The sequence below is a fragment of the Lepisosteus oculatus genome, chromosome 13 (assembly GCF_040954835.1).
Source record: "Lepisosteus oculatus isolate fLepOcu1 chromosome 13, fLepOcu1.hap2, whole genome shotgun sequence".
Lineage (NCBI taxonomy): Eukaryota > Metazoa > Chordata > Actinopteri > Semionotiformes > Lepisosteidae > Lepisosteus > Lepisosteus oculatus.
The window spans coordinates 7,394,624-7,451,038 of record NC_090708.1 but is presented as its reverse complement, the minus strand read 5'-3'; the positions used below and the strand labels follow the sequence as shown (position 1 = coordinate 7,451,038).

The following is a 56,415-nucleotide window of genomic DNA, read 5'->3' as shown; positions in this document are numbered from 1 at the left end:
AGCTGCTGGTTTAAATTACCGAGATGCTAAAAAGAGGTTTAACCGAGAGACAGATGACTCTGCACTAATCAGTGTCTCATGATATTCACATATTCAAAGACTTTTTTCCTGTCCCTCATGACCACCGACTGAAAATTACCTTGACTGTAGGGGCACATTTTACAGCATGTTCATATGACTGACGTGCCTTTAAATATTATTTCAAGAATGGATTATAAATCAGTGCAGATTCATTTACGAGATGTGGGAGCTCAGTAAAAGAACTTCTGGTCTCTGTCTTCATTTCCTGAACTATGTGCGGCTTTGGACTGTTTGTAAAAGTACTGTATACAGAAGCACAAAAGAACTACAGCATTTACGCCTGGCGGATTTAATTAAATATATTTAACCTACTGGTGGCTAGACTGTTCTGCCACTCTTCTTGTGCAGATTCCTACAGATGGTATAGGATGATAGGAACAACACAACATCATTATCGCTATTATAATGTCTGCACACTTTGTTTTCCTTCAGGTTTGTCGAGAGCAAAATGACAGTCATGGGTGAAAAAAAACCGTCACACTTTCTGTCACCATCTCAGATGTTTTCTGACCCACAGAATACGGTATGAATATGGTATGAACATGACATCTTTCAGCTGTCAAGCTTTCTGCTGCAGAATGACCTCTGGGAACACAGATCATTTTTCTTTTCATGTATTGCATAAGTTATTTCTTCTGGGAGTTTTTTATACTACTGCTCCTAAAATTGGAAAAGGATTATGGAAATACCAACTGATCCGACAGAAGTGATGGTCTCTGTTTATTGTGGCTGATGCCTTTCAAGACGTGGTCTGTCCCTCAAACAACTGGTTTGTCATTTTGTTAATTTTAACTCAACCCAAATACTAAGCACTGAGTACCTGGCATTTTGTAAACTGAATTTTAGGCTCAGTATTTTGTTATCCCAATTAACAGTACACCACATACAATGGACAAGATTCAGTGTTCATTTTAGAATTTGGTAAGGAAGTAAAATGTCTCATTTATTTTTTGTTTTTCTTGAATACTTTGCAAAATACTGTAAAAAACATATTGAAACTTTAATCTGTTGATCTGTTATTTAAATATTTTGCCTCGGATGTTTAAGTGAAGGTGTTTATAGGAACAATCTGTCAGATCATAAGAAAGTAAAGTTTTGAATAAACATGACAAAATGTTCCTTTTAAGCGCAGCTTTAATAATCAACATAGTTACAACGTGTATTCGTAACAACAGTAATTAAAAATAAATGTAGTTTTTATTTTGAACGCTAGATGACAGTGTTTATCTTGAAAGCAATAGCGTTCCTCTGAAATGTGTTAGACTCGTAAACAAAAATCAGTACAGTAATTAAAACGGTTATTGAGAAAAAACAAACATTTGAGCCAATTTATTCTTCAATTCAGAAAATGTATCTCATCATCTCATTATGGAAACTGCTGGATGGTCGCTACGGTGGATGAAGTCTTCGTCTTCTTTAATAACTTGAGCTGCCGTCTGTATTGCGCTGTTATTAGTTTTGTATCTTTTTATGTTTGAAATATATTTTTATATATATAGTCAGGTTGAAAGAACTCAATTCTGAAGAGAAGATCACGAGGGGACCTAATGCAAGTATTCAAAATCTTCAATGGCACTTAACTCAAAAGGGTTGTCTGGAACAAAAGAAACAACTGTTGTGGAAACTCGTACCCTGTCTTTATTCTAGAAAGGAAGGGGGCAAAGATGAATTGAATGGCTTCATCTTGTTTGTTACCTTTTTCTATCCTATTTTTTTGTTTTTGCTTTGGAAGCATGGTGATGTGATGGTTTGTGCTAAGGTACCTTTCTCACTTGATCAGCTGTTTAGTGGAATTGGCGTATAATGGCCACTATACCTCACTCAACTACATGTTGTAGTTGTATTTTCCAGAAGAGGAAGAAGCAGGATCGAGATCAAAAGTGGCCACGTGATGGCGCCACAAATCTAGGAACAAGTTAAGGTTTATTCCATGCTTAAAAGAAAAGAGACACGTTGTATAATGTATAAAATGAATAAACCTTTACTAGTTCCTTTGCAGCCTACACATGCTGACGCAGCTACCTACTTGAACGTCTACAAATCTAGGTTCTGGTGTTCAACTACATGTACCATAAACTTGTGGATGACATGAGCCAGTAGGTAAATTAGTTGCCGAGTGACTAGAAAGGCCAAACTATTTTAAATTGTGTGTGGCCTGTGTGTTAACTCTGCTTAAGGTTAAACCAATGGATTACTTCTGTAATGTGTGTGGGAACGTCTGTTGAATAGGCTAATGCGCCAATGGCAGGTTTTACAGCAATTCAAAACGTTAGATGTTTTCTCATCTACTATATATACACTGAGTATCTGAAGAAAGCTTAGCATTTCTAACATGTCCAGAACTCAACTTATTCGTGTACTCTGATGATTTCTTTCAATTTGGGATGAACTGATTCCCAGTTTTCACTATGCTGGCAAAGGATTAAGAAGCTGGAAGTGCTCAATGGATTCACCAGCAACACATCGAGGATTCGAATTGATTAATCCACAAGATATTTTCATTCTAAAGCATGACGCCCTCTGCAGGAACTTAGAATTATATTTTCAAAGCAGTTTGCTCAAAGCTAAAATTTGCATGAGATGCTCAGAAGCAGCTAAATGAGCCTAATAAAAAAGTTAAAAACTTTCTGTAGCATACAGCAGGACCTTTGGAAGAGATTTGACATAGGCGACTTCAGAAAGGGACAGTCAAAGGCCCACTGAAACAACATCTTCTGATTCAAAGTAGAGAACATTTCCTTTAGAGAAAAGATTGAAAGTGTGAATACCCAGAATCAAACCCTGAAACTTCTGAGAGTAGAGTGTGCATGACGCAAACCGGCATACAGGGAGTTTTCAAATGATGGTTTGATGAGTTTATTACATCTATAAATAAGCCACAATGAGCCCACTGAGCACATTGTGTCAAATGGTCCCCGTTTTTGTTAGCTTTCTTGACTTATATGTATTTTAACACGATTATTTGTACTTATTTCATGCAAGTACACACTGCATGAATAATATGAATTGAGACAGATACAGTGTATCTACTGTACAGCTTCTTGAGTAAAGTGACAAGTGAAAACTGTGGCAACGTTCTTCAAATGGATGTGAAAACCCTTAGCGTCCTATAACACTGTGTGTCTGTTCTTCGTCATAAAAAGACAGCAAAATTGGAGAATTATTTCACCGGTAAATCAGCAAATCCATATTACCATCAGCAAAGCGACGCTTCTATTGACTGTAAATCCTTAACTGTGGACAAGGAATGCACCTTTATATAATTATAGTCCATTACTCATTTGCAATTACAGTTGGAATGATGTCATATGAAAGTCCATCTTGAAAACATCTAGCAATTTGTCTGAGCAGAACAAGACATTTGTTTCATGTGCAGTTGCGGGCTGAATCTTCTACCTGCAGACGTGTTACAAATATCACTTACCATCTAGTTAATATACATAAAAATAATAGATCACCTCCCCAACGCAGGATCGCTCTCTTATCGACTTGTTGCTATGGTACGGAACGTGGATACACACGTGACGTACTTTTTTATCTTCCAGCAACCTGGGTTTCTTACAGTTTGTTGAGTGCGCGACCCAAATGGAAATCTTACAGCTGGTGCATTGAATATCGCGGGTATTAACTAAACTGGTCTAAACGAGCCTCACCTATCTGCCCGTTTTGCCCCGAAACAGAGCCACAGCACCTCCGCAAACAGCGTTGCCAAGCTTAATGAATACAGGACACAGGAGAGAAAATAGACGGAAGCGTTCGTAGGTTTAGCCTGAAGGCGGCGCGGCGAAGCCAGAAAAATTAGCCCTGACGCTTCACGTTGTGCCAGAACACAAAAAGCCGGGTGAAAAAATAGAAGATAATTCACGTACGCCAGCAGCTATAAGTTCTTTTGCTATTTTGTTTGAAGCTGGCTGGGTAAGCGTTGGATTTCTTGTTCTTCTTTAGAGTTCTCCCGTTTTCCTCCTTATATGCAACGTTGCAAACGTGGGTTGGGCTTTTTTAGTCTACATGCATTACAATGTACTGCTCGGAAATGGCAGGGTCTTTTTGTCCTACTTGTATGTAGCCCACACAAAGGTATTGTGGCTGCGATTAAGAGACAAAGCAGGTGTGCTAATCTAAAATGGTATGCACGTAGTTCTTTTTTCTTATTTATCTACGTTTCTGCCCTTGAGTTGCTTGGCACGGTGGAACAGTGTTTAACAGCTGGGCTCGGAATAAATGCAATGCTGTGAAAACTTGAGTAGTTTAATCTCGTTACAGTGTTTCCACTAGAACAGGATGGGTCAGAAGGGACTGGAGGAAAGTTTTAGCGTGTGGGACTAACGCGTAGTTTGCACATTCCTTCTGTTAGTAATACAAATATAACTTGAGTGCGTAATTCTGCATTAAAGGGAGAAAACTCTTGTGGACAATAATGTACTATATTTCAGTGATGTGATCAAACAATTCCCGGAAGAACAGGAAAAACTGAAGGCAATTTACAAATCCGTTTTAGTTTCATTCTTATCTACGACCTCACGCCTTCCTGGGTGAATTTGATCTGAGACGAACTAAAGTGATTTGATTTTAAGTAGGCTACAATCTATTTGACGAGTGATTTTAGAGACCTTAGTACTCTCATTTAAAAGTACATATATCTGTTTGGCACACTTGAAGATCTCATTTAAAGATTTTTCAAATAATCTTGGCATTGCAGTGTCATGAAAAAAGAGATTTTAACTAGTGGTCTGAATCTTTATAATACGTTTCTTCGTTGTTTTAAATGCCATGCATTTCGATGATTCTTGCAAAACAAAGGTGAATGACCAGCAGACAGTAAGCTTCGCAAAGATTTAATGAAATGGTAGGCGACAAACATCTGCAACTTCAAAATTCGTAATCAACTGTTACTCTTAATATAGGGTAGTAACACATAGTACAGTACTTACTGTACTTACAGTTGAATAGCCGACTGAGAAAGAATGGTGTCATTAGTGTTTATTCTAAAATGACGAAGAATAATAGAACTAGCCATTGCACGAATGCAAAATATCACAGTCATTGCATGTGAGAGGAATTTTGAACTGTAGCACGCGATTCCTCCACTCGTTGGAAAATATAATGGAGACACTTGATTTTGGACCGCGAGTTACTGTGGCACACCGTGTTTCTGCGTCAAATCGCAAAATGCAAGCAAGAGAACCTAAAGACTGCAGGAATGGCTGCAGTCCTTGCTTGTGCTTGCGGTTTAAGAGGAAGCTGCGGCGAAAAACGGAAAAAGGTTTTAACATAAGGGCTTACTTCCCTATGCGGGTAATTTAATTGAGTTAAAAGCGGCATCACTACTAGTTTGAGATATTGTACTGTACGTGCAATAGCGTTTTCTTCACCCTTCACAGCTCTTGCGATGTACCTTGTTTTAATTTGATCTTCTGGCGGGGGGTCGGAACTTTGAGAATATAAAACTACTATCCATGTAGTGTCGCCCCGCAGACAGCATTGGTGGTTCTGTGCTGGATAAAGTGCTGACAGGATGGGGGGGTAGAGGAACTAGAACGACCCATCTCGTCCGTGACAATCAAAGGTCACTTAAGGACCAACCGCATTCACTGTTTTCGCATGGAAAAATCTTTCAAGACGCTCTTTTTAACGGCATCCAAATAAAAAAAGAAAAAGAAATCTGCAAAAGAGTCACTTTATAATTCTTCTCCCTCTGATGACCACAAAATATTTATTGAAAGAAAGAAGCCGGTTTTAGGTTTACAGTAAGAAGTCACTGTCACCATCTTTTCTGTTTGCTTTGTTGTAATTTTAACTACACGCTGAATTCAGGAGATGTGTTTTGCTCTGAAGCAGTATGTAAGGGCCTTACCCTTTGGCCCAATGCTTGTGTGTAATCCTTTAGTTTGCCATTGCTGTGGAATACACAAAATGTTACATTTATAAAGATTTCTTCTTCTTATGAACCATGTAACCTTGGTTTGTGCATTGATATATATTTGTATACACTTGAATTATTGTATCATAGACTGTATAGTACACATGCAATTTGCCCTGTTATGTGCATACAGTATGTGTATGCTTCCTGTGTCTTAAGAAATACGTGTGTTCATTAATTAATTGAAGAGAATTAAATGCCGTCAAAGGCAGATCTGCTGTGTTGGAACTATTTTTTTTAATAGTCTTTTGAAGAAATCTCCTTAACAAGCTTGTCATGAGAAGCTAAAGGAAATGCTGAAATCACAAGATGACAAATAATTCAGATAACACATTGCACACTAAGTAAATGTTAAATCTGAATTACTAGGTCACATTGTATGTAATTCTTGTTGAGTTTGATTAATGATTATCCCAGCTGCGGAAAAAAACAATGAACACTGGCCAGTTGTGTGAAAACACTGGGGAAATGTGGATCTGATCCCTTCTTTTTTTTCCTGGGGTAGCAGTGATCAAAGTGGATCAGATAGCAAGTCATAAGCGAGTATACTAACAAAGTAATGTAATTTCTGTTGAAATCCCAATGGTACCAAGAATTTCTATCCAACTTTGTAGCTTATTGAAAACTACCTCAAATGGGGAGGGTGTGTTAAGCAGTATTTCACCTCTGATCCTGACGCAGTTTAAAATATTAAGGGAGTATTCAAGGGAAAAAAAAACGTGTGCAACAGAAAATAGGTAGTGACAATTGGAATGTAGTCTTGAGATCTGAATATGCCTATAACATACTTTAAGACATTACACTAATACTGTACATTTATTTAAATCTGTGTAATTACAGAGAAGGTATACTTTTTTGTTGAAAATGTAAGTAAATGTAATTATTACTTAGGCTTGCAGTACTTAAGAAGGTATGTGTTATTCAAAGAAATGCAAACTGTACAATGGAGGTGTAAATTTGTATTCTAGAACTCTAGTGTTGTAAACTGTACTGCTTGACACTTTTTACAAGTGTTGTGTAAGTGTGCCCTTTTCACAGGACAATCCTGACTTTCAGATGAAGGGTGATGCTGATACTGTCTGACCACAGCTCGTGGAATTGTACAGAGCTGTAACAGTGCAAAACGTGGCATTGTAGTTCTAGGGCTTAGCTGGCAGAGGTTCAAGAGAAAATTGTACACACGCGTACCAGCACAGTGTTTCATGTGAAAAGTGGTGTGTCTGAGTCTAAATTAACCAGTCTTGTCAATTTTGTTTTCCACCATGAGTATTTATGTGAAATACTGTACTACAGTATCATAATACTGTTATCTGAAAGAGCGAAAGAGTTGTAACAATTTTGTCAATATTATATTGAGATATAAGATATTCAGAATTTTCTTCTGCCAATGGATCCATAGGTTTGTGATTTATAAGTGGTATCAGGATCACAATAACCTTTTGCCAAGTACTGTACATTTAACGTACAAGGACTTTACTCCAGTTTACTTAGTGCTGCAAAACATTCTACATATAGCATACACAACAAGGCAATAGATATCATTAAGACAGTGTACATAAATGAATCTTTTAAAATACCAGGTGGGTCTGGTTTTAATAGGCTGGTAGTGTCTTCCTGAGAGACATTTATGAAATGGGTGGTAACCTGGGTTGGAGGGGTATTCAGCAATCTTTCCTGCCTGCTTCTCTGTGCTGGAATTGTAGAAACCACCAGTGGAGGACAGCTGATGAGCACTGCAGTTTGCTTTGGGAGCAGGCAGACGTGTTGCCACACCCAACAGTTATAGAGGCTGTCCAGATGCTCTCAGTAATGGCTCTGTAAAACTGTAATCAGAATTGGTTGAGATGCACCAAAGTTTTTCAGTTGGTGCAAAAAGTACATTCCCTGCTGTGCTTTCTTCTGACACTGGTGATTTTCACGTCCCATTTAAGGGTATTAGAGATCATAATTTCAAAAACCTTAAAGGATTCCACCACACACACAGCCACATCATTGATTACCAGTGAGAGAGGTTTTGGAGAATGTTTCTGGAAATTCCAACCACCATTTCAACAGTTTTAAGGATATTCAGCTCCAGAGGGTTGTTAGCATACCATGATATCTTCAATTATTGTTTTGTATAAGCTTGGCTGATATGCTTAAATGTAGTCTGTGTGGTTCCGAAAATGACTTGCGTGGCGCTGATTGAAATAAACAGTCAATGTTTGGGCTTGACTGACAGGGCTAAAAGGCTTGAAGCTCCAGCTGTGGTGTGTGACTGAGTGGCCAGTCTCTTTGCACCACCTAGTTTATGCTATTGGCTGATTGGCAAAATCAGGCCTAGCTTGTCTCTTTTTGGCATAAAGAAATGTGCAGAACCTCTGAATGTGGATTTCGGCTGAGTTATGTGTTATTCCAGTTCTTTCTCTCTGTTGGCCATGTGCAATACTTTTTGGAGAAGAATGGTTACAAATTGAGGTGCCAAAATGAGATTAAATTCAATGTTTAGATGATGCAGAAATTCTGTTTAAAAGATAGTCACACATTGTTTTAGGTTCTGAAATTCTTTATTTAGCCAGTTAGGCTAAGTCAATTGAGAATACACTCTCATTTGCAATGTCAGACTGGCCCAGAGGCTTCCCTTATTGTATTATTATTTTTAACTGCACAAAAAGCTGCAGTCATTTCAGGCAGATGCTTTTTTTCAGATAACTGTTAGCTTTTTTTCAGTTAACTGACATAAATCAGTGAAAAAAATAATCAAGTACAGGGGTTTCCATTTGTATGCTGTGGTGGACCAGATTGGATTTAAAGGTTCTTCACGCAGGCCATATGTATCACACAGTAAGTTATCTAAATGTTAGGCACAGCCATTACATAGTTTCTTAGTTTTCATAGTTTCATTTGTACTGTTTTACGTTATATGTATTTATTCTACGGTGCAATACCTCACTTTAACATGGTATTTAGAAGTCTTTGCATCTTGATTAGTAGCCATCAACATCACCTGTAAATTCTGCTTGAGGAAGTGATATGATTAACACAGAGCTTGTGATGATAAGTGAGAAGCAGCTCACCTTGTTTTTTAATCGGGAAAGAAAACTGGCAAAAGGCAAAGATATACAGTAGGGATGTCATCCAACAATATACGAACAGAACAAAATTCACTGCTACAAGCCCTATGGCAATGGTTAGCTGCTATACAAATCAAATATATCTTTCCAGCTTTCCATTAACTTTTACAAACAAATATGCATTTCTCCACTCCCCTTGAACCACACAGCTCTATTTTTCTTTCACTTAGTAGCATAATTATAAGCCCTTTAATAACATGTTCAGGAATCATTTAAACAATCTCGAGGTACTGCTCCAGTGAGACAGTAGTGGTTCAGTTACTGATATTGCTGCAAAATTCAGAGGAGGATTTTTGGAAAAGTGTGTATACAGGTCTCATAGTGTCAATTTTTCCCACGCTGCTCTTTTGCAAAGAGAAGCCTTTGTGAGACAGGTTCTGTAACATCATTAAAAAAGGGTGTTGTGATTGGATAGAGCTAGAGAACCACTGGGACTGCTGTGTGTCTGACACTAGTACAATAATATCACCAGACATGCCTGCTTCGTCTGTGGGCTGATGGCTCAGCCTGGAACACCAGTGCTTGCTAAACACGTGGGCTTGGTGGATTAAATGTGTGACAGCCCAGGTCTAGTATGTAGGAGAGCCAGTTGATCAAAGGCTACTTCCAGAGCTAAACGCATTAAAATCTACTTTTACACAGGTAGACACACATTTGGTCTGAATTTGTGGCAAGGTCTTCTTTTTCAGAAAATTTTACACCATGTCATCATACTATGTTGCTGCCTTTTCTTCTATGATTAGCCTGTAGTGTGGCTGGGAAACACTGATTTGAGCAGGAGCCTGTTACTGAGCTGAAATTAAACTTCAGACCATTCTGCATCCCAGTACGTGCTGCTGTGCTTGCATTGCACAACTCTTAGGTCCTGAGATAGACCACCTTGTTTGCGGTGAACTTCGTGTTACCTTGGATTTTCTGTGGGTATTTGATTTTTTCTCACACCTCCCAGACATACTGGGTGACTTCTAAAAAAGTCTGTTCTGTTCTATAAGTACCAAGGGAGGGCTCTCTCTCTCAGCCCTTTTTGAAATAGCACTGTTACAGGGCTAACACCCATATATTTTGTATGATGTTTAGATGAAGAAGAAAAGAAACTCTGCGTGTTCCTTTGCACCCTGCATTCTTACTCTGAGCTTGGTAGATTGTACTGTTGCAATGATAATGATGCATCACTTCTGTCTCTACAGGAGTCCTTATTTATAGTATGATGCTCCAGCATGAACTAAGTAGTTCTCTACTGCTATACTGTATTGGAGCATAATGCTAGAGGCCTCATAAGCACGTTTTGGACATTTGCATGCTGAATTCAGTGGTGAGGGAAGTATTAAAACTGAAGTTCTATAAGAATGCATAACCAGAAAACAAAATTGTTTTACCCTATTTATTTAGAACTGTATCACTCTGAAGAAAAATGCAAAGATGATTTAAAAAATTGATCTTGAAACTGTGGCAATTGTTTTTTTTCCTTAATATTTTTAAAAAACATTTATTAAATTTTGCATTTCTGCTTTATGCCAGCAAAGCCCTCCAGTTGAAGGAAATGGAAAGGAGATGAATGCACACTTCAGTTATTCACTTTTCACAGGAGACTTAATATCTCACCTACAGTACACTAGCTAGATATCAAGAGCTTTGAAACAGCAGAAGATTCCCACATAGCATATTAAGATGCCTTAATGGCCCTTTTCCTGGAAATTCTAGAAATATCCTCTCCAGAATATCTGGACAGGATTTTGTGTGTAAGATGTGTGATCGCCGATTAAAATATGTATGATTTAAAATGCCTTTGTCACTGTTGTTTATATGTTTTGTTCTACAGCTGGCTTACGGGATATAGGGATTTAGAATTTTGTAATGTACAATATGAAGCAGAAGATTTTAAAGTACTCAAACCGTACATAAAAGTGGGTCATCCTTTTAGGAAGTTCCTGGCGTCACAAGCAAATTACATGTTTGAGACACGTTGGCATGGGAACCATGTAATTTTCTAAGACTCAGATGTTTGTGCGCTTTTCCCAGTGCATCCATTAGGCAACCTGTTATTTTCATTCTGCCCAGGTCATCATAAACTGAAGGCTTGCCTTTTTGCTCTCCATAAAATAAAGACCGGATGTGAATGAGTTGTGTGATATAAGAACATTTTACTCATCTGCATTTTGTATTTACAGGTGGAGGCAAGAGCAGGTGGAAGTATGATAGGCTAACACAGATGTGCAGAAGAATGGTTGCTCGGAATCGGTTTATTTTACTGCTGGTTGTGGCAGCCCTCTTGGCTATCCTCAGCCTCAGTCTTCAGTTCTGTAAGTTAGTCTCCTGTTGTTTCATGTTTCATACTGAGAAAACTGTGTCATTATGATAGTCTGTGTATACTGTATGTGCAAATGTATGGACACATGAGTGTGTTATGGAAATAATCTAGGATTTCACTGTCCCTGTAACCTTATTTTCACAACGTATTGCTGAAGCATGCCTTGTTCAGGCTTTATACAGAAGCCTCCAACTGGAGTTTCTTTCTATTTTGTTTTACCTTGGTGTGAAATGATTTTAAATTTTTAAGTTTTTTGATGCTGTGAAAAAGACTGATACATGAAACTTTTTTTTTCCATTTTATACCAGCTAGTCATCCACACTTCCATCACAGGGAGAAAATGGAGCAGGCAATATTTTTGCTGTGCAAGAATAGATTTGGAACTTGTCAGTTAAAATAATGCTGGAACTATGTTATCTTAAAATCATCACTCATCTGTTATTTGGTTTTGAAGCAGGGTGCATGAAGACAATTAAACCAAATAAGTAGGGCAATAGTTACTTTCCTTGTCTAGACCACTCTGTGCACTATACTGTGCTGTGGAGGCTCCAGTGGTGGTATTGATTTTTGTTTTCCTGTGGATAAGAGATAATGTAGACTTTATTGCTTACATTGCATCGATAAAAGTACTGCTTTTATTTTGCTGCTGGGGATGTTCTACATTAGGTATCAAACTTGCATCCTTGAAGGGAATAAGCGCATAAATTTACGTGCAACTTTTGAACTTTCCTGTCTATTTTTAAAGGGTGTTGTGTTTTCCTACAAGTACATTGCACATATGCTCTGTGTAGATACAATCTTCCTTAAATACAGACCCCTTTCTGTGATGTGCTGTAAATCACAGTTGCTATGTTATTGACATCATTAGACAAAACAAAAGTCTTAATATTGTGGTTCCAAATACCATTAAAAATGGGCTGCTAGTCATTAGTATGTGGATTCTTTGTGACAAGATTTAAAAAGAAATAACATTATTTTTTGTTTTCAATTGACTGTAATGGTGGTGCCTTCTTATTTTTGCCTTAAAAGTACTACAGTATTTAAATTAAACTGAAATTCTGCTTATGGACGTATAACCCAGCAAGAACTATGATACAAAAATCTAGCTGAATGCTGTAATTTTAATCAGGGTATGCATTATGAATAGCTAGATGCCCCCCTTCACACAGTCTCCTCATCATGTACTGTATTCAGAAAGTAGTATTCTAAGGATCTTTCTTTTATGCTGTGACTAACTTTATTTGCTCCTGGTTGTTGTTTTCTTCCTCCCACAGTACCCTACGCAGCGTGACCCCTATATACATTGCCACACACTTCTGCTGGCCTTGAAATAATGCTGGATTTCAAGAAACTCTCAGCAGTGGATGATATAATGCATGCAGCGCTGAAGGCACAATGCAATAAACAGAATAATTAGATTCTTATTTATTTCATAGCTTTTGTCCGCCATCCCTTTCATATTCCATCATCTTTCTTTAACCTTCACTTGAAAATCTGTATTTAAGCTGTCTCCAGCTCACAGATGCATGTGGCACATACTGCAGCACAGTGTGTTGAACACCGTTTCTTAAACAATCTTAACATTCAGGAAAGTAAAAGAGCTGGGGTGTCAGCATGAAAAACAAGGCTAGGTAGCTTGCCTTAGAGTTCTACATCCCTTTGTGTAAAAATGTGCCTCCAGTATCCTCTGGATTTCAGCTTTGATTCTGAAGAAGTCAATGCATGCTTGAAGGTAGCATCGCAGTCTTCGGTGTTCAACAGTCACCAGTCAAAGATTCAAATATTTTAGCCTGTCAGAACAGAACATTGCTTTAAATCCAGGAATGTATCTGCTTTCTCTCCTTTGTGCTGATTCCAAAGAATCAATATTTTGTTTTGTAAGATGGTGGCCACAATTGTACACAATGTTCTCACTGAGGTCTTACTAGTTCATTGTACAATTTTGATGTAACACCCCTTTCTTTAAATTCTACACTTTGTAAATATTTGCTGGATTTTCCACCTTGCATCAAACATACTACGTAATGTAGGTGTTTGTCTGCCATCCTTAAAAAAAACACCTTTCAGTGTCTTAGACTTATCCTTAAAACATGATGGGTAAGTTGAATTGAAGGGCCTCCTGTTGTTTCTTTACAGGTCCTAAAACAACATTATAAATAAAATATTTGCAAAGCTACAAGCATAAATGGAATTTCAAAGAAGTAGTAATTTAAATATTCACGTATCAACATCATTCTCTGCTTTAGCATTTTTGCCCATGACTGTCATTCAGCAGAATTAGACTTCCTGTGATAGTAAACATTATTTATTAAAAGGAGTAAGACTTTCTTTTGGATATTTTGATTTGTGTTTCTCGGATGTAAACCAAATAGTGGAAAGGTGTTAAGTTTTTTAATCACACAAAAAATAAAAATACTGTACGTCAGGCTAAAACCCACAAATAAAAAATGTGCTTTATCGATGAAACTCTAGTTTTACAGATAGTTTTTGAATAATGCGGCATTCATGTTCCTTAAAAATTGATGATGTTTTTATGTTCATACTAAAAGTTTTTTTAAAACTAAATTATTGTTAATGCTTATTGGATTTGTGTAAAACGTGAAGATAAGAGTTAGTGGTGGGTAAAGAATGATGTGGAAAATGCAGGTGTCATGTGCCTAGAAATTAATTTGGACACTGGAATGGTTTTTGCTCTGTTTACTCTCAATGAGCCTTTTAATTGCCATTTATTAAGTGTTGTAGATAACATTACACATGTTTTGCTGTTACAAATGTTTTAAGGGTTCTAGGCAATTAATTGTGGATTTTTCTATTAATTGTACGTTAAGGTTGACCAGTTTGTTGTTATTTTATTTTAAGTAACTTTAACAATGTTTAACTGACAAATTCTTTGTGTTGAGTTTGTTTTTAAAGGTGTTTTTCACATAGCAGTTTACTTTGTTTTAGGGTTTTATTGCTTTTGAGATTGTATGTAATATAACCATAATGTACAGACCAAGAAGATAGACATTTTATACACGTATTTAGAAAGTGTGTGACTTATTCATCCCAGCAGATGGCTGGGTATGCCCACCATATATCATCTCAAACACTGTCAAGTTGTCTGTCGCTGGCTGTGCTCAAGCATGTTAAAGAAAGAAGTAATTTGTCCTAAATAAGAAGCCTATATTCAGGACCATTACACCAAATACAACCACATTAAAGAGTGCATGAAATCAAGAACTACCTGTACTCATATAAAAGATAATTATGCAGATTTTATCCATAGAAGTATTTTTGGAAAAAAAATCTAAAATGCTTACCAGAGATGAAGAGTATCTGTATCTGTGAGACGGGGACTACAACCTTTCAGTAAAGCCAAGAAGACAAAACAGCTACAGAACTGTATCATTAGTGGTATTTGAAAGGATCTGGGAGAGTCAAAACAGTCCTCCCTTTCAACTGTTTGTACACAGTTTACCTTACTTTTCTGCACCATATAATTTTAGAGAGTCATACTGCTTGGCATAGATTATCATCTGCCTCTAAATGTAAGTGTGAGGTGACTCTAGAGAAGAGGCCAGGATATTTTATAGGTCATTTTAAATCATTAATGCTTAAAGATGATCAATTTAATTGATTGTATTTTAATGCAGTCAGTTAAACTACTTGGAATTTATTGATCAGTTAGGCAAGCAATTTGTTAAATTAGATTTCTGTTCCAAATGATATAGAAATTATTGCAATTGGTAAATCACCCACCGATAAATCAATTTTTTAATCATTTGGTGATATACAGGTGACCTATAAAATCTATAGAACATGCTGGATTGGAGCTCTCCAGGAGCAGGGTAGCAGTGGATGACTGTAGAGACATGGTCCTATTTATACTGACAACTATTTGCGCTAAGATGGTTGACTGGGTTGCATGGTGGGTAAACCCCATAGCCTTTAAACAGTCCTTGTTTGTTTAGAGGGATGTTCCAGGGAAATGAATACTTTGGTGTGTACATTTCTTCTACAAACATTAGTGGCTATGGGCCTGTAGAGAAATGGAACTTGGTGAGCCTGATGAATCCAATGGCACCTCTCATTTGTCACCTTTTTGTTTTTTTTGTTCCTCTGATGTTGAAGAGAATCTATTGTCACTTTACCAAGACATTGTAAATAGCAAATAGTGCATCTTGCATCCCTATTTGTCCCTCTCAGTGTCACATTTATGCCCTTGTAACATGGGATTCCAAGCATACAATATCTTATATTGATACAAATCCAGACGAAATAGTTACTTGTTCTGCTTCGCTGAAAATCCAAACTTTTTATTTCATGCACTCGCCTTTCATTTGTCTTCTGAAATGTAGCTTGTCAGTGCTTTGAGGCTGAAATTGAACAGTCTGTGTTGTAGATGATCCCTCCCAGAGATACTGGCTGTCAACACTTAATCATTGGTATTCATCATGCAAGTATTTATTGGTTCTAAACGTCATAGCCTTGGCCAGTTTTCTGGGGCTTTTGCTTTGAGGTGAAGCATCTATATGAGGCACATAACAGAAAATCCATTCTCTGTTTTAATTCTCTTTTTAATATCTCTTTGCCCTCCAGTAATTCAGTAGTAAAAGGCAAGTTAGAATGACCTTTTATTTTATTGGCTTCTCAAATTAGGGAAAAACATGAATAATTAATATAACAATATATAATCATTATAATTAAATACTGTTTATGTTTTAGTAGTGCTTTTTAGCTCAGTTTTCATCCCTAAGAGGATATAGGAGGGAACTTACTTCATCTGCGGCTATTCAGTCTCTCCTTGGTTGACACACAGCAGCCATTATGCACCAGCGTCCCAACTACGCAGTAGAAGTTGTAGTTACGCACTGATGAGTTTGTGTTGAACTATGGGGAAAACCAGCAGTAACCTGGTTTTGCTTAGATCTGATTCCTGTAATGACCATGCCCAGCCTTGCTGAGCTTCTGAGATCTGATATCAAGCCACAAGGTTGCAATGCTGCTGTTGCAGTTGTTGTACAGTAAAGTAAAAAAAAACAACAACAACTTTGACCCCTTGTACCTCTAAAAGATGCTGGATTCATTTCACCTTTGTCCTTTCAGTTTTAAGAGAGTATGCATCCTCTGGAATTAAATAATGGGAAATGTTTACCAATTTGTACTGTAGTAATCACTTTCAGGAAACTGATCATTTCTTGCTTAATTAAATTTCTTTCTCAGTTGAATATCTTGTCATTTATCTTTCAAAGCTGGTGGTGCATTTGATGACTGTATTTGTATCGTTTATTCATTTAATAACTTCTGTCCTCAAAAATAGCCTGTCTACAAATCATCTCTACATTGGATTTTTTACCAATTTCAGGTCTCGCTGTTGTTACTTCTGTTTCTCTTCACAGTTCAGTTTCTGGGTATTTGAGCTGTAAGCAATGAAATCATATGTAATGAGTATTAACTGTACTGTAGCATGTGAAATGTATAAGCAAGTGGAATATTGATAATTCAGTCCATTGTTTTCTTACAGTTGTTATAAGATTACTAATGGAGACCTTTTTCTGTGTCAGCTGTGTCCAGTTGTGGTCCCAGAGGGACTGTTTTTGAAGGATTTCTATGTGTCTTTAAAGCTCTGGTACCCCAAGAGCTGGTAGACGTTGAGCTTGATTTGTTTTCTCTTTAGCCAATTATAAGCTGATGTAGGTCATGAAGGGCCAAGGTGAAAAAGAAAACCTGCAGAAAAGTGGCCCTGCATGGATCAAGATTGGACATCCCTGATGTAGACTTTTGAAACACTTTAATTTTAGTATTGCATTATAGTAAAGTGTAATTTGATTTATACACCTGTATGCATGTACATTCTTGAAGTGCTATATTGAATAATAAGGTGTGTATCTGGAGTAATAGCAAAGTGTATTTGCAGTGTATATTTTGCCTTTGCAGATAATTGAAAGGTATCTCTTCTCCCAACTGTCCCCAGTAAGTAAATGGATACCGTAACTGGCCCTTTTTAGTTTTACTCTTTGTTGAGCTACCGTACTACTGTTCTCATTAATGTACTTTTTAAACATAAATACATAAAAAGCCTAAAGACGTAGAAACACATAGCTAGGGAGGAGTGTAAATCTAGCTTGGGTAATTAAAGTTCCAATGCAATTACTGGAATTAGAATGCCTATTCTTAAAGTAGCATTTTGAACAAAGCTTTATCGGTAGATGATCTCTCAGAACATGTAACATGCTTTTTATCTGATATTGAGATATTTCCTTCAGACATTGTTCTGTTTTCACTCCACTGAACAGATTATAGTATGTGGCATAACTTTTGCTGTTCACCATCTGGGAGATATGCAAAGCAGATGGGATGCCTCTAAATAACAGAACTCAATGTCACTTTTAGGAAGTGTGAGTTGGCTTTAGAGGCTTCACTTTAGTGAACAGATGTAGGAGCTGGGCTTCCCATGTCGTTTGCCAGACCATCTTATTCTCGCCTTTGCTGCAGGAATAAGCTGAAGCTGCAGAAGAACAGGCGTGGTACATTCCAGGTTGTGGCTGGTACATGGAACTGGGGGAGGAGGGAAGGCTGCTTGTAAACTAGGCTAACAGGCATGCACTGAAATATTACCAGCTGTGGCGCTATGGCAGCCTGCTGGATAAATTAGGTCCAGCACTTTGACTAGTTCTAATCTGGCAACTGAGTTGGTATTTCTACTTGGGATTTTCCTGATCTGCATGAGGGTATGGAACATTGTTTTTGCATTATGTGGTAAAATCTCACTATATTGTAGAAAATGATCATTTCTGTTCCCCATTAAATATGTTATGTGTTGAAGGGTCATTGTTTAACGTGCTACAGTATGTATGTAGATTGTTGTCTTTGACTTCATTATACATTGTTTCTATATTGGATCCTAAGTATATTCCCTAAATTTGCTAAAATGTGGTAGAAAAGCCATTTATAAAATAAAGAAGTCAAGAGGAGTCCTAACTGAGTATCACTTGAGTATTACCTGGGCTGGGCTTCATATCCTTTCTCAGTTTCTGAATATTTTTCCCGTTTTGAGTGACTTTAGGTCGAAAAGCAAAAACGAAAAAATATTTTAAAAGAAAGATCTGTGTGTTCAAGGAGTGTTGTAGATGCACGTCTGATATAAAACATCCTGTGAGGTTGTCATGAAACTCAATAGCTATGTTATTTGGAAAGTACAGTGCTTAGGGCTTGTCATAACATTTCTCTATGCCCTAGACTCATAGGCAACCGGACAAAGGGATTTAAAAAGATTTATTGACATTTCCAGCAATGATAATCAAGAGAGACGGCTCCCCATTGATCCGTAATTTACACCATGATAGGAAGATGGATTTCATAATACAGAAGAGTTTCTAATACAAAAGGTCTGCTTCTTCATAATGCTGGAAAACCTACTTAACAAGTTTCTGAAAAATTCAATAAAGATGAGTTTTAAAATAATTGGAAGACTTGCTGCAGTAATTACTGGCACTGTGGAATCCGAAGCAGAGAAGAGGATGAAGGAAACTCCTGAGTGTAATCAGCTCTTTCTTACACAGATGCAACGATGGAACAGGTATTCTGCATCTCTGTTGGCCATATCCATCTGTTCATCTGTCTTGGCCAGATACACAGTCATAACCAGATATTTCTGCATACTAGCAAATATTTGGGCAATTCACATTGAATTAAATGGTATCAATGAAGCAACTAAATATTCGTTTCGCATGTTAACACTGCCTCAGTCACCAAATGAAGTTTGGAGGGGCATGTTTGCTCAACTTGTGTCCAACAAGAGATTTCCAGACTCTTGCCAAATATTGTCCATATAGAAAAAAATATAGGCAGTAAGCAACATAGGGAATGAGTGAAACACTCACAAGGCCAGATTGTACTGTTCAGTTTGTGGTAATGACATGTAGACATCATCATCATGTAGGGTCTTGCTGTGTTCTTTACACTGATAGCTGAGTTTACTCAGTCTCCAGGCACATGTACTGTACAGTACGTGCGTTTGAGGTTTTGCTTAACAGTGGCATTTGTTGATACAGTTTAATTGCTGCAGGCAAGGGTGTTCACTGCTGCAAGTGGATTATATTGCATTACCAATTGAAATATAAGATGAACAGATTCTGTGCTGTCTTGTATTAATACTGTTTCTATAATCTGAGTTGAAAATATACACTCACCGAGGAGATAGATTGTCCAAATTGTAATATTTTACCACCACCACCTCATCTGGGAGGTAAGGTAGTGGCTTACCTCTGGAACTCATTCACTCCTTTATACTGATGATGTTACTAACAGTGGCAGCAGCAGAATAAGTTATGAAGTTTACAGAAACATTTTGTCCATGTTGGGCCCCAGCTGGCGGTGGCTTGCAGCTTGCAGTTGCTATGGGAGACCACGGCATTCCCACGAGAGCTTGCATATCCCTGTGTCCATCAGGATTCAGTTGGGCCACCTGTCAGTGCTTCCTTCCCCTTTTCAATCAGGCACTCAGCCGTCTCATTAATCGCCCATTTCAAGACCTGGAAAAACCTGTGGAATGGTGCTCTGACATTGAGCTACCAAGGGTGGTGTTGCCACCATCCCTGTTCTCAGAAAGCTGCCTTTCCGTCAACCCAAAAGACCATGAATCCCGAAATACAAGCCCTCCACGTCATCCTGACCGTCTTCGGATGTTGACACCAGTCCAGTGGTGTGGTGTTCCTGTCAACCTCGCCCCGACTGCCTGTTCCCCAGGCAGCTCTGTAGCTGCCAGCCCATCATCTGCCTGTGTAACAGTGTAGGTCTTTGACATCACACACTAGACATTCTCACATGACCATCGGGGAGAGAGAAAACATTTGCAGGGTTGCCTTAGTGGTGTTAGGGGCCCTCTAGTGGTGAACACACCTTCCAACCACACGCCAGCGAATATCCCAGCAGTCTTTTTTAATCTGCCACACTTCCTGCAAGCCTGGGCCCTTTCCGGAATCCAAGGGAGAAACCTGAGTCCTGCACTTTGATCTGAGTCTGTTAGTTTGACTGCGGCAGTGCACTGCAGTCAGACGTGGCTTAACGGTCTTCTCGTGTTGATGGAAAATACTTCCATACTTCATAGGCAGTGCTTTGCTATGCAGCATGACCTGTCCAGCTCAGCCAGTTAGAAGTTAGACTTGCCATGTCAAGCTCCAGATTTAAATCCAATTAATCATTAATTTTACATTCTGACAGAAACATTGAAGAACTGAAGTAAAAACACTAAAACAGACTAAAACAGTGTCTGGGTTTTGTGATAGCCAGGAAAGTGTACAGCACTACACTGAGCTTCTGGATAGTGCAGTCTGTGGCCTGGAATGCAGCTTTCTGGTGTATTATTATCTGATATGTGCAGTGGCTTGGGTAGCAATGGGGAGTAGTGGTTAGAGCTCTGTGTTCCTGCCCATCTGGTTGTGGGTTCAGATCCCAGTTTCCTTACCCACCCAAAATGGCTCTAGCAAGCCAAGTTGTATCAATTGGTGCTGAAACTTGTATGGAAAAGAACGGATATCTAATGTCTCTGAATGCAGTTGATATAAGTATGGTCTTATTCTAATACTGAAATTGACTTAGCTTTTTACTAAGTCATGACTGTCACTGTGATGTAACTTCATGTTGTTTCCCAAATAATTTAGTTTCATAAAGTTGTATTAAAGGTGATTATTAGAGCTTAGATTTAAAGCAGTTTTTTTGACAGAAGACTTTTAATGAAAGGAAGCATATTCCACTGAAAGTAATTAGCCTGCCTTTAAAATCATGTATTACAGCAGTGGTTGGTACTGTAATGACTCAGAATATAAGTGTGGGTGGCATGAGTCACACTCTGGATTGCATTGAATAGTTCTCAGCTAAAATGGATTTTTACAGAACTCTGAAATGATAAGTTATAATCAGTATAATGTTCATTAATATTCTGAACATATTGAACATTTGAATATAAATTTACACTTTTTATTCAAGCTCTGGAAGTGAACTGCTGTCATTTGTAAGATGTATTAAGTGTTTCCCTTTAAGGACTTCCTATTTGTATGTTAAGAGCAGAAGAAGAATCCATGTAAAACAATTTCAATTACAGTAAGCAACTTCACTTTGTTTTACTATTGTGATTTTTTGCAGTAGCTATTATTATGTTTTTGTATATGTTGAAAATAAGGATGGTTTACTTGGTGTTAATTTCAGTTGTGGAGGAAGATTAAACAATTTACTTTTATATACCATACTGTATATCAGTAGCACAGACCCTAACTCTGACAACTGTTGATGGATTTCCTCTGTGCCTCATTGGGTTGGTATTCATTTGCTTGTGCTTTTTGACATCAAAGTGAGTAGGAGGCCCTAGTTCAATATGGATGCTGCATGAATCATCTGAAATTGGAATGACACTGTTGATGTGTTTATAAGAAAATCACTCCGATTGAAATTGATTTTACCCTGCTGGTAAATCATGCAACATTTATTTTTCATTATGCTATAATCTTTCTGTGTGCATCATGTAAGACTGTGTCCGGGCAGATGGTTTTATTCAATATGCTTAGTTCTTGCTGAGCAACTTGTATGCCTGCATTTACTGTGCCAGATCCAGTAATATTATTATATTAATTAGGAAGCTATGAATAATTTGAATTGACCTTCATTCATTTACATGCATTTCATTCAAAACATTAAAGCTTGTAAATAAGAGGAGGACATTACGCCAATCAATCTTGTCAGGTTATTTAGTGTTTAACAAAATCTTCCAGTTCTTAAAGGAGCCCAGTTTGGTCTCCCAGCTGCCTGGCTGGGAAACCTAATCCAAACACCCCCATGTACAGTACAGTATTAGGGTAAAGAAACATTTTCTACTCTAAGTCCTACATTAATTCTCTTTTCGATTCAAATCATGACTCTATCCCTTAGATTTAGCATTTGCCTACAACCACAGGTTATATGTTTAATAGCTTCTTTTTTATATTGAAGTAAAGAATATTGTCACCTTTATAAGTAGGAATAATATTTTTTTAAATGCTAGACCTGCTTTTGCACAGCTTTAATTGGCAGAGCATGCCACATACAGTGATACTGATGGTCATAGGCAGGTATAGTATATAGGAAAAATACTTCATAGTGTACTTGTTTTACTACTAGTGATCCTTTTATACAGCTCAAACCATTCACGAAACGTGTTGAACAAACAGATATATAAATGAAACATAATAAAAATAAAAAGTAATTAAAATAAAAAATAATGTGTTTTCAGAAATTTATTTACTGACCTGTTTCAGTGTTTCTAATACTGTACTGGGTGTCTCTGAGTGTCCATCCATGTTGCTCAAGACATTTCCATATTGGGAAAACAAGGATTTTCCAATAAAAAAGTATTTTCATTCTGGCTTTATAATAACATGAAATTAACATAATCATTATCACAAGTAATTAATTGACATTACTTTGATTACTCTGTATTTCTGTAATGAAATAGAAGAACTTGGTAGCATGTGTCAGACCACAGAGTAAGAAACCAGACTTTTTGTGCTGGATTTATTTTAATAGTGTGTTTGCGTTTGCCACCAACCTGTTAGTTGAGAATATAAAGACCTCTTAGTCTGAGCTCTCCAGTGACCATTTTGATTGGTTGTGAATTATGGGCTGGGTATTCGGAAATTTTTACTGCAGATCTTAGAACTGAATAGTCTACAGTGTTGGGGCACTTTGCAGACAGTCCCTGTGCTGTAAACTGTCAGAGGCATGCAGACCGAATCTTTGCTGTCTGTTCTGGTGGTTATCGGTAAGATTGTGTGTTAATACCTGTATATTAAACTAACAATGTTTTTGTTTGATGATAAATAATAGAACGTGCTGTTTTAGAATTTCATAAATTTAAGATTTCAAGACCAATCCACTTTAATGTGTACTGTATAATTGTTTTAATATCGGTAATGTTTGTGGTTTAATATTTTAGGAACGTGTTCTTAAAATATATTTCATTTTTGTAGTGAAAACTTCGTGATATTTGATCATTAGCAATTTGTATTTTTTTCGTTCTGCTAAGCCAGCATGGTTTAAGTTGCTCATGGCCCTTGCCGAATTCAAACAAAAGCATTATACATTAATATGTATGGTTCCATAGCACAAAGAAGTAAAAGGTCAGTTGCTGTTGGGACACAGGAGCACATTCTTGTGCTTTACTTAATGCAGCCTTTGAATTCAGATGCCAGCATGACAGTAATTCACTGAACAGTACATCAAGAATGAACTTGTATTATTGAGGACGGCCGAGATTTTGCCAGGTCCCATACTTACTGTGTACTGTTTGACATGGCTGTAGTGTACGATCCAAACTTCACATTGTGGATTACGGCGGATGTTTAGTTTGTCCATATTTATTTGAAATTTCGACACAGTCTATTCCTGTAACTATCCTTTGGCATTCTTCTGCTGAGCGGTTTGACGGGGAAGGACCCCTGACCTTCTTGATCATTTTCCCCAATTGACTGGAAGTCCTTGTTTGCCCGGGTTGAATTTAAACGTGCTTTGTCCGTGCAGGAACACTGTTAGCATTGTCTGTGAAATAGCTGTTGGAATAGGCAGCTGCCAGGGGTTTTTGGATGTTTTTCTGAGGTTTCTCTGTCTGTGAGGGGACACCCTGTCCCTCAAGCGCAAACAGCTGAAATATTTACCTATCCTAACCCTGCCATGGACTGAGCCAGATCTTTATCATGACAATGGGCCATGGTGCTCTGTTGGCTGTCAGCAGAGCACTGGGGTTGATTGCTTTCCCATGAAGCCCTCATAATACTGTGAGGGTTAAGTGGTTCCCAGAGGCTTCTGGTGTTCGACAAGCTCTCCTTTAACACTTTCCAGACCCAGTGCACCTACTTGTTCTTATAATTAATATTATATTATGGTTATGCTATAACCAGTTCTTTTGTCTTAGGCAACTTACATTGAAAGCAATACACTAAAAATGAACAGCAAAAAAGCAATATGGAATCGAGTGGCACAAGAATCTTTCCATTCTGTTCCATGATTTATCTTTCATTAAAAAAGCTTTTAATTTTGAATGCCAAATACAAATGTTGAGATAAAATATCTGAAGTCGTCTAGACTAAGGGAAATAGTAAGTTGTTGTCAGAAATCTCTGTAATTCTTCCAAATGGCATATTGTGTGAAGATTCAGCTTAATTGAGGGAAATGAAATAAAGACAAAGTAATGAATCGAAGGGGTTGCAATTAAGCGTTTTGTATTATGCTGCACGTGACAGCTGGGTGTTCTGTTACCATTATAAATTTATGAATGTAACTTTCTCTTGTGGCATGCTCATAGTGGTTGAATGGCTTTTGCACGAATGAAGATAAAGTACATTACATTTGAAGCTTGAGTAAGTCTAATTTATATCCAGATTCATTTTTTTCCCATCCATGTCCTCACATTCTTTGTTGCACTACTGGAATTCTAATTTGATCATTTTAGAGTTATTGAAATAAAAGTTTTACAAAAAACATAAAAATAAATATAAAAAGCAATAAATCCCCCAAAAATAATAAGTATAATGAAATATTTGTTTATTTATTTATAGGTTGTACTGTGCATTAAAATTCGACCAAAGTTTCTCCCTTTCTTAAGCTCTAAACTTCGATTTGAACCTGGGTCACCTGGATTTGAACCTGGGTCACCTGGGTGATGACACAGTTGGGATGAGTTGGTCAGGGCTCTCTCAGGCTCGGAGGCCCCACAGTTCCTTGCGAGTGTGGGACAGTAGCTGTGCATCCCGTGTGGGGCTGTATGGGTGAAAACAAGAATGGCTCAAACAGATGTGGCTCAGTGGGGTCTGTCCGGTCTTCTTCACTCTTTGCAGTGTGTGACTGGAAGGGCTTGAATTTGTAATCCGACACTTGAAAAACACAATTGGTAATTCTGAATTTACCAGAATTTGCCTGACGTCTGTTGTTGTTGCAGTATGTTTTTGAACATATTTCTTCAGGTCTCTCATGAGGCTAAAGACTAAAAATCAATAAGAATGAACAGACCTGATAGAGTAAGGTTACACTTATATTAGTTAATGATTTCTTCAAGATGGTTTGAATTCAGAGTTGCATAGTGGATGAATAAAGGGTTATATTCGGATTCCTATGGCACCACTTTGCTTTTTGCAAAATGGCAGAATGAGAATGAGACCCCATAGTACAGCTGTCTGCACTCTTCATGTCACTTTTGCTACACAAATTCTGCTTTTGTAACGGGAGATAATTGTGAGTGTTTATGTGCATTGAATAGTGGAGATGGGATTGGTGGAGCTGAGGGTTTTGAACTTGTCCTGTGAATTAATTTCGTAGTGAATTTGATCCCAACGACGCCGTTGAGAGAAGAGCGACAACATGCAAAAAGCAGGAAGAGGATCCTTCCCGTCCCCTTCACAGAGCCTCCTGTCTCTGATCCCATTTATGAAGCCTATGCCTACTGCAATATCCCCAACAGAACCGAGAATGGGTGGGAAGGTGAGCTGGTTTTCTACCAACCATTTTCAGTTGTCTTCAGACAGTTATCAACTGCCGTCTGAAAGAACAGTGTTTCGAAGAACTGGAGAAAATCACATTGCTTATTTTAATTGGCGGGGTTTATTTTTAGTCTGCGTGGGAAGCATTTTTACGTTGTAATTGTGCTACGGCAGTAGAGAGGATGTCATTTCATGGCACATTCTTTAAATAATTAAACAAGCTAAATGCATAAATCACATTGAATTGGTGCTCATGCAATAGAATGGAGAGACAGACAATTCACGTTTTACAGTAAGACTCGAAAGCTTTAAGTTTCTGTTTCATAATCCTGCATGTCTAGTTGATGGCAAGAGAGTTCTTAAGTGCACACTTGTAACTTTTAACATTAAGATCATCTATGATTTATCATTGGATATCACTCATGAAAGGAGCACATTTATTTTCATTCCGGATGAAAACTTTAAATTGAGTTTATATTTTTTTAGATTCATTTTGTAATTTCTTTTGTTTATGAAGATCTTTTGTATGATTGACAGCTGTGTGCTTATGATGCTGAGAGAAAACTATGACAGCCTGAAATAAATGGCAATGCTCTAAAAGTATTTCAGGGGAAATAAAGTAATATTTTAGTGAAGAGCATTCAATGGCTGGATGAAATAAAGTGTCCCAGTAGATTGTGACAAAACACAGTACGGCCGCAGAAACTGTAAATAGAAATTGCCTTCATAATTTCACTGCAAGGCCACATACAGTAAGAACTCGTAATAATTTTTTCAGGGCATCAGAAATGGTCATCTAAAAGCTGATAATTATAGGGGGCAATTTGTATTTATTTCCAGACCATGTGTGCTAGATTTTTAGTCCATGTAATGTTTTTTTCTCCTTTAGAAGGATGTTCTCCAACAGACTATGTAAATATTTTTCCTCTTCTCGATTTTCTTAGGCTTGATCATGTTGTTTACCATATTATGTAAAAAAGCACACATTATTGCATTTCAGCCTTGTTGTAGAAAATTTAACTTTGTGTTTTAGGAACATAATGTACATCGTAACTTCAGTTTTATAACCAGTTAGTTTAATACTGTGCTCTGTTATAGCCTCTGCTATATAAATGCTAAATTGTTCAATGTATCCTCAGCATTTAAGAACTTTAAATTCTTGTTAGAATATTTTCATTGCTTGTGGATCTGCATTTTAACAGCTACAGATATCCTGAATTTAAAACCTAGCCAGAAAATTCTGATTATTAGAATTTGATAATTCAGCAGGTAAATTCTATAATTCCATTCAGGTAAAATCTACAGTTTGCTTGATTTTCTATGCTATGTTCTTCCTCATCTGTCTCATCCCATATTAACATATAAATCTCTTACTGATTAAACGGAAGCCAGTTTTTTACAACAAGTCATATCCCACAATAATATATTGGTAATAAACATTTGCTAATGAGATCAAATAAAACACTTGGAAAGACACATTTCAACTGCAGCTTGTATATCATTCACTATATATTTACCAACAGTATTTTTCTCTGCAAGATCTTAGTGACTTTGTTTTATTTTGCCTCATTTTATAGTAATATGTTGCAATCATTGCTTTTAGGTCACAGCCCCCCAGACTACAAACTGCTGTCAGTGCAAGTCCTGATCCGCCATGGGGACCGATACCCACTGTATGCCATTCCTAAAACCAAGAGGCCAGCTATTGACTGTATGTTGATACCAAGCAGGTAAGGCCTTCAGCAGTACATCTTCAAGAGTCTGCTTAGAAATGTGTCATCTGAAAATACTGTGGACCCTACATCTTAACAAAATAGTGGAATATATTAATACAAGATATTCTGAAATGAGACCGAAACAGGCATTTTACCCCAAAATAGATAAAAGAACATGTTATTTAACGGTTGTTCCCTAGATTTGGTAAAATCCATCAAAACATGTGCAGACGTGATTTTAGGCTGGGTGGCTACAGTTTTTTTTTTGAGTCATGGCGTTTTCAAATATTTGTGCTCACTGTAAAAGTCAAATATGTTAGTTACCCTCGTGTGTAATTATGATCTCCTGCAATGGAATGCCCCATCAGCCTCATATTGTAGATGTTTGCTTTAATACTGAGTTACATTTACCTTTGTGGCCCAGAATTACATTACAGCTTTTTCTTCTGGCTTGTTCTCCTGTTTTCCTGTGGGTCTTGTGTACTTACTGCAGATATCAGGCTTAGGTAATGAACTATGTTACAAGTCTGTGTCTCAAGCAGTGTAAATAAAACTAGAGAACTGAAAAATAATGGCTAATGAAATTTAAACTGACATTCCTTGCATCTTTGGTATAAGGCTGCCTATTTTAAAGAATCCTTTCAGGCCTCGAGGAAACTGTACATGCTCTGTATTGTGCCAAAATAGCCATCTTTCTTATTCATCTTTCTGACTATTTTTAAAGCATAGGGCATTTTCTGTCATTGAGCAACATAACAGTAGGTTGTCATAGAAGCGTTTTTGTAGTTTAATAAGAGTATTTTTCAAATCTTAAGAAATGTAAACATTCAATATGTACTTAAATACTGTTTCATGTAATATTAAACAGTTTCTTAATGGGCTTGTGCAAAGCCTTCTTTATCTGTGCTATATATTTACATTACATTTTGTAATATTCTAAAAGGTAATATTTTAAGCTTAAGAATTCTGCATATTAGCTATTTTTATCAATAAAACATGCACTTTACAATATGAAGCAAGACTTCAAACAAGAAACGGGCTTGTTTAATGAAGTCTATAGAGAGCCTTAACTTCTAGCTGACCTTTTGTCAATGTTTTCAAGTCATATTTTCTCATTATTCGACTGTGCGTAGATAAGGAAGGACAGATTTAATGGGATTGAGCTTTCTGGATGTTAATACTTTTTTAATATTTAAAAACAGGTCAATTTCTATGTGGTTTTCAGATTCAGCATTTATTGCTAAATGTTTAGTTGTTGTCTCTAACCTCATCATTAACCTCAGGGCTTCACCCCCTTTGAAAATGGCTCATTTTGTATCAATCAAAGGATCTATATACAGACATCTTAGATTGACTCACACTAATAACTTGTAACATTGATTTTTGGCTGGACATTTGGCTAGTTTAAGATGGAAGTTGGGAAAGAATTTCTTTTCTGTCCTCCTCTTCTTTGTATATTTGGATGACATGCTAGATGTGTTATGAGCCAGTTGGGTTGACTAAAATTGACGAGCATAACGTTTCATACACAGTTCTATTTGCTGACAAGTACAGCAAACTAACTGTCACTGTGCATTGGAGCATGAGTGTGTATAGGTAGGAATGTGTCTGCCTTTTTTTCCCCATTTAGAAGTATGCAGTACACTGTAGGAAAATGGTGAAAGAAACCCATTGAACTGACTTCATAGTGTTAAAAAAATGCAGTCCTGTCTCCCCCCCAACTGAAGAACATCCTCCAATTTAGCCACTGTTGAATTATTTTATGGGCTAGTTTAAACATGTAATAAATGTAATAAACTGCTGTGCAAAAAATATCTCCCAGATGAATTGATTACTGGCAACTTAAAGAAAATTAATCCATCACTAAGCTCTGCCAAGGTTAAATTGCTTAATGAATCATGTCCTGCATGGACTGTTTAAAGGAGTTTCAGTGGGTCAGATTAGATCTAATTGTGTGAAGAATGTATCCGATGACTCTCCTGTTTTTACACTTTTTAATTTAATACTTTATATTGCTAAACTTAAAGTAATTTAATTATTAAAGACAAATTCACTTTTAGGACTCTTCTGAAAGGTACAGAGACACTAACACCCAAAGGCTTGTTCTAACCCACAACTACAAGACAACAAAGAGCACACCCTTTAGAGCAGGTGAAAGGAGTGGGACAGAACACTTTCATTAAGCTCAATTGCAGGAGTGACATTGTCTTTGCTTTGTATGTGTAAGAATTCAGGATTTACTTTTCATTTGAGTTTTCTTTCTGTCAACAGGAAGGGAGCTGTAGGATTGAGATTGAAAGGGAGATTGAAAGACGTTCAAGTGTGTTTAAAACCACTTTAAAGACACATGGTTGCCTTTCTAGACTTGAAGGAGTGAGTCTTGTGTGTACAGTGAGCAATGTGATCTCTTTCCACTGAAAGCTGCAGTCTTTATTTTTAGATTACATATTTTTTGTCCCATGCTGTATTTATACAAAAATGTGAGAATGTTGGATTCAAATTTCACTTTTGCTTTTGTGTTTAATATTTGGTGCATTTGCAGGTTTGCAGGAATACAGTTTTCTTTTACTCCCTTTAGCATCATATTTCCCCCCCAGCCTTCCTGATACGTTATTCCACATCTCAGTTATGCTGCCTGTGACACACCCTAGTTATGTTGCTTAATTTGCACTAAACCTGTAATATTCACATGGTCGATTTCTGGCTTAACCCCCATGATACCACAGTAGTGTAATACACTCTGAAAATAGACAGCAACACAGTGTGAAATCATAAACAAAAGGCTTCATATTAATCTGTGGTAACAAAAGGAATAATCTAACACAGACATACTGCCAGGGTTATGATTTCTCAAGATAGCAGCATGCAGTTACTTAATTTCTAAGAGAATACACTGTATATTCTTCCTTATATGTAATCATTTTCTGTCAATATAGGGAAAGCTACCTGATATTACTGTATTGCACAATCTTTGTGTTCTATAATACAAATAGTTTTATCTAGATGTTTGTGATCAAATGGGAAGAAAAAACATAACATAAAACATAAAACCACATTATCCAAGTGGTAGAAAAAAAACAGTTAAGGGCAATATTTTAGTGAAGGAGATACTGGGGTAAAGTCATCAAATTAAAATCTAATTTAAAAGATTTTAAAATTCAAAACTCTTTAAAATATGCTTATGCAGTTGCTGGTGCTTCCAAGTTCTTGAGCTGGGTATACTCCTGCTGTGGGGTTTAAAGCAGTTCTGTATCCCTAAATCCCAAGAGTTAGAATTATAATTTCAAAACTGCTGAAGGTCAGAGATAGGGCTAAGTTTTATATACAAGTCTGACCTTGGTGAAGGCTGAGTAAGTGTTTTACAAGCCTCCCTGATTATCCACAGAACAGCGAGATTCTGGATGATCAAAGTGTGTCCTTGTGCCAAGAAAGTGTTAGATTCTCAGTCATATTCAGTTGGCAGCCACTAGGATGTCTGGGAGTAGAACATACCCAAAGGGAAAATCTCTCCCTGTATTTATAGATGTAGATCGCTATACACACATCTATTTCATTACTTTTTATGTAGCAAATTCTCAGTTGAGTAGGGACCACACAGAAAATTCAGCTTTTTGGTTTTTAGCCTTGTTTTTTTGATGAGGACTGTACTCTGTATTGCTTGTGCTTGTGTCATGTTGTGCTTGTGTGCCACCTGGTGGGATACAGGTAGAATTACACATGCTGTGTTCAGGGGTCTAACTGCTTTAGTACTACTTTTCAACAGCACTTCATAACAGCAGTTTTGTTTGTGCATTGTAATGCATGACAGTGAAAGGACAAATATTTAAACCTACCATCATATTTTTCTACTAATGACAACCCCATACCAACCCTATTGCCACATGGCCTTACTGTAGTATTTTGTGATAATGAAACTTGCTTGAAAGCAATTACATCTGCTGGTTTTTCAACGTTTTTGAATGAGACGATTTTTTTGACATGTCCTCTAAACCGAAGAGGAAATGACAAGAAGAAAGCACATTCCAAGATCAGGTTAGATAATAAGATTTGGAATGTATTAAGATTAATTTGTTATTTTTATATTCCATCACAGTAAAGTTTTGTAAACTGTCCTGATTTTAATTGAGAGTTTTATTGATTTTAAGGCTATAAAATTATAGACATGAAGTTGTATTAAAAACTTGTGTGACAAATTAAATATTTAAGTTTCTTAAAAATTATGATTCTGTAAAATTAATTAAATCTTTGGTTAACTTTTTTTAAAAATTTCAGTGTGGGAGAATAATATTTAAAAACTTCTAAGATTACAGTGTGTCTTTTTTCCCCTGCATTTCTTTAACTGCCAGCTCTTCATTGTGTACTATAAAACATGGAAAATCCCATTTATTCCATATAAAGCACATGATTTGTGTTAATACATACATGTCTGTTACTGCAGTTAAATCTACAGTACATGTGTATCTTTTTGTACATTATGGCATCATCAGACCTTGTAGTCAACTTTTTGAAAATCTTTCTGAAGTTATAATATCAGAATAATCAAATTACCAATGCATCATGCTGGACAGACAGACTGCCATGTCCTGGTTCTTACATCTGAAATTCCTTTATTTTGGTTTTTTGTATGAATGTGTATTTAATATGTGTATATATATATACCATATTTTTATGTTCTCATCATTGATGGAGTGGTGGGGATTTTGCTTCTGTTTTTTTTTCCTTTTTAGAAGTGGGTTATTGTTGTAGGGAGGGATAGAAGGAAGGGTTAGCATGAGTTGACCTCTTCTCATTTTCTGTTGCTGTTTTTTTATAAAATTATATTTATTAAAAAAGAAAAATAACTGAACTTCTGTCTTACTGGAAGTAGAGCCATATGTTACTGCTTAAATAAACATTCCTGATTTATTTTTTTATTTTTTTTTGTACTGAGATCATTAAAGCACTGGAGTCGAACCTAAACGAGGCAAGGGTCTCAGAATCTATAATGGTTTATAAATATAAAAAACATTCAAAAGGTTTTACATGTATAATATACGTTTTATACCACTGAATTCACATATAAATTATAATAGAATATTTTATGTTTAAATGGAGAAGTGTTCATCATGGGGGGTCTTAATTTTCCTCACATTCTTTGGGAAAAACCAACAGTGATGTTAGCATCTGAAACAAAAGAAATGACAGTACACTACAAGGAGCACTTGGGTTAAATCACCAGAGCCAAGGTCACTTAATAAAAAATATTGTATCAATAAAGTCTTAAACCCTTAACAGAACTATTCCAAACATTCCATTGAAATGGGGAAAATTGTTGATAAATTACTATCCATTAAAATTGTGATGAACTGAGCCAAGAGATTATTGACCAATAAGTCTTATTTCTATGTCATGTAATATAATGTGAACAACAATAGTAATAATGGATACAAATGATATGAAACTGGTATATTGGTCATCTGGTATATTGAGATTTCAGAAGGTTTTTCGTAGTTTCGTAGTTTTTGAAAATCTAATTTCATTTTTTTCATAATTAACCTTTATGTTTGGATTGTTAACAGAGTAAAGATAAGTGGTGGGTGTTCAAAATGTGGTTTTCTAACTTGTAGAGAACCATTGGGATCTATATTCTATATTGGGACCACTGCTCTTTTGAGATGATTAGCATTAAATGTAAGCATTTTTGTTGATACAGTTTTGCTAGAAAGTTAGTAAACTGTGTTTTCTGAATTTCTGCATAAAATTTGACCTAAAATGTGATCAGATCTTCATCTAAGTCATACAAATAGATAATAGATACATAAGAACAATAACACTCAAAACAAATAAAACACAAAAGGATATACTTTTTCATTCATTTATTGATCAAAGTGATCCAACATTGTCTTTGTCGGAAAAAGTATGTGAACCTCTAGGATTATCAGTTCAGTTAAGGGGATAAGTAGAGTCAGTCGTGTCAATCATTATTACAATCGAGTGTGAGTTTGGTTGGCCCTGCCCTATTTAAAAAACATAAACTACCAAAGTCTGGTCTTCACCACACAGGTTTGTGAATGCAGGCCATGCCTCGATCAAAGGAGATTTCTGAGGACCTCAGAAAAAGAGTTGTGGATGCTCATCAGGCTGGAAAAGGTTACAAAACGATTTCTAAAGACTCTGGGCTTCACCAATCCAATCAAGTGTTCATGAGTCCACCGTCAGGCAAACACTGAACAAGAATAGTGTGCATGGGAGGATAGCAAGGAGGAAGCCACTACTCTCCAAGAAGAACATTTTTACCCATTTAAAGTTTGCTAAAGACCACCTGGATGAGCCAGAAAACTACTGGAAGAATGTTCTGCTTCAGATTTGGTGCAGAGAAGATGGGCCTGGTGTAAAAGACTGTCCTACGTTGACGGGCTAAAGGCTAAAAATCATTTTAGTCTTGAAAAGAGGAGGCTATGAGGGAACCTTTTATATGAAGTATTCAGAGCTCTCAATTGCAAAATTAATCCATTGGACATCAGAATCCAAGTGCTTTTAAAACTGTCTGGATCAAGCTTCTCAGTCATGATGTTGAGGCACCTTTTAAGAAACATGGAGAAGACTCTTGTGTCAGTTTGTTACTGGCTAACAGACGAGCTAAATAGGCTGAATGGCCTCCTCTTTGTAAAATATACATGGTAACTCCAGTTCAGGGAATCTATATACACCCTGTGATGTAGAGTGAACTAATGTACACATTGTATGTATTTGTTTTATGCTGCTTTACTACACCATCTACTATTTCATACAGATGTTTATTTTTCTGACAAATACGTACGGTAAGCTGTCTTTAAAAAAAGTCCTTGTAAATGCACTGATAACTTTTTGCTGGAAATGGGTTCAGATTTTCAGTCTGTCATATCTTACATGTATAGATGGTGTTTACTGACCTATTCAAACATACAAAATGGAGCAGAGAAAGAACTTTACCACTGGATAATAGTATATGGTGGCAAGTACTAATGCCACTTTTGTACACTTTTGTGTGGGTATGTAGTCTATTTGTAGAAAGTAAAATGTAGTTCTTCTCTCACTGCCCTTGAGATTGTGTGTAGCATGTGTTTGCATGTGTGCCAAATTACATCACTCCAAAGGGAGCAGTTTTCCTGATAGTGTTCTGAGTAGGCCACATACTTTGTATACTTTTGTACCATATTAACTTGTAATTTTCTAGCACTCGTATTTTCTTTGTATTTATCATTGTTAGTGCTAATTAACCATTCCGGCAAAAAAATTCTTTCAGAAAACGTTTTGAAGCCTTGATTTTAAAAAATTCAAATTGGAAAACACTGCCAATTCATGAGGCATCATGATGCAACATACATACTGCATAATGTACCTCCCACATTATTTCCTCATGTTTGGCTGTGGGAAGTGTTTTCACAGGTGGAATGTACAGGAATAGATGGTTACCATGACAAATAACAGAAAGGACAAAAAAAAGCAACAACTTTCACACAGAACATGTAATAGGATTTATACAAAAAAATAAAATCACATAAATATGGATGAACTAACTTGGGATTTTGAATAGATTGCTTTTTCAGACCATTTCAAATTTCTTTGAATTATAAGTGTTTAACGGAACATGCTTTGCTGTGATTTTGTTCATCAACTGTTTATTAACGGCCATGAAAAAACAGAAATAAACATCCCGTATTAGGGTTCAGATACATGTTGGTCTTGAGGCAGAGAAAAACAACTCGCATCACTTTGTGGCAACATATCTGGCATTTACTTGCAAACTGATATCAAATCAGAATACCCAAATCACAAGCATGTAAATACTAATTAATCAGTATTCTGTATTTCCCAATGGGAATAGCATTAAAGAGCTAGCCTAAAGCAAGAAAAGACTATTTTGGTATTTTGGTGACATTTCCTTCTTCTCTTAATAGTGATTTTTCCCCCCCCCCAGGAAACCTTCCCACCCTCAGCTGCCTGCCTTTGTCAGTCACATGTCCAGAGCAGTGAAGAGCCGCTGGGACAGTGTGATGAGTGCTCTCCCCAGGCTGCCCAGCCATGCTGTCTGTGAGATGGGAGAACTCACACAAACAGGTATAGCTGAAAACGGGCAGCAGACATTCGTCTCTCTGTCTGAAAATCCTCACCTTTCACCTAAGCACCTATTGGTCATGATTTCAAAACAACTGTGCATCATAGTGCAGTAAGTGCACCGCCTTTTGATTAAGTTCCCTTTTAAAGCTAAGGCTGTTATTTAAGCTTTCACTTGTTTGTGCATTGCACTGTCCTTTTTGACTACCCAGGCTTGAGAATAGTTAATTTATTGGGGGGGGGGGAATATAGGTGTGAACAAATTTGCAGATGGTTCAGAAGTAACGTGGGTTTAGGGGTGTGCTATCTGCCAAATGAATCTAGTCTATTCAATAAATACATTTATTTTTATTTTACAGTGAAGACTGAGTAAAATTATTACATTATGTAAACCAGTTACCCCACTCTACTGTTAAAACTTAAGCACGTTGATGTGTTCATTCATTTGCAGATTAATCATATCATGCCTTCCTTTTTCATTAAGATGAAAAATTAATCCCATACAAAGGCTTTTTGAGGTGGATTGGTCTTTGATGAAGTCAATAAAATTAGTTTTGTCTGTTAGTCAATTGGATTGATCTTGCATTATGAAGACTATGCCAGCTCATATCAAAACAACACAGGATTCAATGAATGTTTTTGCTTATTTGCTAATGACAGTTTCTGAAATATAGAAAAGGGTTTGTTTTTTACAGAGATCAGCTTGATAAAAAGCTATTTTCAATTTTTATCTTGTCTGATAACGCAGGGAACAAAATAGTTGTTTGTAGATATCAAGATATTGTCTTAAAAAGACGAATAAATACCATTGTGTGTACTACTGTTAAAATAATCAGTGATTTGTGGATATCTGTGTGGCATTTGTCTTATTATACAGCCATTAATGCAAATACATGAAGATTATCAAAAAATGAAATTTTTATCTAAGAATACATGTTAGTATTGGATCTTATGGCTGTCTTGTTTCTTGAAAGAATGTTGAACATTGTTCTCCTTTAATCTTTCTTTTGAACCCTTTCCAAAGAATTTCCAAATTTTATTTACACTATAAATTAAAATGTTTCTTGGGGGAATTAAATGTTTAATTATTGTCCCATTGGGTACCTGACAGTTTCATTTAACTGAACATTTTCCAATTTTTTCATAGAACAACTGTCTAATTTAATATTCTTGTTTACCATCCATGCGTATTCTCATTCCATTTACGTAAGACATGCGCAATAGACAATCATTCCCAGTGCAACTGAGCTTCTGTGATCAGATGTCTTATGATCTATTTGGGCCCTGAAATAATATACAGTATTTTCTCACTTGTTCTAGACACTTGTAGTTGCAGTGCATTTAATTTTTGCTGTTCACAACAATTAAGCAGATTGCTTTAGAATTTAATAAATATTAAATACATGCAAACCTTTGTATAAATAAATGAAACAGTCACTTATAGTTTTTCAATATATAACATTTTGACATCTTGCCAAATCGGTTTTGTGTTCTGTGGCTTTGTTTATTGTTTTATGAGTGGGTATTCAGAATGTATGTCCTCCTGTACATAAAAATATCCATAGAATATAATACAAAATTTTGTATTTTAAGACAGTTTTTTTTTTCAAATATAGGGTGTGCTGTGTGCGTATAGGGGAATCAGATTGTAGTCTTACTTCTGTGCTGAAAAATATTAGAAATTACCAATTTTTAAAAAAATTGCAAATATTTTTACAAGTATAAATAAGTAACAGTTTTGTCTGCAGTATTTTAAGCCTTTCCTGATACGTTTTGGGAAAAGGTATTTTCAGGAATAGACATGGATTCCTACACTTCATACTCAAACAGCACCTGTCTTTTCTGGCACACTTGTATACTCACACATTGAAGTCTTTTGCCAGAAATAATTAAGCAATACAAAACCTGAAAGGTTTGACATTTTGAGAAACATTCAATTATTTGTGCAGCACGCCAATTAACACGATCTCAGACTTGGTTCATAAACTTGAGGGGTTCAAACTCTTTGCTGTGTCAGGATTTTACAATATCTGTGTAGGATTTATGGCTTATTACTCATACAGTGCAGATAACTGAAATATATGGTCAGCAGCTTCAGGTCTAAATATGTCAGTTGGCTACAGGGGCATTACAGAAGAAATGTTAAAGTCATCATGCTATGTGTTTGTATTTCAGTCTTCAGATAGTTTCTGATTATAGTTATAAACTGCTTTAAAACCCATTTAACCAGGAGAAAATGTAGTCTGCTGCAGCCCTCAGGAGTAAGGTGTATTGATCATGGCAAAAGAGTTATCAAACTGCAAAGGGAATCAATATGGTTGCCTGAAAGTTATATCTTTCTTAATCTTTCCCTCCTACAATTGTTATTGGTCCTGTTAACTGAAGTGCTTTCCTTCTTCAGCACTCTCTGTTCCACCATGTCCAAAATGTAAGAGACGTGAGAATAATTTCAAGAAAATGTAGGACAGAGTACTGAAATGGTACAGTTACAGCTTGTTATTTCTAAACATATATTTATATTTCTTGTTGCAGGAGTTGTACAACATCTCCACAATGGTCAGTTCCTGCGTAGTACCTATATAAAAAAAAACAAACTGTTGCCCAGCAACTGGGCCAGCAAGCACCTGTACATAGAATCCACCGGCAAGAGCCGTACCCTTCAGAGCGGCCTGGCCCTTCTGTATGGCCTGCTTCCCGATTTTGATTGGCAGAGGGTCAACATCAGGCACCAGTGGAGCACCATCTTCTGCTCCAGTAGCTGTGACTGTCCAATGAGGAACCACTACCTCGACGAAGAACAGAGGAGGCAGTTCAGTCTGAGGGTGAAGAACAACCTCCTGGAGCAGACGTACGTGGAAATGGCCAAGATAGTGGGCGTCCCCACAAGGCAGCTGAGAGCAGCCAACCCCATTGACTCTCTCTTGTGCCACTTCTGTCACAACATCACCTTTCCTTGCACTCACAATGGCTGCATCAGCCTGGAACACTTCATGGTCATTAAGGGTCATCAGCTGGACGATGAGAAGGAAAGGCATGAGAAGAAACTGTATTACAAATACTCCATTCTGGCCGTCCACCCTTTCCTGAACCAGACAGTCTCGCGCATGCAGAGAATCGCTGAGGGACACAAAGAGGAACTCTTCGCTCTTTTCTCTGCCCACGATGTCACAGTGGCACCTTTGCTCAGCGCATTAGGGCTGTCTGAAGCCAGGTTTCCCAGGTTTGCTGCCCGCATGGTTTTTGAGCTGTGGAGAAGCCCCAAGGGCAGAAAAAATCTGTATGTCCGTATTCTGTACAATGGACAGGATGTGACCTTTCTGACTTCCTTTTGCCAGAAACACAACACGCTTTCCAATGAGCCACTCTGCCCTTTCCAAAACTTTCTTAATTTTGTAAAGAGGGACATGTTTGCCATTTTTAACAGCACTAATTACTATGATGCTTGCCACAGGCGAGTATTTTAAAAGGGATACGTTGTGTGACACCAGGCTATATGGTACAATCAACTGTATATTGCTGTAAATCGTATTTATTAACACAAAATGTATTTGTGGTTTCTTTTTAATTGACCTATTTGCTAGTTTGTCACTTTACCAGCATATGCAGAATTGAACTGATACCTTACAGAAAAGCCATAATACAGCATTACTAGAGTACCTTCATGTATTTGGAATATTAAGCAATAGGGAGTTATGATAGGTCTTCAAATGCCATTACAATGTTTATTTTAGGCTTCTGTTTTCATCAGAAAATATAATGATGGTGCTTAAGAACAATTATGTTATAAAATAATTTCTGGTCTTCTGTAAAATCAAATCTGTTCTGTTGGTGGATTATAAAATCTTTCAGCAGTGCTGAATGTTTTTATTCTGCACAGTAGATGGAGCTAAACCTCTTCTTCCTACCTGAAGAAAACTTGAAAACAATTTATAGCTGGAGTGGTTTCTCATCATTGCCATCCATTAGCACACAGTTCAAAAACACCATGGTGTAGATTATGTGGGCATATACTGTACACAAGAAGAATTGAAGACTGAGTGGTTTACAATATTCAGTATATCTATATGCTGCTCATTGTCACCATTGCAAGTTGATGACTTTTTTCATAAATGGATGTGCTGTTGAAGATTTGCAACGAGACACCAAGCAGAATCTGACACATTGTCACAGTGCTTCACTTCATGTGATGTCTGTTTTAAGCTGTAGTTATGTATACATTTGGGTATTTTAGGAAAAATGTCTAGTTGTAAAACATTGTATTTTATTTAATTTGTTTCATCACAAACCAGAAACTGACATTTTGTTTTATTAATTTTTAAGGTGGGTGTCAACAATTTTGTAAATGACTTTAATGTATAAAAATCTGTATTTTTTGAAAATACATTTTAAGGGACATTTCTGAATAAAATGCAATTAATAAATAATTTAGTGCATTGTCTTTCAGGACATACAATAAGTTCTATTTTTAATTTATTCTTATCACTTTTTTAAGCCATTCTTTTTTGTGGTTAAGTTAAGTTAATATCTTGTTTTTATTATAATTACCTGTATTATTCTGGAATATTAATTGCATTTCTATTTCATTAAACAGTAATTTGATGCATTTCACAAATTAAGAATACAAGTATTGTAGTTTTAATTTAGGTATATAGTATTTGGAGATGCTGGGTATTTTATACATTTAAAATGCAAATAAAATGAGCAAAATTTACCATCAAATAGCAAATGTGTGATATACTGTACATACAGTAAAATATTTAGCAATTTTTTTTCTGATTTTTGTTGGTTTCAGTAATCTGTTTGTACTTGTTTGTGTATAGCAGAACGCAGAATTAAATGTGTGCTGGGGACACAACGGATTTGTGAAATGAAGTCTAAAAATCCAAGCAGCAAGTAAGCCATCAGATAAAGATGGCTTTTTTTATCAAGTCTTTATATTTAGACATGTTTTCCTCTAGTTTCGGTGATTTAAGTTCATATTTATTTCAGTGCTATGTACATTATGGTGCGTTTATATTCATCTGTCCATTCCCCACTGATTCTAAACCATCTGAAGTGACTGGAGAGAAGCAGAGTGTGGCTCTTACTGAATGATTTTGTTGATTTATACTAGAAGTGTGCTTTTACCACATTTTCAGCTTTACCAGCAGCAACAAGAATAGTAATATGCCAGCATCCTCTGAGGTGGAAATTCCTCACTTGAGGATTGACAGTCTTATCAATTTGTAATTTAAATTTAATTGTAGTGTCTTAAAGCAACATGCAAAACAGAAATTTGCACAATAAAATAATACATTTTTATTTCTGCACCCGTAGCAAGAACCGTAGCAAGCACAACTGAAGCAAGAAGAAAGTGAAATAAAAAGTATACCGAACTGAATTAGTGAAACCAAGGGTCAGAATTAATTACACATAACAAAGTCTGTAGGCCTGTAAATAAGGTCTATAAACAAGTTTTGACAAGTGATTTGGGCACTAAGTTCCATAGATATGGCGCTCCTCAAAAGAATGTTGCTGTATGGGGTCTGGTGATCAGCAGAATAAGAATCTTCGAATAAAGTAGATTATGGGGTTAGACCTGAATAATCACACAGGAAGTCCTTAAGGTAACCATTCAGGTACTTACTGTAGGAAAGGCATTCTTTAACTTCAATTTAAATCAAAATGTGCATCATTATTCAACAACTCTGCTGCATAAGTATCATGAAACATTGTTGTGAAGTCAAAGCTTTACACTAACACATTGTTTTAGATTTGTGAAACCTTTAAACCCATTTTTAGGAATTAAATCTTAAACACTGGTGTTTATCTAGCTTTGAAAGTTGTGACGGTCCTTAATTTAGGCTGTTTAGGTTCCTGTTGGTAATATTGGTTAATGTAAGGCTCATGTAAGAGCTTCCCCAGCAGTCGAAATTAGAGTACAAGAGGAAAAGGAGCTGTCAAGGGTAGGCTGTGGATGGAATAAGCCACTCCTCTGTGCTAATAAAGAGGCTTGTAAGTACAGCAGGGAGGAAATGGGTGACTAGGCTTCAGTCTGGAAGCAGGGGGTGTGAGAGCTCCAGAATGGAGTTCTCATTAGTATCGACGGGGCAGGTTCAAGGGTCTTTGGGTCTCGACCAGCAAGAAATGCTGGAGAAAATGTAGCTGAGGCTATACTGAGGGGCATCACAGGAGCTGGACAAGGACATTGTATGGAGCCTGGTGTTCCCAAGACTTTGTTTCGGGAGGCTGAGGAGCAAGATTGGCAAGCTTTATTTAGTATAACAACACCTGTTGTGTGTTGTGTTGAAGCATTATGCAACATGAAAGGGAAGATGTTTTGTTTTGTTTTTCCTGGGTTTAGTCCCCTTATCCAGTTGAAGATGGCTAGTGAAACACACCGGAAACCCTATATTTTTTTCCCCAAGAGTAAATTGGGGAAAGGAAGAGGTGCTGTCGATCACAAAAGCTCATTTCTCTCAATTAACTGAGCATTATCACTTAACTGGAAAGTTTGAGAGTATGCTATTCATTGTGTGTACTAGACCCATAGGATTTTAATATTTTCTTCATAAATGTAATGTTACTACATGTAAACTAAAACTGTACATTTAGTAGTTGGCTTGAATTCCATTTTGTGAATATTTGCCTCTTTCTCTTTGAAAAGCTGTACAGCACAGCTGTGGTAATTGTCACATGCCCTTTCCACCCCATTTCTGTGGTGTTTTGCACAAAATGATGTGTTTATGATGAAATGTTTAATGGCAGTATATGTTTCAAACATTTCTGCTCCTGTGTATCATTCAGGGTGAAAATTAATTCATTGGAGCCTTTCACTGATGAATATTTCTTGGTTTTTGTACTTGACCACTTTCTTCCAACTCATGCTGGCAGAAAATCTTGCTTTACTTTAGAATTTGTTCTAATTGTTAACTCCCATTTGTAGCCTTCCCATTACTGTGTGTAATCTATGGTGACAGCTACACCTTAACAAGTTTATGTATCCTATCAGACTAAGGTTAGACACTTACTGTTTCAGACAGATCTGCCATGTTTCCCCTACTAAGGGTGAACTCAGACCTAGAACTCGGCAGACAAGACAAAAAGGTCTAATAGATGGAGCTGCCAGATTCAAAATCTGTCATAAATGGACCATGCTGTACATTAGATACTGGATTGGACAAGCCAAATCAATTTTTGGAATGTCTTTGGAGTTGTGCATGAAAAAGGCTGTCAAACCCATTCAGTCCTTCTTAACTTTGATGTCTTACATTTTTAATAGGTCTGAAGTTGTCTTGTGGACAGTATCTGTTCAGAAGAGTTTGTTTCATAGATTAGCTTCAATATTCATTATGCTCTTAATGTAGGAATTCTCTTAGTACATTATTGTTATGTTTCCAGATTAAAATAATTAATCTTCCTAAGCAATGTTAAGTAATAGTGAAAAAGGTCACATTCAACATCTTTTTGTCTGCTGTGCACGGGGTTGGCCATGTGGTCTTCACGTAATCGGGACATCCCGTCGAGTTTCAACAGACACCTCCAGGAAGACCAGGTGCTCAAACCACCACAACTGGCTCCTGTCGAACTGGAGGAGTATAGGCTCTACTTTGAAGCTCTCTTGAAGAGCTGAGCCTCTCGCCCTGTCTCGGAGAAGTCCAACAGCCCAGTGAAAAAAAACGTATTTCTCCTGCTTGTACCCGTGGGCTGGATGGTGGATAAAGAGCTTTGTCCAAGAACTCAACTTCTCCTTCACTACTATAGAGTGGCACAGCACTGGGGATACCACACCATTCTCCCATCCACCAATAATACCCTCTTACTTGCTATTACTTATGACCAAAATGTGAACTCGAGGGCTGGGGGTGTTTTCTCCAGCTATCACTTGGCAGCCAGGCTACCCATGTGATCCAACTGGGCTCAATCTGAAAGAGTTTCTGTGCCAATTTTAAAACCCACCCCAATGGGCATCCAACTCGCATGGTGAAGATAGAGGGTTGAGTGCAATGCCAACATGGCATTAAGAGGGGTTGATCACAATGAACTTTACCATGGCCATTTTTCTTTATTTCTAGTTTACACTTTCTTAAAACATTTTTATTTTGACTGTAAACATCTTCAAATTTGCATTTCCAAATTTAGGCTCAAATTATAGTGGTACATTTACGATAATGTCAAATATAATAATAATTGCTTACACTTATATAGCGCTTTTTCTGGACACTCCACTCAAAGCGCTTTACAGTTAATGGGGACTCCCCTCCACCACCACCAATGTGCAGCCCCACCTGGATGATGCGACGGCAGCCATAGTGCACCAGAACGCTCACCACACATCAGCTATCAGTGGGGAGGAGAGCAGAGTAATGTAGCCAATTCATAGATGGGGATTATTAGGAGGCCATGATTGGTAAGGACCAATGGGAAATTTGACCAGGATGCCGGGGTTACACCCCTACTCTTTTCGAGAAGCGCCCTGGGATTTTTAATGTCCACAGAGAGTCAGGACCTCAGTTTTACATCTTATCCGAAGGACGGCGCCTGTTTACAGTATAGTGTCCCCATCACTATACTGGGGCATTAGGACCCACATGGACCGCAGTGTACAGCTTATGACTTCTCTTCCTTGGCTTAAAGTATAGGCTATGCATACGAATACTTATGGGAACTGTAAATTGTTTCTCCATTCCAGTTCAATTCAGGAGTTATTTAAAAGAAAATGTTATTGTTAATCATGATAAGGGACCTAATTGCTTGGAGCTATTGGGAAAATAAAGGAGGCTGTTACATTTTTCATACCGGACTACTTAAGAGCTATTATTCAATAGCATAGTTCTGTGATACACTTGGCTAACAGGTTCTTTAAAAGTTGCTGAATTTGCATCCATGCCTTATTATATCAATGGGTGGAATTGATCATGCAATTTCAAATATGTATCCCTGTAATTACTAGCCATAATGAACACTATGCAAATTCTTGACTCTCTGCAGTCAGTGTATTATTGTACTGTATAGGTTTAATTTAGAGTACAGGGCTTAGAACAGGGGCTTTCAAGCGCTTAGAGAAGGCTTTAGGGAGAGACACAAAATCAATAAAGTCAATGAGTACCAAAAATTTAATATTTCTTTTTAATATAAAGTGACAGCTTGAAGGGCATTGCCACACAAAAAATACAAATGTTAAACTGGAAGCTACCCTCGCAATGCCAAATGTTTGCACTCCTCTTTATTAGTTTTTATATGTATGTTTAATTTTATTGGTGTATTTCTATCTGATTTGATAAAGATTGGACAAGAGGCATTACAGTTACTAAAGGTTGTCTTGAATAGTTAAAGCCAAGGACAATCCATTATGATTATTAGTGTTTCAAGACTTTTTATTACCATCAAATCATCCTTGCCAAAACCCTACAGAGACCAACATTATACTAATGAGATATGTACAGTTTCTTGGCTTCATTATGCAAATGTATGCAGCTATACTGTGTAGGTGGGTGTCTTTACATATCTGGTCACTTTTAATGCTAATAAATGAGCCTCAATTTGTGAAGTTTACAAGAGTTATTTCCATTAGCAAGGGTGTAGACTGGTGTTGATTTATTGGTATTTGATGGATTTGTTTTGAGATGTCTAATATATGAGATAAAAATGAAAATCCTTTGTGTCATTGAAAGGATAGCTTGATTTATTTGTTTATACATCTTATGAATGCTGTGAAGATTTAACATTTAACAGTGAATGTCTCTGCAGTGTAGCTTGTAAAAATATGCTGCATTTATTTAGCTAATGGAACAAACAATTTAGATAAATTGCAAAGTTAGTCTTAAAGAGGTTTTATTGGTTAAGACATTAGCGTGTTTCAAAACTGGAACAACAGTCTTGTCAGCTGTAGATACTGGAGAGGTAATGATAAACCCTGATGTGCATTGTTTTAAGATTTTTAACTCCTAGGCACTCAAGAGAGTATTTCACCATTAGCATACAAATGTCGACAGCATAACCTGCAACTGCCTCAATGCTCACCATCATTTTGTAAGTTTTAATAGCATGGTTCAAACATGAAGTGGCATGGAGTAAACCTTCACCTGTTCTTTTGCAGCCTACACATGCTGACGAAGCTCCCTACTTGAACATCTTAAATATATGCAGAGCTTTTTGGGAATTGTCAAAGATACGAGATTTCATTCTGCAACTGCAGCAGGTACGACCCCTTTGGCATTAGATTCCCCTGTTTGGATTTTGGATGTTCAGATTTTAATTGAGAATTTTCCTTAACCATTGGTGAACAAATAAGAAATACAGTAATTATGACTAATCAAGACCAAACATGTAATACTTGCTATACATGCTAATAAACTCCACTTAATTTTCAAGATCCCAGCTAGCAGCTGCTCATTAGAGGTCATTTTTCAAGGTTTTGGGGATTCTAAATATTTTTTTGCCCTTGATATAATAAGCTGAAAACGTATGTTACTCTTGCCATTATCTCAGAACTGAATCAAATTTATGTGCGAAGCACAGCTCAGTTTTGTCAAAGTATCACCCTTATTGTGGTCTACAAATCTTATAAATGCTGAATTGGATAGGTATGATTCAGTGCAATAAAAGACTTGTTGAAATATGTGCTAAACGGACAGCAGCAAACCAGTTTTGCTGCAGAGAAATAGGTCTCGGAGCATGTAAGGTTATAATGCATAATCCTGTTTAGTTTCCTGTGAGGATGTCCTGTGTTGACCCAGTGGAATTGTATTGGCCATCTCTCTCATTTTCCCAAGATTATCAGTAGGGGATAACAACTGACATAACTTCATAGAGCAGTGAGTTGACATTCTCTAAATCTTGAATTACTCATGTGGAGCTGCTGGTACAGAATGCTGACAGATGCAATCACAATGACAGCAGTGTTGATAGATATCAAAGCTGACTCTTGAGACCACCATTCATTTAAAAAAAACATAACTGAGAACGACCAATGAAAATATATATATATATTTTGCAATGAAGCAATGCTAAAAACCCCATTAAGTTTGAAATATGTAGATCCATACAGCCATTTTTCTGCAAAAGAGCATCCTTTCCAAAACTGTGGGCTCAGTCTTGGAACTTTTACCTCAACCCAGCTTCATTTTGGCTCAAGTGCAAACCTTGCTTTTTAAAATAAATAGTAAGGTAGCTTAACCTTCACAGGTTCACAGTCATCTTTTTTTGTAAATGAATAATTAAACTCAACGATGGTCAACCATCACCTCGTTGTGCCTGAAGGCAACTGCAGCCAAGGTTTTCCTTTCTGTCATTAACATGGTTTCAGAGATGAACTCAAGGACAGCCGGTAACAGATGAATTATGATAGATAACACAATTATAACCTGACAATGTGTGGGAGAAGGGAGAAGATAATGTGGAGCTGTGGCATATGCTGATAGATGCATCTGGGCAGCATCTGTTAAAGCATCGAGTGGGGCCGCTGAAGCCAACAAGAGATACGTGTGTGTTTTGTCAAAGACCTTAATGAATATAAATGAAATGCTGGTACAATATGGATCCGATTATAAATAATAAAAAATTACAATCTTTATTATTCAGTGAATGATTTATAACGAAGAACAGATGTGATCTAATAAAACATTTATTAGGTTCGCAACAGTTAAGGTCACCTTATGTGAGAGAGTTTCCCTGAGTTAAGCCAAGCGACAGGAGAAAATGCCTGATCATGTAAGGTGTTACAGGCAGGTAGGTTTTTTTTTATTGATATCTGATTTTTCACAGTACCAAGCAAACACTGATGAGGTTCAATCTGAGCAGGGGCTGATTGCTCATTAACATTTCAGAAAGGTACCCCTAACAGGACGAGGATAAAAGCCTTGGCAGTGAAAATGTATATTCCATAAAATGGGTAGAAATGGAAATGACATTATGTTGCTCTCCTAAGGAAACCATATCGGTTTCTGATGCCCAGATGTGTTCCGCAGCACATCGCCAGATGGGCATTTGGTTTGGTTTAAAAAAAAATTAAATCAGTGTGCTGATGTGCATGAGCAAGTGTCTGACCAACACCTACTGTAGGTTATTACATAGAGGTATTTGTAAAACACAAAACTCTGTCCCAGGTCATGCATCTTTCATCAAGATCATTTTAGCACAGACTGACTCTTTTTAACCAGTGTTATGGCTCCAGCTCTCTGACTATCACTGACTTTGGTCCTGCCACGACATAACTGCTGCAGTCTACTGTTCAATGAATACATTGGTTCAAAAGGCGATTTTACTAAAATGCTAATGCAATTAATTTCTGACATCTGAAAATGTCTACTACTCTCCAAGTACTGTAACTGTTTTTTTTTCATCCTCATAGATTCTTTACTGGTGCTTATATTTGTAACTGGTAAAAATTAAGGCTTTTGCACTTGTCTGTATTGTGCTGTAGAGTATACAGTAGCTTCAACAGTGACATGCACTTGGCTTTGATGAAACATTGTAACTAATCTTAAAAGAATCAGTGTCTATACACGATCACAGGGAATCGATAGCAGTTCAGCTTTCTAAATCAAGCAGCAAATGCATTAGTCAAAGATTCTCTAGATTTAAGCTATACATTTGTCACTTGTGTATGACAGGAATTGGAAATCAATGCCTGTTGTCAGTGAAATTATTCATTTGTCTAGGCATTTGTTTTTATATCTTCAAAGTAATTAAAATATTATTTGCTCACATCTTTGAGATTATCACACCATTTAAACAATGATAAGATAATTGCCTTATAATTAGTTAAGGGTTTGTACTGGGGAGTGATCTAAATTTATGGTTTACTGTGTCACAAAATACCAGTCTATAGGGTAAGAGTGCAGTTCCATCAAAATGTCTTTCAAAACCAGCTTTATGATTCCAAGCCTGCCTTTGAGGGATTCAGATTGGTGTTTTTTGTCGTTGGTGTTTGTGGGGAAAAAGTTCAAACCTCCCTTCTTAATTAACATGGAAACTGAGATGGTTTTGAACCTGTGTCTCCAGAGGTGAACCACTTTAAATGTTTGTAAATTATCCATCTGCTATTGCCCATAGGTCCTCCAGTGGTGGACCTGTAATAGATTATATCCACAACACCAGTTTGGAGTTAACATCTAGACTTTCCCCTAGTAAAGGTCATCTGTCACTTTTCCTTTGCCTTGCTCCTGTTTTGTAATTCAGCCTTCTGTAGTGCATGGATATCACTGGAATCTCTCCGCATGTCTGTCTGACCTTTCATTTACATCTTCCTGACCCCCTTAAATATTCCAAGGTAAAATAAGTGACTGACTTCAGTTTTGATGTATTTATTATGACACACTTCAGAGACATCTATTCCATCTCACATTATGTAACTTAATCTGAAAACTACACAAGCTTCCCTTTTAAAAGCCAAAATGTTTGAAGCACAAGGATGTAATTAAAGATGGAACAGTCAAAGAAAGAGAATAAAACATGCTAGCAGAAAAGTTGTGATGAAGTGTATTGAGGCCATACCTTTTTTTGCATTGGTTTACAGACCACAGAGGCCGCTGGACAAACTAGGACACACTGGCACTGAAGAGAATATCAGGAGGTGATAAAAGCAACAAAGAGAAAAAGATTCACTTCCACTGTTAGTGCTAATGGATAGAAGATTTCAAACAACCCCCATGGCTTTAAGAAAAAAAGAAATCAATAGTATAACCCCAAAAAAAAGGTTAATGCATTTTCACAAGACTCCCATTTCTGGTATCCTTACAGATTTGTTCAGTTCAGGTTTACTATCAGTTCTGTGTAGCACTTCAGTGTATCACAATGGTTAATCAATAAACTCCCTAAGCAGAGGTCTCAGCATAGTAAGTCATCTAAGTTTCAACAAACATTGCTGTATAACATTTTCCTTAAGTCTTTAATTATAGTACTGAATCCAAGTACCATGAAGATGATACATCTAATACATATTTAGAAAATAATCCCGTGAATCGGTATAAAATGGAAATGCATCTTAAAATTAGTAATATACAATACATAATGAAACAGACCTCTATGAAGTGTACAGGAGAATGGATTGGTGAGGTTTAGGATGAATGTTTTTTTTGTTACCGGTATTGTCTTTTTTATTTTAAATCTAAATGATCTTATATGCAGTACTTTGAATGTAGGAGAAAGACAATGGAAAGAAAAGCAAGTGTTTTGAAGTGGATTTTCAATACCTATAAATACTATAAACAGACTGAAAAAGAATGCAAGAGAATTATCATATATTCTGCCTCATGTTTCCACTGAAGATATCCTCATTGAAATGCATAGCAATGGATGAAAACCAGCCCAGTGCTATGTGCCAGTCTAACAGTCTAAGAGAGCCAGGAAAGGTTTTGTGACAGCTGTACTGTATAATGAAGTCTTATCAAGAACTGGCAGACGACATCTCTCTCTTTTTGAGTGTATGTATTCATCAAAGTCAAAACAGTAAGATGCATCCATACTTGATATTTTTAGATGTGTAAATAAAATTGAATGCTATGAATAAAAGTTTAAACAGTCTGTCCTTTTTATATTTCTCTTCATTAGCAACAATGATAGAGGGGCAACTACTGTACATGTCTGAGCCTTTCTAGCATGTGAAGCTGGAATTTCTGTAAAAAAGTAATCTCCATGCTAATCTAATACATTGATAAGGGCAGAATACAAGACTGAATGAGTGTGAAAAATGAAAAGCATTCACCCGGTGAGTTTCTTTAACACAATTTCTTCATCTGATAGTGGATGCTTTCTTCTGCTACAGTGCTAGAAGCATTTGCTCCAGATTTTTCATGTTTACATTCTGTGGAAAGGAAAGGTACAGTAGGTTGTTGGTTAATCAAAAATGACACAAATCAAAGCCAGTTGCTCTATATAATGCTTATTGGCTGAAACACACTTAAACCCTCTGTACTAACAAACAGGCAGAGACAAACCCAATGTCTCCATTCCTATGAACCTCCCAAAGCAAGACCTTGAAATGAGGAGGCAATAATAGGAAACAAAGGCTCATTCTAAATTATTTTGTTAGTTAGAGATTCAGGAGTGTACACAACAACATTTAATTGGTAATTCAATTCAGTAAAAGAAAATGCTTTACTCTTGCTGAAGTTGCTGAAGATGGTGAAAACCATTGAGAAAGCTGTAAATGAGAGAAGTGGACATAACATGGAAATTAATTTAAAATGGAGACCTGCAGCCCTTTTTTTACATAAAATGTTGAAGGAGTATGGAATTATCTAGACAGTCATGTTGTTGAAGCATATACCCTGGCTTCCTCATGAAAAGACAGGATGAGATTCTTGGATCAACTAGCTACTGAAAAAAACTAACAAGCTAGATGTGCCAAATGGCCTCTGCATGTTTGTTCTTAAGATCTTAAGAAAAAAAAATGAAACAAACATGGTCAGAGTAAATCCCACTTCTTCCTCAGTCACATACAGGCTGTAAATGACAGAGCCTGCATGTGCAGTTTTTCCCACTAGATGGCAAGATGTGATTGCCCTCAACACCTCTTTGAATGCCTCTATAGAGTGTATTAAACACACATAGTGGCAAATTATAATTTCTAATATTTATGGTCAAAGACAATTGCCTTTGTGCATGAACAAGGAAACTAATTAAATACATTTTACATCTTAATTGTTATTTGTTGTATGTCATCAATCTAATGATTAAAATTTGACCTTCATCATACTGCCTACTCCTCATTTTGTTTAATTTATACAAACAATAATTTTTTTCTGCCCTGGGCTCTATAAGTATAAGCAGAAGAACAAGAAGACACTTACAAAAGACAACACCCTTACTATACACCTACATTACATTTTACCTGTGTTGGGCTCTACTTTTTAACTTGGGCATTTACCTTTTACCTTTGAAAAGTGTATATTTATTGGGTTGTGCACATTCCTTCTTGATACAAATACTACTGCTTTCTCATTAGAAACCGGATATTGAATTTAAAGAAACGAGAGTATGGCTATAACTATTGCTATATTGTATACAGTACATACATTTTTATATTTTATATTGTTAACATTGTATATACAGTATGTATTTTATAGGATGCCAGAAATGTTTCTGAGTTTATGAGTGATCAGCACACAGCATGTTTGTATTATCTGCCCTTTCCTGTTTTGGAATGTCTCACTTGTTTCTCAGCATGTTGGGTGCGCCCTTTGTGAAGCTGATTATTTGCCATTCTGGGAAATTATGGCGTTCCAGCTCTTGTTAAAATGAATGAAAAGGTGACAAAATACACAAACATCAGTGGTCAAGGCATGCCAAGGATCTTCAAACCACTGAATATCTCAACTGGGCTTTCAGAAAAATCTATTTCAAAGCTGTTTTGCTGGAAAAAAATGAGTCATGATGACACAGTAGGATAAACAGGACCAACATCAGAACAAGGGTGACATATAAGAATTAAGTAAAAGGGCAAGATATATAAATATAAGTAATGTGAACTGCTCTTGTAAGATTCTGCAGTGTGCTAAAGGAGAACATTCATTTGCCTTCACATCTTCATCTCTTCTCATATTTTTACCTAGGGCTTCTGTTCACTTACTCTGCCATGCCTTAGAAAGGGTTTCTCACGGTCTTGATCAAAGTGAAAAATGCATGTGGAACACAGGTTGAGCCTTGAAATCACAGGCAGCACGGAGGCATTGCTCAGTGCTATCCGGGAGAACATGGTCACATAAAAAATCAATGAGCTAGAAAGGTGCTGTGCCACTGAGAAATGTTTTCTATTTTTCAGATTTTGCAACTGTGGGTGAATTAGCAGAAAACTCAGTTGTATGGTATTTTAACCATCTATCTGCCTGTCTGTTGAAGATTAATCTGCAGCATTTTGAGGTTTGTTTCCTGAACATGTGCCAGTCACCCTTAAAAAAAAAGTAAGTGCACTAAGTTCTCTGTCTCCGAATGACAACTGGTGGTTCTTACTCCTTGCTGGCAATTGTGCTAAGTGGGCTAGAAAATTATATTAAACATTAAAAGTATCTCAGCAAGGAAAGCAGGCCAATATGATTTCAATGTAATAGATTCACAAAGAGGCGCTGTATCATAATTGATGCTGTGGGATCAGTTTTAAAGAGATAACCCCCATTATTGATCAATTCTAGGATTTCACTTTAATCATACTATTACTGCTACAATTGTCATGGGAATCAATGGTGACTGGTCAAATAATATCAGCAAAATGGACTAGAATCCTAAAGCTTCATAAGGACTACTTTTCTCCTTGGCAGAAGTCGCCGGATACTTTGATTTTTTCTGTAGTACAATAGCTTTCAGTAATGGGCAATCATTCATTGTTATTACAGCATGAGTTCTGTACCATCCTGACAGAAGATCCCCCACTATTTTCTGTTGGGTTTATACAGAATAGTCATCAATGGAGCAGAAGCTGGCTGCTCTTGTCCTCAGCATGCATGTAATACATGTCTTTTTTAACGGGATTAAAAAAACAACTGAAATCTTAATTTTCTGTAGTTTGTTTTAGCAGGTTCTTAAAGTTAAACAGAGGGCGCATCTCAACAAAACTGTAAGTACTGCAGATGGAATTAATAGTGTATATAAAACTGAGGTCATAACCACCTTTTTACCAGGGTGGAAGAAATCAATGCCACTGACAGATTCTTTAGCAATTTTAAACATCTTCTAAATCCCTTATTTCTTCATTTTGTATTTATGAAAATGATACTAGAAAGGGAAAGAACAATTGTCCGGCTTTACAATAATGCAAAAAACGATTTGTAAAAAGACTGGTTCCATGAAAAGAGAAGACATGGCATTAAAATAAATGTTTGATTCTGAAATGAGAAGTAAGTAATCTAAGCAGTGTGATGCCTTGGGCTCAGGACTGTCTCACTAATCCCAGCAGGCCTGCTGTTTGACCAGACACCCGTCTCTCCTGGCTGGTTTTCCAGTCTGTCAGAGGGGCTGCTCTGAGGAGGGGAGAGATGGAGATTGATTATGTAACTGGGGAGGGCAGCAGAGATAAGGAGGGGCCACCCTAAAGGGCAAGGTTCTTACATATTAACAATATATCTTTATAATTCATTTGCTGATCAAGAAAGAGGAAGGATTCCAGGACTGGACTACTTTTCTGTGGACTATAAGACTTTTTGTCTACTGATTGTTTTTTAGCTCAGAGCAATAAATCTTGAAAAAGTCTTTTAGTAGTAGGTATTTTAACTATGTGTTGAGATATATATGTCTTTTAAATTTTAAGTTTTTTTGTTGAGGAATGTTTTCCATATTGTTGTGGGCCTTTCTGTGGTGCATTAATTAAGATGATTGTTAGTATTGTCATGAATGTATTTAGCAATCATTATTTATCCAGAGTGACTTTCTGTATAACAGTCAGAAATCATAAAGTTTCATATTTAAATGTGATAAGTCACCTAATGCAAAAGAAAAGTGATGTAAGAAAATCCTTTTAAAATATTCATCCATTCTGTATAACTGCAATGCAGCTTATAAATGGTTAATTGCAGCAACAGGGGCTGCAAGTATAGGGCAAGAAGCATAACTACAACCGGGACAGGTCATTAATCCATTACAGTTGTAACACAATCTGTTTAAATAGGAAGTATAATTGTAGAACAATACAGAGTACACCTTAGTAACACAACAAATGAACACCAAACCAAAATACTCAAGTGACATGAAACAGCAGTCCTCATAATGGCTTTCAAAGTCAGAGTAGTTGCACAATCCTTCTCTGCATCGTATCAGCCAGTGCAGTGATAATTATTAATCGTCGGTATTGGGGTAGACACTGTAGGATGTAGGAGTCAAAAGTCTGCAGTTTAGAGAAATGTCTTTTGTTGGTTTTTGAAATGCCTTTTTTTAGTTATTGTGATGTCCCTCGGTCTGGACAGTTCATAGTATTAAATACATGGAAAATATATCTGGGTCTTAGACAACAAGATGAGGTTAATTTGTCTCTCTCAGTCTACTTAACCCTCTATTTAGTCAATTACATGTTTTAAATGAATGTTAGATGAGATTTAAATGATGGTGGCAGCCCTGTAATGTGACCTGCAGCTGCCCACGGACAGGGGTGGGACAAGCTGACGGCATCTGACATTTCCTGATGACAGAGGAGTGCTTCTGTCCAGGAGGCAATATTGTAACAAGGTCAGAGGGTCAAGACAAGAAGCCCACTGGAGGAGCTACAGCTTTTCAATCTTCTTGTTTCGTCTTGTTGCTGGAATGCTGGGCAGCGTGTCAATAATTTTGATTAAGGTAGTTGGAGCATGGTTAATTATATAATTATATGAATTTTGTGATTCATTATAAAATTTAATTATAGTGAATTATATTTTCCCACTTCTTTAAATGTCATAAGGTTTTTCAAATCATAAGGTTCTTCATTTGCTTAACTATTTCTATTCCTCTGTCTTGTATCAAGTTCTTCATCTTCAAAGTACAGTAATGGTATTCTTTTTGATAATTGGCAGCCAGTCAAGATAACCCAATCAATGTTCCTGCACATATGGAGAATTGCAGAGCTCAATCAAAGGATAGAGATATTCAAAGAATCTCAACACTACAGGCAAACCACATTAAGAAAAGTTCTCCATACTGTACATACTGATTTTAATTCTGATTATTTTGCATACTATATAAATTAATCAGAAATGACACAACTCTCTTTTTAGACTCTAATTATCTGTAGTGTATCTGAAATTATATGTAACTCCTTATGTATATATATGTAATAAGGGCTGGAGGCTTTCTGCTTTCCTCTTGTTTTTTACTAATTTCATTGTTTGGTCACCAATAAACAATAAAATACAATCATAACAAACTTGCACACCTTGAGAAAGTGAAGGGTCCAAGTTTGCATTGAGACCTGATTTTTTTTCCAAAACATTTGATGTGCTTTAAGAAAAATGTCTTGGAATTTTGAAATTTTCAGACAGTACATATGAACAAAAAGTCATATGCATTAGTGTTTTACTATCTACATGGTATAAAGCTAAGAGCTACATTTAAGCTACATTTAAAAAAAAACTTTATAATGGTTAAATCGTTCTTTGTGGCAAAATTAGCTACAGCAGCTTAAGCATTAATGATTTTAAAACCACTCTAATTTTCTGTAATTAATTTACTTGTCATTCATAAATCATTTTCATTCATAAATCATGAATTTAGAAGATGATTAATCCCCACTCTGTATTTTTCTGCTTTTTCAACATTTTTATGTTTCCCAACAGGGCTTGTTCCATTTACATGCGCAGTGTAAAAATTTCTTTTAAAACTCTGTTTTAATGCACAGTCTATTACTTTAGTCAAAATAAGGTTTATGACTGAGTCTGCAGCTATAAATTAACTTCCTTCTAATGATGTATGCATCTGACAGAGGTGCGGCTTAATGAAGGTAATCACTCATCTTAAATGGATTAAAAATTATAAAACATTTACAAATACATGAAGTCCATTCTTCCCACATGAAGCAGGCATTCCGGGGGTAGAATACGATTACTCCACACAGTATCTATAAAAATAGCCGGTGTGAAATTGTTTTATGGTACTATACAGTGGAAACTTAAAGTAAAAGACTGCCAGTGGGCAACATCCTTTTTAACTATCTTTTCTATTCTTCAAAATCCCCTTTCAAATCTTTACAACAACACATTTGAACAAATTCTAAGTGCCAATTCTGTACTCAACTGGCATCCAAGACGTCTTCTTGTCTAAAGCCTAGGTTTGCAGCATG

General features: G+C 36.7%; 1 protein-coding gene across 2 annotated transcripts; it reads left to right on the top strand.

Moving 5' to 3' along the window:
• Positions 1-3,665: 3,665 nt before the first annotated feature.
• pxylp1 (2-phosphoxylose phosphatase 1) lies at positions 3,666-40,551 on the top strand. Of its 2 annotated transcripts, XM_006637590.3 has the most exons (6): positions 3,666-3,996; positions 11,283-11,414; positions 25,745-25,906; positions 27,509-27,635; positions 35,560-35,699; positions 38,229-40,551. In XM_006637590.3, the coding sequence occupies exons 2-6, from the start codon at positions 11,324-11,326 to the stop codon at positions 39,158-39,160; spliced, it is 1,452 nt and encodes a 483-aa protein (XP_006637653.2). In that variant the 5' UTR covers positions 3,666-3,996; positions 11,283-11,323; the 3' UTR covers positions 39,161-40,551. The 2 variants fall into 2 exon arrangements, with proteins under 2 accessions (XP_006637653.2, XP_015216509.1); XM_015361023.2 differs by lacking the exons at positions 3,666-3,996; positions 11,283-11,414 and adding an exon at positions 23,086-23,195.
• The last annotated feature ends 15,864 nt before the right edge of the window (positions 40,552-56,415 follow it).

Excerpts from the sequence above, each read along its gene's own strand:
- pxylp1 (XM_006637590.3), top strand. The coding sequence starts at position 11,324 with ATGTGCAGAAGAATGGTTGCTCGGAATCGGTTTATTTTACTGCTGGTT. Across the intron at positions 11,415-25,744 it reads CAGCCTCAGTCTTCAGTTCT|TGAATTTGATCCCAACGACG; the intron begins GTAAGTTAGTCT and ends TTAATTTCGTAG. Across the intron at positions 25,907-27,508 it reads AACCGAGAATGGGTGGGAAG|GTCACAGCCCCCCAGACTAC; the intron begins GTGAGCTGGTTT and ends CATTGCTTTTAG.